The 72,089-nt window shown below is 40.3% G+C and overlaps 3 long non-coding RNA genes across 3 annotated transcripts in view; 2 read left to right on the top strand and 1 right to left on the bottom strand.

Moving 5' to 3' along the window:
* LOC131423464 (uncharacterized) overlaps positions 1–5,673 on the bottom strand; it is a 6,479-nt gene extending 806 nt beyond the window's left edge. The window contains exon 1 of the long non-coding RNA XR_009225069.1: positions 5,627–5,673. This is a non-coding gene — a long non-coding RNA (uncharacterized LOC131423464). The remainder of the gene's footprint in view (positions 1–5,626) is intronic.
* Positions 2,452–8,990, top strand: LOC124080074 (uncharacterized). Its single transcript, XR_006847573.2, has 2 exons — positions 2,452–4,048; positions 6,967–8,990. It is a non-coding gene; the product is annotated as an uncharacterized LOC124080074 (long non-coding RNA).
* A 19,257-nt stretch (positions 8,991–28,247) lies between these two features.
* LOC124080076 (uncharacterized) lies at positions 28,248–49,729 on the top strand. Its single transcript, XR_006847574.2, has 4 exons — positions 28,248–28,311; positions 37,092–37,195; positions 43,330–43,406; positions 49,605–49,729. It is a non-coding gene; the product is annotated as an uncharacterized LOC124080076 (long non-coding RNA).
* The last annotated feature ends 22,360 nt before the right edge of the window (positions 49,730–72,089 follow it).

Here is a 72,089-nt window from a genome sequence, read left to right as displayed (position 1 = left end):
TGGGAAAGCCAGGTTAAAGCACTTTATTTCATTCAATGTGATAGGAAGCTACTAGAGGATTTTAAGATGGAGTGGATGTGATTTGATTTGTGATTTGTAAGTAACATTCTGGCTGTTCTGTAGATATGGGTTAGTGCTGGAAGTGGAGAAACTTAGAGCCAATCCTGTCAGTTCAAGAACCCGGGAACCCAGCAGTGCTGAGTGCTGGGAGCAGCCTGGGTTGGGGGCTAGAGAGCAGGTACATGTGGTAGGGAGAGGTACCCACTGTAGCAGTAGAGGTGGGCTGAGAAGGAAAGGCAAGCATCAAGGCTAACTCAGAGTCCCTCAAGCCTGTTCAGACTCCCTCCTAATTTCTTCTCAAATGTGCATGCCATTTTCCATTTCAGTACCCTGATCTCATTATCTCTCACCTTGACCATGACTACCTCTTTCCTGGGCCTCAAGCCTGCCCTCTTCCCCTCCCTTCCTGAACCTCCACATGGCTGAAAAGATTATTTTTCTAGGGGCCTGGGTGTGTAGTTCAGTGGTGTAACGCTTTGGGTTCAATCCCCAGCATGTACAGACAGACAGACACACACACACACACACACACAAAAGATAAGTCCTCCCCTCCAATCAATGATTTTTCCTAAACAAAACTAATATCATTACTCCTCCTTAAAATTCTTAGGTGAGTCCCTAAATGCCCTTAGAGCAAAGCCCTTTTTCTTTGGGATAGGGAAAGGATTTATAATATTAAATATATTTAATGTTATATGATACATATGGAACCCTCATTTAATCCCTTCTACAATCCCATGCAAAGTGATTATCCCTATTTTATGGGGAGAGTGGCTGAATTCTTTCCTCCCTCCCTCCTTCCCTTCCCTCTTCCTTCTCCTCCTCCTCTTCCTATTCTCCTATTTCTCTCCTCTCTCCCCTGCTCTCGCTCTGAGGATCCGTTCATTTGGGCACCTGAGAACTCTGGTCTCAGAGCTCCACTTTGAGGATCCCTGCATCCCAGAGCCCACTCTAATTCTTGCTACTTCCCCCAACCCTGCTTCCCTCTCTGCCACCAACAGGGTTACCTGGAACCAGGTCTGAGGGCTTTTGAGAACTGCTTTTTTTTCTTTAAATTTTTTTATTATTTGCTCAAAACATTCAATGATCTTGACATATCATATATTTGATTCAAATGGGGTATGAATTCTTATTTTTCCACATGTACAGATTGCAGGATCACATTCGTTTTACAGAAGAATACAATTGAGAACTGCTTTTTACAGATTCCAGATTCTCCTAGATGGGTTGCTATTTTTTTTAGGAATCTCATGAACTAGACTATAAATACTGTTTACCACAGGGTAGAATTGAAACCACAGGGTAGAATTGAAACCACAGATTGGCTGTGGAGAAGGTCTTGGAAAAAGTCAGTAAATGAGTCAGTTGACCACATGGAAAGTACAGTGAAGACTTTGTATACTTCATTTTATTGTTTTATATAAATTGAGTGCTATACATCTTTATATTAGAAAGTTTAAAATAATCTTAGGTATATGTGTGTGTATGTGTATAGCACATATGGACTTGTTTGGAGAGACCCAGTGGTTAAATATTAACCAGCAATAGCATTGTAAGCTAAATAATATGATGGTAAATATCATTATAAAAATATGTGGACACTTTCTTAGATGTGCTTTGAGAAATAATTCACAATAAATAATCTCCAATAGGGCTGGTTTGCTGATGCACATCTGTAATCCCAAGGACTCAGGAAGCTGAGGCAGGAGGATCACAAGTTTGAGGCCAGCCTCAGCATTTTAGTAAGACCCTGTCTCAAAATTAAAGAAAAAAAAAAGGTCTGGGGATGTGGTTTAGGGTTAAATCACCCCAGGGTTCAATCGCCTATAAATTGCCTGTATGAGAAAAAGAGAAAAAAAAAAACCCTAAGAACAAATTTTTTCTTTGGTCTCTGCCCACAGAGTGGTATCTGTAAATAAAACCTATGATTGTGAGCCACATATGTAACCTGAATTTTCCTAGGTCATTTCACCCCTGGGTTACAAGCAGGTCTCAGTGACATTTTGCTGACCTTGCCCCACATGTTGCCCCCCACATTCCCTAGTTTCCCCCTTGATTTTTCTGGGATTCCTAGGACGTGTCACCAATCCCAATTCCCTGTAAGGCCCTTCAAAGCTTTCCTTGCTTTTAAGGAAGTTCAGCCTCATACTGAGTGAGCTCCTTTCTCAGTCTCTTCTCCTTGGGCACTTTGTGCTCTTTCTTTCTTTCTTTCTTTCTTTCTTTCTTTCTTTCTTTCTTTCTTCCTTCCTTCCTTCCTTCCTTCCTTCCTTCCTTTTTTTCTTTCTCTCCCCTTCCTTTCCCTCCCTCCCTCCCTCTCCCCCTCCCTCTCTCTCTCCCTCCCTCCTTTCTCTCTCCTCTCTCTCTCTCTCTCTCTTTCTTTCATACCAGGAATTGAACCCATGGTTGCTTTACCACTGAGCCACATCTCCACCCCTTTTTATTTTTTTATTTTGAGATAGGTTCTTGCAAAGTTGCTTAGAGCCATGCTAACTTTCTGAGCTTGGCCTCAAACTGTGATCTTCTTACCTCAGCCTCCAGAGACACTGGACTATAGGCATATGTCGCTGTGCTTGGTTAAGGGCCTTTGCATTTTCACGCTTTCTGCCCAAGGACTTTTCCTCCTCTCCCTGGAAAATGCTGACCACTGGCCTTTCCAGCCTCAGCATTTGTCACTTCCCCAGGAACAGCATCCTTGACCTTTCCCCCAGTATCTTTCAAAACATCTCCTACTCTGTCACATGCTGCTTACTAATGATGTACCCCTTATACATCCGTGTAGTTGTCTAATATCAACTCATCTTTGAACTCTCAGTGACTTGAAAGCTGGCTTTGCCATTGCTGCTTACCTGGCACTTGGCACAGTACCTAGCACTGGGAAATAAATGTTTGTTCCTTTTATTTGGTAGTGAGGATTGAACCCAGGGGCACTCTACCAATGAACTACATTCCCAGCTCTTTTCATTTTTTGAGACAGAGTCTCACTAAGTTGCCCAGGCTGGCCTACAACTTGCAGTCCTCTGCCTCAGCCTCTGGAGTTGCTGGGATTACAGGCATGGGCCACAGCACCCAGCTAATATTTGTTACTTGATCAGTCAGATGTGTCCCTTGTTGTGACCACGAGATCCGATGGAGGCATCCCTGTGTGGGTTCCTTGAGCAAGTGATCATTACAGGCGATTTTGCTTATGCCTGGTTAAGTACCTTGCAGTCTCCTGAAGGGTGAAAAAAAAGTTCAGGAGACAGGTGAGGATGTACCTGCGAGGAAGCCTCAGGGGACTTCTAGAGCAATGGCATGTCCTGTCCTTGATCTAGGTGGTGGTGACATGTGAAAACTTGTGAAGTGTATAAGTGTTATGTCTCAATTGCAAAAATTATAGGCAGCAGTACAGTGCTCAGGTCATCTGAGCTCTGGACTTGTTAGTTGCTGAGCAGGCTGAACAAATGTTAGCTAAAGGGTGGGCTGAACACTTGACCCTCACCCATCTGTTTCCTGATGGCTTGTTTGCATCAAGGCTGAACACTCAACCCCACTCAAGGCTGAACACTGGACTCCCACCTCTTTGGTGCAAAGGAAACCCACATCTGATCCCTGACCCATCTGCTTGAAGGCAGAAGATGACACCCTTAGCAACTACTGTATGATCCAATCACTGTACGCCAATAAGGCAGCTTGCAGACCTAAAGACCCCATTAATTTTGGCTATAAAAACTCTCTCCTGCCGGGCCCCCCCTCTCTTTCTCTCTCTTTATTCTCTCTCTCCCTCTGTCTCTTTTTTCTCTTCTTTCCTTGTTAATCAGACACCACAGCAATAAAGATCTCTTGGTCTCTCTAAGTGTCGTGGTCACTTTCCTTTCATCCAGTACTGAAACCCAGGAAGAGGGTGAAAACCCACTTTTGGGTCCTTCTTCCTTCGGACGTGCCAGTCACCAGATGACCTGAACCCATTTTCTTGACCTCCAGAACTACATCCACCACCGACCTTCGATTGGTGAGTTTCCCCTTTCTGGAGTCCTAAACCCAATGGTGGTGTCAGGAGGATTTGACCTCTTCGCCCACCTGTGGGGAGGAAAAGACCCCATCACAGCCTTCAAGGCCATGATGGTCCCCATGGACTCCCTCCTTGGGCAGATTTGACTCTTGGGTTCAAAATTCCTTCCTTCCCTCTTCCCTGGCATAGACCCCATACATCATCTTCAAAGGACTGTGTAACCTTCAGGAACATACAACAGAGAGAGGAAAATCACATCCCACCTAGACCTTCACAATCTCAGTGTCCCTCATAAAGTCTTCTCACCTTTAAGACTCAGCTGCTAGAGATATGCTTACCCTCCCCTTCCACTCTCCTTCTCCGGCCCTGGGAGTCTCCAGCCTCTCCAGGAGGGGTCCCAAAAAGCCTTGGCCAAGGTCTCCCATGGCCCTGGCCCTGTCCAGGATGGAAGCCTCAACTGTCAGGATTTGGTGATGACCAATCTCTCTGCAGCTCGAACCTGCCACTAGGCACTGCCAGATTTTTGGCTCTAGCGGGAATGCTCCTTTTGCCAATAAATCAGCTCCCTCCTCTCCCCATATAATGTTTGCAAGATGGCAATACATCCTCTATGCCTGCTGACTCTCCCTTACAATGTCTCTTAGACAACCTCAAGACCTTCTCCTTGACACCGGACATCAAACCCCCCAAATTGATTAAATATAGCACCCAGGATTGGCCTAATTATCCCCTAGACAACCAAAGCAAATGACCTCCTTTTGGATCTCTGGATCCCTCCATTCTAAGGGGTCTCTACAACTACTCCGAGCATTCGAAAAAATGGATAAACATCTCCTATATCCAAGCTTTCTTCTTGCTCTGATCCAATCCTGCTCTCTGCACCTCTTGAAAACATCTACACATTCTTCTAGCTTGCATTCCAACCCCCCCAACCACTGACCCCCCAACCTTTTCTTCCTCTGGACTCATCTACTACTTTGGACCCTGCTGATGAACCTCCACCCTATTTCCTGGCTCAAATAGGTCCTCACCCTTAACCTTCTGCCCCAGCCCCTCCACCATCACCCCTGCCTCAACAACCTGCTTTCTCCCTTCCAATTACTAGATCAAAAACCTACATCACCGCCCTTCCCCAAACTGTTGCCCCCTTGTGTGAGGTAACAGGTACTAAAGGAATCCCTCCATCCACTCACTCCTCTCTTCTCCTATCTGTGACGACACCTGGTCCCACCAGGCCCCCTTACTGGCTAACCCAAAGCTCAAATGAGCTGAGGAGGGCCCTCAGACCCCTATCTGAGATGTGGTGAAAATAGCCTTTAAAGTTGCTTTGTTATCACTGAAAACAAGGTTACTAAGAATTTAAAGTCAATACAGGTTTTTTGTGATATTTGCTCCCGTCCTCCCCTCTGCTCTATCTATTCTACTGCTCAAGTTTTCCTTGCTAGGGAAAGTCCCAAACCCCTTTCCCATTATTTTTTTTTACATCTCCTTCCTCATTCTCAAATCTACCTGAGCTGCTCTCAGCACCACCTTCCTGTCTCCACCGACCCCCAGGCCCACAGAAAAGTCTTAACTGACCTTCTCCAGAAATCTTCACCACGGCTGATTTTAGGACTATCAGCAAAAGAGTCTCTACAACAAAATTTAATGTAGATAAGCTTCCTCTTTTTGTGTTGCTCGGTTTTACTTGGCCACTTGCCTGGAAAAATCAGTACTCCAGATGCTAGACACCTCCTCCCTAGTTTTTCACAAAAATATGTAAACAAGCCCTCTGGCCTTGAGCTGGGGATTCCTAGAGATGTCTCCATTTCTAAGATAAGAGAAGTTACCTGTTGGGCTCCATGGTAACTGCTGGCAGGGGGAGGAAAGAAAGAGAAAAAAAAGCTCTCCCCTTCTCAGGTGTCCTTGAAGGGTTAACTTGCCCAGAAGAGTGAAAAAAACTGCTTTTATGTGAACTTCTGCAGACTGTGAACTTCTGAGTCCCTCCTCTTACATGCTGGGTATAAATTTCCAAAACTACCTGAACTTGGGGTTCAGGAGATTGATTGATTGATTGCAGCAGAAGCTGTGACCTCTGAGCCTGGCTGCAGCCAGATAAAACTGTTTCCCCATCTCCAGTGCTACCTGTGGGGCCTTGCCTTGTCCGTCCCTACAACAGTATAATTCTATATACTTAAACCTGTTTATGTTTTCATGAAATGGTAAACAGATGTGATTAACTGTGTACTGTAAATAACAAAATATTTCTTATTAAAATGGAATAATTTGCCTAAATTCAGAAATTTACAAGGATTGTGTCAAAATGTGACTAAAAAGGGGTTAACAGATGAAAAAGAGAAATTAGAGGTTCTAGGTATGGATTTAATAGAAGGGAAAAAAGTGTTTCTGGATAAGAGAGTCTATGTGATTAAGTAAATAAGAGGGTTTAAGTTGGTGATAAAGAAGGTCTGTGTAAGTTGGTTATATATGAAAGTTTTTGAGCAAGTAATCTTGAAGGAGTTAAGGATTATACAACTGTGGCTAAACAACAACTGCTATTTTACAAATTTGTAATATGGTCAAGCAAGTCCTGGACCCATCCTAGTGCAAATGGCACTAGCAGAACTAAGAAGCCGCTCTCAAGTCCCCCATGAGTGACCCCTATGAGAACTCAGCTGACTCTTAACAATAGATAGAAACGAAGTCCATTTTGACCAGCTTGATCTTAAACACCTACCCAAAATAGTTAAACCAAAACACAGTCTTTTGTGGGGGTAATGAAGGACAAGTAAAGCTAGAAAAGAGGAGACAGCAACTAGGCCAACAGTCTCCATGGGGAATGTTCACTCATGTATGACCTTGGCTCTTACCTTGCAGGACCCCTACTAGTCCTCTTTATATTTCTCCTAATAGGACCATGTTTGTTAAATTGTTTACAGAAGTTCCTGCAAGATCAGATACACAAATTCACCAACCAGTCGGTCAATCAATTACTCCTTCAAGACCAGCAATCCCTGATACCCAAGATGAAGACCTATGACTCATGACCAACTCCTCCAGCTCCAGAGACTCTGCCCCATTTAAAATTCTCCCTGACCCCTTTTCCAATTTTTACAACCCCTCTTTCACTTCCCAGGAATGAGAACTACTCTCTAGCAGGTCCACTGCACATGTTCTGTCTGCTGTACAGTATCCCCACAAGGAAGCATCAAACCTAAACTCCTCACGCATCAGATGAGGAGCTACCAGCCAGGTGAAGACTGGCAGATCAACTTCACTCACATGACTAGGCACAAAAAACTTTGCTACCCACTTACTTTCATTGATACTTTTTCAGGTCGGATAGAAGCTTTCCCTACCTCCAGGGAAAGTGCTGACACTGTCCCTCCATCCTCATTGAGCAGATCATTCCCAGGTTTGGACTTTCCACCTCCATCCAGTCAGATGATGGTCAAGCCTTCACTTCTCAGGTTGTTCAATTATTCTCCAAAGGCCTCAACATCACTTGGAGGCTCCACATCCCCTACCGAGTCCAGTCCTCGGGTAAGGTTGAGAGAGTTAACAGCATTCTCAAGGATCACCTCACTAAACTTGCTATTGAACCCAGGCTCTCCTGGCCCAATCTCCTGCCATTCACCCTCACTGGAATTTGGGCAGCCCCTAGAGCTCCCTCAGGCCCCTTGGAACAACTCTATGGGTGCACTTTTTAACCAACCAAAGCTTTCCAATCACTACTCCTCCCCTTGTGTCCTATTTGCCCTATCACACGTCTACACAAACTCCTAAGGGAACATGTAATCTGGTACCTCCTGTGCCACTCATTGCCTAAATCCCAGTGCAACCACAAACTGAATTGGACCCTCTCAACAGGGTGACTCAGTCTTACTTCACGAATTGCATCCTCGATTGTTGGAAACTCACTGGACAGGACCCCATACAGTCATACTTACTACCCCAACAGTAGCCAAGCTTTTGGGTCACTATCCCTGGTACCATGTCTCCCGCCTTAAAAAGACACCTGTTCCAAATGTCCCATTCTGGACTTCCACCATGCTCACCAATCACAAAATTTCTTGCCAATCCTCTCCTTCTTTTACTAATCATTAATCTCTCTCAAGCTTCTATCTCAACCCATAGATGGCACTTCTATATCCAAGCAATATAGCACCAGGATGGCATCACCCACTCTCAGTTTATGGGTCAAAGTGATTGCCCTTCCACTGGCTGCAATCAGGTCATCACCTTAACATTACTGGATTCAACCAAACCACCTCTGATATTTCCTAGAGTCCTCACCAGAGGACCAATGGCTGATACCAAGGATCTCCACTGCTCAACCTATGGCTTCAAGGAACCTTTATGGACTTTGCCCTTTCCTAGATAACTGTCCATAGCCAGTGTATGTTATTTCTAGCTGCTCTGGTATTCCCAAGCTTTTCCCTGAACATTCCCCTGCTCTCCCAGGTAGGCCCCACGCTGCCCCCTCTCAGCAGGAAGTAGCCAGTTTGAATTACACCATCCCCAAGCCACTTAGAAAAACAAAAAGGGAGAAATGTTAGTTGCAGAGCAGGCAGAACAAATGTTAGCTGCAATGTGGGCTGAACACTGGACCCTCACCCGTCTGGTTTCTTATGACTTGTTTGCCTCAAGAATGAACACTCAAGCCCACTCAAGACTGAACATTCAACCCCCACCAGTCTGGTGCAAAGGAAGCACACATCTGACCCCTGACCTGTCTGCCTGAAGGCAGAAGATGACACCCTTAGCAACTACTGTATGATCCAATCACTATACACCAACTAGGCAGTTTGCAGACCCAGAGACCCCATTAGATTTTGGCTATAGCAACTCTCTCCTGCTGGACCTTCCTCTGTTGCTCTCTCTTTCTTCTCTCTCTCTCTATTTTCTCTTCCTTCCTTTTTAATCAGACACCATCACAATAAAGATCTCTTTGTTGCTCTGAGTGTTGTGGTCACTTTCCTTTTAGAACTCAGGTAGATCTGGTTCTGAGTCCACACCACAGCAATGATATTTGACACACCACTTCTTCAGGTCTCAGTTTATTCATTTATTAGATGGGTATAATAATTTCTCTCCATACATAAGATAATCTTAAGATTAAGAATTGAATAACCTGTAAAGGCAATTCTTTTTTGGCTATGTTATTTCTGAAGATAAGATAAAGGAATATGTCTTAACTGGCACATTTAGGAAAGTTATTATCAAAATGTTTCTTAGAAGGTTCAATACTTCCTTGGAACCTGTGACACCATCACAATTTACATTCCTGGAGTGATCTCCCCAGCCATCGAGGAGGAAGGGGACTGTCTTCTGGTGTTCACATTCACCTATCATATGACAACTTGGGGCAAGGCACTCAACTTTTTAGCTTAGTGTTTCTTATATGTAGCATGGGAGTGAGTAATTCCTGCAGCTGCTGTGGATGAACTGACCAGTCCAAAATGAGAAAATGTAAATAGTGATTCAAGGTTACCAAAACAGGACTGTTATGTCTAGGCTTAGGGGAGGGAACTGGAGAATCCAGCAGGGGTGTCTTCCAGAAGAAGCTCTGCCTAAGTCCCTCCAGGGAGGGCAGTGGAGCTGTACAGCATGGAGGGACACACTGATCTTTCTGCCCCCCCCACACACACTTACATGTGGTTTACCTAGCCTGAACTTGAAGAGGACAAGACTATTTCATGCACTCTTCCTGTCAAGTCTCTTTCTCTGAGGGGACTTCCTTAGGGGTTTAGGCTCACTCCAGAAGGAGGTCAGTGATGTCTGACCTTTTATTGTCTTCTTATTGCTTGGCCTGGGGCATCAAGGAAATTGTATGTTCTAAATTGGTCAAAACCAGTTTGGGAGATAGTTTCTGTGCCCGTCCTGATTCTGATAAGGTTCTGGAGAACAATAGCAGAAGAGAGCACAAGAAAGGCAATCAGCTGAGAGGAATTCTGGACTTTCAAAACATTATTAAGTGTATAGTGAGCCCTCCATATCCATGAACCCAACCACCATGGGTCAGAATTGCCAGTTCTGCTGACATGTACCTTGCAGTTAGGTTTACAATGACCAAGTTTGTATTGAACACGTACAGACTTTTTTTCTTGTCATTATTCCCTACAGAATATAATGTAACTGCTATTTACAGAGCATTTGCTTTGCAGGAGGTATTATAAGTAGTTTGGAAATGATTTAAAGTATACAGAAAGATGTGAATTTGTTACATAAAAATACTTTGCCATTTTATATAAAGGCCTTGAGCATTCTTGGATTTGGGTGTCCATGTAGGGGCCCAGAACCAATACCCCATGGATGCTAAGGGGTGAGCAAATGTGGCACTGGTCCTGTAAGGAGTGATCATTTTATTCATGAAGTTTATTTTTGGGGGGGGCGGTTGCTGGGGATTGAACCCCAAGGAACATTACTACTGAGTTACATCCCCATCCTTTGTTTTTAAAAAAACTTTTTGAGACACAGTCTTACTAAGTAGCTGAGGCTGGTCTTGAACTTGCAATCCTCCTGCTTCAACCTCCCAAGTTGCTGGGATTGTAGGGGTACACCTGCCTGACTCTTATTCATAGTTTAAAGCTTCTCCTGTTGTCAACATCCTCATACCCCACCGGTTACTAATTCTTATTCATGATTAAGTGATCCTAGGAGATTATTTCCTATGTGATTTACAAGAGTTCACAAGTCATTTCAAGGTTTCAGATATAAGTTAGTTAAGTTTTAAAAGACAGCTTAATGAGATCTACTTTAGAAAAAGTCAAGACATTGGTACATTGGTTTAGGGCAGGATTAAGCTTTGTGAGATATTCCAGCTGCCAACAATGCTATGAGTCACATATTCTCAGAATTGGCAGAATTCCATCACCTGACCTGAAGGCTACCTGTTCGAGGCAGGCCACCTGGTCTCACAGGCGAGGAGAATCAGATCATCCATATGGACTATGCCTTTAGAAAGCAGACTTTCTCAACTTTGGCACTAGGGACGTGAGGTGACTTAGTGTTCTTCCTAGGACTTCAGGAAAACTTTATTTTATTTGACCCAAATGGTAGTTGTAGTTTTTCCTCTCACTATGTTTTCTTTTGTGCATACTTTGGAGGGACATTGTCTCATTGACTGTAGGAGATTCAATTTCAATTGCCAGGTTGTCCTGGAAATGCATGTAGATTACTGGTGAGCTTAGCAGGCAGTCAAGAAGATTCCCACCTTAAAGATTCCCTACATTAAAGTGATGAGATTGGTTTGAATCCTGTAGAGTGTTCAACTGGATTATAAAAGCTTTGGGATGGTACTTGAGTGGGAAGGACTGAGGAAGTGGGAAGAAACCACATGAGCCTGGTTTGAGGCACTGGGCGGACTGACTTCTTTTTTTCCTATTTTTTGCTTTCATTTGAAACTTCAAGAAAAAGCACTTTTCCCCAAGTGCTTTGAGTATCGTGCAACCATCCAGATGACTTTGCTGATGTCACTCTCATGATTTCCTGGCATGAATAATAATCATTCACAGCTTGCTTAAAACTGTCCCTCCCTGTTCTCTTTCTCTTTTTGTTCTGCTTTTTAAAATATTTAAGTATTTATTTATTTATTGAATGTTTGAATCTTCTGTTCTTCTTTTATGTACAGACTTCTAGGTTTGAATCTCTAGTAAGGAAAAGAGCATCTTCACTAAACAGGGAGATAAGAGGATAAGAAGGATATCCTGGGGGTCAGGCACAGTGACACAGGCCGGTCATCCCAGCAACTCTGAGGCTTGGCCAGGAGGATCTCAAGTTCAATGCCAGCCTCAGCAACTTGGCAAGACCTGTCTCAAAATAAGAAATAAAAGGGCCAGGGATGTGGGACTCAGTGGTAAAGTGCTCCTGGATTCAATCCCTAGTACCCCGGGGAGAGGGGAAGGAGAGAGACCTTGGCCTGCATTCTTCTTTCCTTCTTCAGCCACCACACTATGAGTTTGTTTTCCAGTCTTTTCCTCCTGCTCCCAAGCCAGCAACTTTATCCTCCAAGGAAACACCTTTAATTTTGTCCTAATAGGGTTTCCACAGTGTGAAGTTGAATCTGGCAGGGCTTTGTGTTCTTTGGGAGGTCAGGGGCTTCATGTATTAGGAGTGAGAAAACATTTTATATTTTGAAGACAAAATCACCTAATTTTTAAGTGACATTAAGTTCTATGAAGTTTTTCTCTGCAGCTGTCCCTTCATCTCTGCCACAACTGCTGCTATTTCAGCAGGTTGGTTTGGTAGAAGCGTCCTTTTGGTCTTCTGCAGCATGTTTCACTGTGGGACAGAGGTCTCCCAACAGAGGACATCCAGGGAAGTTCATGCACAGAGTTGGGGCTCTTGGGATGCCTCCTGAAGTCCTGGCTCCAGCTCCATATTTGTAAGGTTCACAGTATTTAATTAAAACAAACAATTTATAGTTAGCAATACTTTTTATTTACAAAGGCAAAATAAATTATTAAGAAAAAGATCCTCAAGACATCCTGATCTGAAGGGTTTCTATCTCTTCTGCACCCCACAACAGCCTTATGAGAGGAAATAACTTTCCCAAGGTTAAATGGAGGTAGGGTAGAGCTTAAAGTGTCCCCTTGGGGGTGATATTATTCTGTCAAAAAACATGGGGACACAAATATTATTTCAGGTTATTATGATATATTTGACATCCTTTGTGTCTATTAGGTTTTTATCACTTAAAAAAAAGTCTTAATACATGGGGTCTTCAAGGGGGTATGGAAAAATATTAGCTGAAACAGTAGTGTGTGGCCCTCCAGAGGCACAGTTTATAATCAGATATTACAGTCTATCTGTAGTATTGGAATTTCATGAGAAGGATGGTTAAAGGAAAATAAATCTCCTTAAGAAGCCAATGATACCAAAAATGGTGATACCATTTTTGATACCAAAAATCTCCCGCTGCAGATTAAGAAGCTGGCATCTGAAGTTCTCAGCATGGCTCCCTCAGGAGTGTTAGCACTATAACTCTCCTAGAAATAGATAGTAACCATGTATCAGGCTTTGATTTAGTCCTTTAATGAGAGAAGCAGCAGGGAGACAAAAGCGCAGGTTCAGAGAGCGTTTGAAGGCAAGGGATCCGTGTTGTCCTTTGGGGGCATGGTGTCTCTTTGGATTGTCTGGTTAGATATGGGACTTTAACTTGCTACCATGCAGGAAAACCATGTTGGCATTGGGGTTTGCTTTTCTACTGGGCCAAAAGCCAAAGCAACGAATTAATTTCTGCAGGCTAACTACTAACCGTACAGGACTAAAAATTACTTGCAATTTTCTTGTGGATTATTTGTGATAATTCCCTTCACAGGAGTCGGGGGGTTAGGCCAGCTTATTGGGAAATGTTTCACATGCAACAGAACATGAAGCAGCTACCACTTGGCCTTCCACAGGAGTAGTGAAGAGTTTTTCTTAACATGAGTGTGGATTTATGATTACTGTTCTTCTGATTATTGCTGATTAATCACCTCTGCTGGGTGGATTCCTGATCAGGCGAGTTCAGATGATAACTGCTCTTTCATATTGGCAATAATTTATACACACAAGGCATTGTTCTAAATAAATCGTTTACAACATAATTACACTGAATTTATACCATATGTGGTGTATGCATTTTTCAGGGTTCTCCAGAGACACAGAACCAATAGGATGTGTGTATCTTCGGGTTCTGTATCCATAGATTCAATCAACTGCGGATTAAAAATATTCTGTATGGAACATGTGTAGACTTTCCTTGTCACTATTCCCTAATCAATACATCACAGCAGCTGTTCACATAGCACTTACATTATATTGGATATCCTAAAGAAATATAGATTTAAAGTATATGGAGGGCTGGGGATGTGGCTCAAGCGGTAGCGCGCTCGCCTGGCATGCGTGCAGCCCGGGTTCGATCCTCAGCACCACATACCAACAAAGATGTTGTGTCCGCCGAAAACTAGAAAATAAATATTGAAGAAAAAATAAATAAATAAAGTATATGGAAAAATGTGCATAGATTAAAAATCTGGACACCCTGTGGCCCAGGCAAGTTAACGTGTAAATTTAAACACTGTGGTATATATTATGAAAACTGAGGCTTTAAGTAGGGAAGTGACAAGCTCAGGGCCACATGATGGTGCCCTTAACCCCTCTCATGTCTGCCTTCTAAGGTGACACTGTTATTCTCCTGAGGGCTCAAATCCTCCCTGTTTTCTTTGAGGTCTTTCCTCGTGTCAGCATAAATCAGCCTCTAAGACTTTCAGAATGTCTCTCACCCCTCATTCTTTCCACCCCACCTATTCTCTAGTTCTTCCCATTGCCTGAAGTCATATTTCTGAGCTTGGCACTTGAGTCCCTATATATTCTAGGTTATCTTCTCTGAGTTCTATTCCCCCTACTCTTTCCTATGGCCAACTGAGCCAAAGCCATTGACCTGCTCATCTTTCCTCTCCTGCTTCCTGGACTTTCCCTCACTGGGACTTCTTTTTCCCTGTGAGCCTTTATGAACACCCCACATATCCTTCAAGTTCCCACATACAGACTTCTTGGTTTCCCCACTTGGGTAGGAACCTATCTTTCCTAACTTGTCAGGATGTAGAGTCTAGTTTAGAAGCAGGCATTTGGGTCACAGGAGTTGTTTTCAAGGGCAGAAGAAAGAGGGAAGAGGGAAGATGGGATTAGATGAGCAAGTTATAGTATTTCACTGGGAGAGGGTAAGATTCATGTGGGGCTTAGGGGTGAAGGAAGGAGGGATTCTATATCCATACCCAATGCTGGCTCATTATAGAAAGCTTTCCCCTAAGGTCCTGGCAGTGTTGACTCCTCATCTTGTAGGCTCCCTGTGCCTCAGCTCCCTGCCAGGCACCACTTTTTGAATGCATTTCTTTGAACACAGCATGAGTCCTGCTAAACTGCAGTGGGAGTCTTCAGGTCCGAGCCAGGTCATATTCTTATTGGTATTGTCCAGACTCAGCATGATGTTTAGATACTTCACACTCAGTGGGATGAGTGGATTTGCTGTAGACAACGATGGATTTATAATTGATATTGTCTCATGTTGACTCTTAGAAACAGATCTGAGATGAGAATTTGTGTGCCAGTGATTTATTAAGGAAGTGCTCCCAGGGTGAAGGACAAAAGAGGGGAGGAAGCCACGTGAGGACCCATCTCAAGACCTGTTGGCCTCAGCATAATCCCACAGGGAGCTCTGGAGTGTCAATTATATCTCAGAGTGATGCAAACCTCCAACCAGGGAGCTGGGCTCACATCTATCAGTTACTGATTAATGGTTACCCAGTAAAAATGTGGGGGAGCCTAGAAAGGATGGAAAGGTGGTGCAGCACCATGGTAGGGTTTGTCTTCACCAAAACCTGTGTTGAAATTTAACCCCATTGTGAGGTAGTAAGAGGGTGGAAATGTAATTGACTATGGAAGCAGTTATGATTAAACGAGGCCACGTGGGTGAGCAGTGGGATGGTGGCTTTATAAAAAGAGGAGAGATCTGAACTAGGTCATCTGTCTTGCCTTGGGACAGTGAATTTAGGTTAGGCATATAATTGAGACCAACCCCGCAGAACTTACTATGTAGAGTGTAAGCTCCACAGAGGCTAAAATTTGGTCTGCTTTTGTTCAGGGCTGTGTCGCTGGTTCTCAGCACATTGTAGGACTCTGTACATGTTGGATGAATGAATGAGAGAGACAGGCAATGCAGCACCATTTTCACATGCTACACTCCCAAGATAGTTTTTAGGAGTTCAAAAGTATAGTAAGATGCTACTGAGTTGTCCTGGAGTAATGAACTTTACAATCCTAAAAAAACTTAAATCTTGGATGCTTCTTTGCAGGTAAAACTTTGCTCCAGGAGCCACAGGTTTGTGAATTTCAGGGTTAACCTGGGGACCCTCTACATCCTCTTGGCCCTGATGTACATCTTCTCCTCCTCTGTTGAAAACATGACCTTTTATCAAATTCTTTTTATGGAGGAAGTAAATAGTGTTGGTGTCTTAGTTTGCATTCTATTGCTATAACTGAATATACCACAGACTGAATAATTTATAAAGAATAAATGTTTATTCAGCTCACAATTCTGACAGCTGGGAAGTTCAATATCAGGTATATCTGGTGAGGTCTTTCTTGCTGATGGTGACTATGAGAATTTCAAGGGGGTCACAGGGTATGCTTAGAAAGACAGAAGTCCTAGCTCAAATCTCTCCTGTTATAAAGCCACAATCCCATAGGACTGGGCCCCACCCTTATGGCCTCATTTAACCTCAATTACCTTCCAAAGGCCCCCCTCCTTAATTAATTAACCATAATTGGATTAAGTTTCCACCCTTTTAATGTCTGGGGATTACATTTCAATATGAGTTTTGGTGAGGTCATTCAAAACACAGCAGGTAGATAATGGTGGGTAAGTGTTACATGGCTTCAGACCAAATTTTGCCCATGTAGATGTATGTTTAAAATACTTTTACAATCCGTTTATGCAACTTTCATCTATGAGCTCAATGAAACTCCAGTTCTCAGTCTCTGAAGCCGCTCCCACTACCCACTGTGTGAGCGGCTGAGAGGTACAGGTACAGCCATGGCCCATAAGTAGGGTTGACTCACTTGACAGGTATCATACAGCTGGAGTCCTCAAGCCAATGGCTGATAGAGAAGCCATTATGGAAGGGCTGGGGTTGTTGTTCAGTGGTAGAGCACTTGCCTAGCATGTGTGAGGCACTGGGTTCCATCCTTGGCACCACATAAAAATAAAAAACAAATAAATAAAGGTACTGTGTCCATTTACAACTAAATAATATTAAACAAAAGAGAAGCCATTATGGAACAAGCCTTAGGTCTCCTAAGGGGAAGGGGGCCCCTGAATCCTCACTCTGTTCACAAGAGTTGGGCTAGTCTTTGCTGGTGCTGATCCATTTCTCTTGAATATCAAGGTTAGACATAATCAGATTCATGCTTATAAAAATCTGGTCTGGCTACTGCACATGAATGGATTACAGAAAAATCAGAGGACAGGAGGATAGACTACCTAGAGGTGACATTTATTAATATCACAATTTAGCAAATCCTTGTTATTATTTCCTTTTTATATCAAAAGGATATTTTTTAAAATTATTTTTTAGTTGTAGTTGAACACAATACCTTTATTTCACTTATTTATTTTTATGTGGTGCTGAGGATTAAATCCAGGGTCTCGCTCCTTCGAGGCAAACGTTCTACGACTGAGCCACAGTCCCAGCCCAAAAGGATATTTTTTTGAGCATCCAGACCATGCCAGACATGGGGAAGAATGTTTTCACAAATGCTATTTCTTTTGAATTTCATGATGACTCTGACAGTCAACAGAATATGTGTACTTATGTATATATTGAAAGAATTCCCCACGCAAAGACACTTTGCCTGGAGAATTCCAATTTTATTGCAAAAAGCAGTGTGCTTATATAGAACTAAGGAGGAGATGGTAGGGTTTAGATAAATGGCAGGCAACCCGTTTATTGGCAAGTTCTTTCAGATATCAGCTCCGGAGCCCAGGAATTAGTTCTCATTGGGGCTAAGGTTCCCCGCCAGCGAGATTTGAAATTGGCGCCGGCGGGAGAGTTCACACGGGCGGGACCTTTTGCGCCACTGCAGAAAAGAAGAAGGTAGGAAGAAGAGGTGCTTAGGCCCCATGTTGGGGTTTTTTCTCTGGGGTATGGCTGCCGTTTATACTTTTCCCAACATATATATTTTCACTTTCAAAGAGGTTTTTGCAAGAGAAGTTAGTGGCTTGGAGGGTGGAGTTGGAAGTGGTGAAAGAGGTGGACTTGGGGAGAAGAATTAGTATCAGAATCTGGGGATGTGAAGGAATGACACGAATCTCCACCTCACCCTTCATTTCCAACCCATCCCACATGACAAAGATTAATTATTATTTGAAAAACAGATTTCAAATAATTGGAGCATCTCATCACACCAGGACATTCTGTCTGAGAAGCATGGAAGGAAGGTGTGGAAGTAGACTGCTTGAGTTCAGGTTCTACCACCTGCTCTTGTGGCCTGGGGATGGGTCAGTTCCAGGTATCTAACCCCTAGCAAGGGGAGGTCATTAAGTCTGTGAGATCAGGCAAGGCGGGTGGCCACCAAAGGAGGCAGACTTAGAAGGACTGCCAAATGAGGCTTTATTGAGACTCGTCCAGGGCGGAACTTGATCAGACGGACAGAGTGGACAGGAAAAGGGTCTGAGGAGAAACCACCTGGGAACTTGACCGGAGTGGAATTTTATGGGTCTTACTGCAGGAAGGGAAGGGCTTGGGACAGGAAAAGGTGTTTTTAGAGTCCCTTGTCCCACTGGAGTTGGTCAGGCTGAACTCCAGGATTGGCCAGAAGATCCCGCTGATCCACAGGCATTTCTGTGGGCGCCTGATTGATGTTTCTTTCACGCACAGGCTGCTTTGTCCTACGTCACTGCCACCCACCTGACAAAGCCCTGGTGGGCTCACATCACAGAAGGGGTGTGTGTGTTAAGGGGTGTGTGAGGGCAAGGACACTTGTCATTCAGCAGGATACTCCAGGTACTATAGGGCTCTTCTCCAGGGTCTGGGCTGACTTTCACAACATGGCACCTCTGCCTCTTGTTTCCTGTTTGTGAAAAGGTCAGGGAGTAGCCTTTACCTATACACAGCCTGAAGGGGGTAGCAGGCTGCTCCGTACAGACCTTGGTCCTGGGAGGCTGCAGGGAGGGAAGGACAGGACACAGCCGAGGTTTTGGGGAAAAGAAGGTTCCAGAATATCATAGGTCTGCTGGCCTCCATTTTGGAGAGAGTGTTCCTGTGGATGGACAAATCTAAAAAGGGTGACTTCAGCCCTGAGATATGAAAATTTGGAGAAGAAATCTGTTGTTTGGAGAAGTTGCCACCATCAAGAAAGCCTCACTTTCCTGGCAGGGCGGGCACAGGGCTTGGAGACAAGCTCAGTCTCTCTGCTACTACCTTAGCCTCCTTTCAAGTGTCTTGGACAATTTTTTTTTCTTTAACAGTAGAAACTGGGAGCAAGGTGGGAGGAGGCAGTGGAGCTCCGGGGAAAGGTGGTGGGAGAGGGGATGAAGTTGGGTGGGGCTGGAGGTGTGGGTGGAAGCTGGAGGAAACCCTTTAAAATGGTAAGAGTGAGGCTGGATTGCTGGAGGGGGATTTCCTTTCTTGAGGCAAGCCAGGCAGCTGGTAAAACACTCTCTAGATGCCCTGTGGGAGCAAACCAGGCACCTAAATCTCAGCTAGACTTGCTAGAGGCTCAGCTTCCCTTAAATCTTTCTAGGGGTGGAGAGAACTTCTGTGACCTAGGACTGTGTGGAGTGGCTCCCCTGTATCTTTTGGTACATTTGTGGGCCTGGGGTGAACAGGTTTTTCTGTTCTCTATGCAAGTAGCTGTAATTCACAGGATGGATGGATCTTTACTCCACTGTAGAGGGTTGTGAATATATTTGCACATATCTCCAGAAGCAAATTGCTTAGGAAAGATGTCTGAGCCAGCTGTGCAGAGTCTAGTTGCTTAATATCAGCATGGATTAGTGGGTAGGAAGGCAGCCTGGGGTCAGGCCCAGCTGTGGAGGAAATTACCTTACAGCTGCAAGACAATGGATGAGAGATGGATGAGAACCAGACACCAGGGTAGATGAAAGGGTTTCTGTTGAAAACCAATGTCAGGAGGGTGTGGTCGGTTTCCATATTACAGATGATGTTGCAAATCTGTGGGTGCTGATAGTTAATGTTGAGTGTTATGCATGTGGGAGGGGTTTTTGGTAAATTGGTGCATCATAGATGTCCTTTTGTCCAACCTCCTTATTTATTCTGAGTCTTACAAAGATTAGTCTGATGTCCTCAAGTTTCACAGCTAGGAAGCTACTGAATGAAAATGAAATCTCAGAGACTTGGGGCTCTCAGCCTGTACCCCCAGCAGGTAGAATATAGAAACAAGTAAGGGGCCATCCATTGGCAAGCCACTTCTGTTATCAGGGCCTCAGTTTCCCCATATCTCTCTCTCTCTCTCTCTCTCTCTCTCTCACACACACACACACACACACACACATAAAGGGATAGTGCTAGAGTTTCATCTCTCAGATACTAATTCTAACATTTCACAATTCCAGATCCCTTTCCATTTTCTATAAAAAAATTATTTGATTCCTTAAAACCAAATACTGCCAACTAGTTACTTCCTTTTGCACATCATTGAAAATCAAAGAGAAAATTCCTGGGCTGATTTTAAACTGATCATTATCATAACAAAGAAAAAAGTTAAATGCCGGTCTGGCTGGGCACAAATCACGAGCCACTCAAGCAGGAACAAACTTTATTTCTGAACTCCTGTGAACGCCACCCACTCGACCTTCTCTGGGACACACCACACCAACTGGAAATCCCTCCTCCGGCACTTCCTCAACCAAAGGGAACTCTCCAGGAATCCCCAGCGGGAACTCCAAAGTAGCTGAGAACTCCAAAGTAGCGGCCCCAAGGCGGACAGCAGGGGTCTAATATACAATTGAATACACAGCTTAACATAACCATCATCATCTCAATGTCTCCCTGGCGTCACCTCTCAACCACTCCTTCTGGCAAAAATGCCATGTGTCATTCCCACTCGGCTGTGGCTCTCAGCAGTTAAAACTGTAATGCATCCAATTAGTTATGAAAACTATCACTTAAGGAAGAACCAGCTAATATTTTGGTTCTTTTCTTTATGAAGAAAAAATGTAAGTATTTTGCCTGATAATCTTCAAATTATTATTCTGATAAAAGAATTATAAAGTGTGGCACATGTAGTTCACCTAAATAAGTGTGAGATAGACCCACCTTATATGGACTAATAATATTTATAGCAAAACACATAGTCAATACATTTTGGAAAGAAATTTCAAATGCAAGGCAGTCCCCAGGTTAATTAGTCCACATTAACTAGTTTTTACTTTGTCTTTTTATAAAATTCATTTTTTAGTTGTAGTTGGACACAATATCTTTATTTCACTTATTTATTTTTATGTGGTGCTGAGGATTGAACCCAGGGTCTTGCACTTGCGAGGCGAGCGGAGCGCTCTACCACAACCCCATCCCACTTTGTCTTCGTTTTTAGTTTAAAACTTAAGCATATAATCCCCCCGACACTTTTTGTTTTGTTTTGTTTTTGGTACTAGGGGTTGAATCTAGGGACACTTTACCCCTGAGTTACTTCCCCAGTCCTTTTTATTTTATTTTTTTAATTTTCAAGGAGGGTATCATTAAGTTGTCCAAATTTGCCTAGAATTATGATCCTCCTGCCTCAGCCTGCAGAGTTGCTGGGATTACATGTATGCATCACCATGCCTGGCCTTTGCCTTGTCTTCTATTGTATTATGGATTCATTATTATACATGGCATACTTCTTATAACTTAATCAAGTTGCAAAGATCTACAGAGGAAATTCCATTGCTTCCCTTGGACACCCGCTTGAAGGTTGTAACCATTTTGCCATTAGGTTTTATTTGAGTCTGTCCAACCTAAATTTCTCACTTGGTAGGAACATTTGGGCACTGTGGGCAGCTGAGGCTAAATCAGACATGACTCACATCATCCGATGGTACTCAGGACTGTTTAGAACTAGGAGTTGCAGAATTTGGCCTCAGATCTTAGGTACTGTTGAATCAGCCCAGACTTGTAGTAAATGCTAAGGGTTGGGATGTGGGAGCCATCACTGAGCACTTGGAAAGAGTCCTGTAGGATAAGAAAAAAGTGGGTGGGATGATGCTGAGAGCTATCTCCCCAGCCCTTTTTAATTTTTATGAAGCATTTAGTGGAGACCTCTAAGCATTCATCAGAATCAGAATCTATTTGGGCTTTACGACTTTTGTACCATGTGAATGTGTATCTAGAAAAATAAATAAGATAGTTTTAGGAAAAGGAAGGGAAGGGTCGATTCTTTCACCTGCTCTATCACACCAAGTCTTTCACCTAGTTGAGGCAGGTGCTGGGGAACAGGAAGGCAGCCTGCGATGACTCAGAATAGCCACTGGAGGGCAGTGGTTCACCTTGCTTGGCTCCTGGCAACCCGTCCTGTTTTAATGAACTCCCTGCTGTGGTTTCTGGGCCCCTCCCTCAAGGTTCAATTTATGGGCTTCAAGGGAAAATGTAAAATAGGATCCTGAGTGGAAAATAATGGCTGTAACAGATACCTTCTGACTCTTCCTTGTCTTCTTTCCTATTAGAATCTCTCCCAGTTAAGGGCTGCGTAGGGGCTGAATATCACCAAGGCAGAATCTCAGGGAGAAGCTGGGTGATTGGGACTCAACACCATAAGATGGGAAGAGCCAGGATAAGTCGATCAGACTTGGGTTCCCCGGAATGGTATGGGACCCCCAGAGCCTAAGCAAGTGTCTCGCGAGATGGAGATCTGGGCGTTTCTTTCTGGGAGCAGCTGGAGCCCCAGGGCCCATTCTATCTGAGGGGTCTCCTGGAAGAGCAGCTTTCCCCACCCAAGGAAGAGGGCAAGGCTGTGGGAAGTGAGCTGAGCAGGAGGGATGGTGACCTTGGGCAGGTTATAGGATGCTTTTAGGTGACGTTCCTCTTTTATGAAATTGGACTTGTGAGTCCACTTCAAAAAGTTCCAGAGCCTCCATTCTGGGGCTTCTGAATAGAATAAAACACAGATTTCAGGGTTCTGCTAATACTGAGTCTGTTCATGGTCTGGATTATAGTCCAGAAATCTGCATTTTTCCTAAGCTCCCTGGAGAACGGTTGAAGTTTGGGATCCAATGTCTGAAGATGCTATTTTGGGTTCTTTTCTTTCAGTGTGAAAATTTTGTGATTATTATATTATGTGATAACTTTTTGTGAAGCATGCCGTCCTGGAATCCACTCCTTTAAGATGCTGAGTTGTGTATTTGCATTCATTTCCTCAAGATGTTGCTGGACCTTTTGGGAAACAGATTCTATGCCTGGGAAGGCCTGTCCTGACCTGGTCCAGTCTTTACCACTGACACAGTGTGATGTGTAAGGCCCGGTAATGGTGGATGACTTTCACCTCATGACCATGGGGTGCCTCAAGTTTAAACTTTGTTTATCCACTACCTAGGTTCAAGGTTTTGCTATAGTTTTTTCACAGAATCATATTTTCCTTTAGTATTTGCCTTTGCTGAAATATTTTCAAGTGAAATTCAGGATTCTAGTAAATCTTCCCACACATGGGACATTTTCTTCATAATATCCGTGCTATTTTCAGAGCATAATAATAACCTCTTGGTACATATTGAGTATCCCTAATATGGGAATCCAAAATCTAAAATGCTCCAAATCTGAAACTGTAATGTCACAAGTTGAAAATTCCATATCATGAATTTGTTTCATGCACAAAATTATCAAAAGTATTGCATTAGTTGGTTATATAGCTCAGTGGTAGAGCACTTGCCTAGCATGTTTGAGTTCTTGGGATCAATCCCCAGTACTGCCTCCCCCCCCCCAAAGTATAAAATTGCCTTTATGCTGTGTATAAGGTATACACGAAACATAAGTGAATTTTGCACTTAGAATTGGGTCTCATCCTAAGATATCTCAATATGTATATGCAAATATTTAAAAATCCTAAATCTGGAACATTTTTGGTAACAAGCATTGAAATTAATCTCTTATATGAATAAAAATGATGCTCCATAAATCATCTAATTCTGGCTCATACTCAGATTTCTCCAGAATGTTTTCAGAAACATCTTTTTACATTTAGTTTGAGGTCTAGACTTTTGATATTATCTCCTAATATCTCCAACACATATAGTTGCAGATATGCCCTGATAGGACTGGATGTTTAAAATAGCACTTTTTTGTTATTATATTTTTTTAGCCCCAAACACAAAGTCTAACAGAAAAGTGAAAAAGAGCCACATGAATTCCAAGTTGGAGGGACCAGTTAGCAACCCTGTTCCCAATTTTAAGGACAGCTGTACATTCAGTGTTTTCTCAAACTCTGCTGTCATCACTCAGTGGAGACTGTAGACTTAGAATAAAGGCTTGTTAGCTCACTGATATGTGGCAAATTATTTAATTTCTCCAAGGTCAGGACATTTTAGCATCAAAAGGTAGAACTTTCTTGCCTCTAAAAAGATTCCCAGCGAACCATTTCTGTAGCCTCTTTCCATCTATGCTATGAGCTGCTGGGTGTCCACACATGGAAACAGCCCTGGCTGGAGGCAGCCATTAACCTTCCCGTGAGTGCTCCAGCAGCTGAGGGCCAGGCAGACCCACAGTCCTATTTTTCCCTAAACCTGCTCATGCCAGTTCAACTTTTCATATGACCACATAATTTAATCAAACTGTAAATTGGTGAAATGTGAATGCCAAAGGAAATGGAATTGTTTCTACCTTCTCTAAATTGTTGAATGCAATATAAAGACTTGAAGCATGTGAAATGATTTAAAAAACCTGTCTTACGAATTAGGAGATGACTATAAAGGCCTGGGAAAAATGAGAAAAACCTGGTGAAAGTTTCCATTCAGATTCATGCATATGGGAGTTAAGCTCTCTCTCCATCTTGAAGAATGGAAACCAGAAATCATGGCCAATGCAAAGAGGTAGAGTTTCTGAAAGACACACCATGTGGATGCCAATTAGCGGATCTATCTTTAAATGAAAGACTTGGTTCAACATCAAGGGCAGGGGGAAAAACATTCAGATGTATGTAATTAAAATTAATATGTAAGGTATGTATGTACCATCTTTTAGGATTCTATATTTCAACTTTCCTCTGCTAATTAACCTCCTGCATACAGGTACAGATAGTGTGAGTTATGAGTCATTAACTTGGATTATCATGAGGAAGAACTGAGGTAGATGGGTTTTCTGGTCAGGAATTGGATAACTATAAATTCTCATCTCTCTTCTTTCATTTTCTGAGAAACCGCAACTTCCTAAGATAGCTGTTTGTATTTCTCAACAGCTCTAGATGGTTAGCCCTTTTAAAGGCAGTTTGTAATTTCAGTTGGGCCTGTATTTGTCTTTGGTTATACACAGAACTAAGGGCAGCTCTACACACAGGAAGACAGTCATCATATCCTTTGTGAGTTCCTCTCTTTTGATAACAACTGTTTTTTTTTTCGGGGGGGGGTATATTTTCAGGATTCCTTACTTACTTCTTTATCCACTTTTCTCTGGGATTGCACCATTTGACCTCTGTGAGACCCCAGATGATTGTGACATTCTATTAACGGCACTGGCGAACCATCCTCACTTTGCCTCTATTCTGGACACTCCATTCCGCTGAGCTGAGACAAATGTTGCTAACTCAGGCTGCTTCCAACCTCAGCTTTCCAGGCCTTTCCTCAGGGCTGCTGTTGAGCCAGGCATCTTCCATCCTGAAATTCTACATTTGACTTTATTTCAGCCTTTATGTGGGAGGGAATTCATGTGCATTGCATTTCATCTTGGTTTGAGTCCAGTTTTCTAGCTTTGTGTTCCTTCTGTTTGCTATCTGAATTGAGTCATCCAGCATATTCACAATTTCTCCCAGTTAGATGTTGTTGACTGATTTGGTAAGCAGACTTTTGTAGTCTTTCCTCAAGCTGTCGGTGTATATGACTAGGCATCACTTAATGATGGGGCACATTCTGAGAAATGTATCAATAAGCAATTTCACTGTCCGAACATCATAGAGTATATTTACACAAGTCCAGATGGCTACAATATCACTAGATGATATAATTTTGGATCACTGTCACATATGTGGTCTGTTGTTATGGGGCATGACTGCACATTAGGCAGCAAGTGGATTGGGTCATAACTGAGTGACACATTATGAAGTTTTACTCCTTGCCCCAATTCATTTAAAATTTAATTAAACATATTTTAAATGTTGGCAATACTGTAGTGGGCAAACCAAAAATTCTACCCTTATGAAGCTTATTTCTTATTGGACATCATTTTGTCTAAAAGATCATGCCTCACATCCCATTTGCCTTTGTGCTGATTTGATTCACCTCACATTTCTTCCCCAAGGACAGCCAATTGAGCACTGACCATGTATTGAGCCTGTACTAGGGGTGAATTGACCCAGAACTCTGGCTCAGGTCTTCACCCACAAGATTGGCAAAAAAAAAAAACTCATTATCATACTTTTGGAGTCAGTTCCTTCTCCTTTAAAGATTATCCATGAACATCTTGAAACATTTGCAGTCTAAAAGGAAATTTCTTGAAACTTCCATTTTCAAGCAGGGACCATCCCCCCACCCCTCCCGCCCAATCTTAGTGTTGGCCTGTGACTCTGCAGTGTTGTACCTTGCCACTTGGGGGCGTCGCTGAGCAGAGTCTCTACCAATTAAATCCCATGGTCTATGCCCTGTAGGTCATAGAGGGGCCCTTTAAAGGAAGGGGATTCTTCTCCCTTTGTGCCTCAGTCAGTTCAGGGTGCTTCTGGGCAGGTTCTCTGGAGAAGCTCCTAGTTCTGGCATTGTCCTCTGGGGCTGATCACCAAGTGTGGCTTGGGGAACCTTCTCTTCTCTTTAGTTCTGGAATACTTTGGGCAGGTGTGTAGAGAGATTGAGGAGACCAGGGTTGAGGTATTCTTCCTTCGCATTCTTTAAAATCTAAAGATTTATTGCACTCCATTCTTGAGGTAATGTTAAATGATTAAAGTCTTCCCAATTCTTTTTTTTTTTTTTTGTCTAAAGTAATAATCTGATTACTTCCTAAGGAGGGTGTTGGGTGATGAGGTGTCACATTTTGGGGTGCTGCTGACCACTGACTGCTTCCCATCCAAGTAGTATGGGTGGGTGGTTAGTACAATGAGGATGGCAGAGATAGTGGTGAGGAAGACATTCCAAACCATAATGTATGAGTTGTCATTTCTTAGGGTTCACTAAGGAACTTCTGTGCATCTTAAATTATCAGTGGGGAAAAAAAAGATGTATTCTACACATTACCTTGAAACACATTATTTCATTTGATTCCCAGGATAGCCTTACAGGGGAGCATCATTTTAGCCATTTCACAGTTGAGGAAACAGGCTTAGAAGTGATAGGACCTCATTGTAAGTGAATTTGAAACTAGGAAATCTGGGCTGTGAAGCCAGACTGAGGCTACCACTCAGCACTTCTCTATCTTGTTCCCAGGCTCTCATCAGTCTTGACCAGGATCTCCCCACACTGTTGTTCAAAGAGGATTGCTGGAGAGCTTGGGGGATCATCAGGTTTCTCATGAGCTGAGAGCTTTTGAAATGACTTGCGCTTCCCATTGAACTGCTGATTTTATCCTTGAAGTAGCACATCTCATTAATCCAGTTCCATAAGGGGAGTAGAAGCCTGGTAATGTGTTAGAGCTACAAGAGACATCACGGTTTACAGAGTTGCAGACTGAGGTTCAGGGAACTCATAAGACAGATGGTCAGTGAAAGAACTGATGGAGTAACCTGCTCTTCTCATTCCCTGTTCAGATCTCATTTCAAATTTGTTGATGACTTTTTCTTAGAGCTCTGTGCCACTCTTAGAATAATGAAAATTATTGAAGTGTTAAAATATACAGGACTCCTGGTTCTTGCTAAAATAGTGTAACAGGTTTATTTTCATGCTATCAACAGAGATAAAACCAGGCAAAATATTTGAGCAACTCTTTTTAGGCATCGGACAGTCGGACAGTGAACATCACTGGCTGTGAGTCTTCTTTTGTTTCTTTCTTTCTTTTTTTTTTTTTTTCATTACTGGGGACTGAGCCCAGGGGGCCTGTTGCATGCTAGGCAAGTGCTCTACCACCGAGCTACATTACCAGATCTCCCCTTTTTGAATTTTTGGATTTATTTTTTATTAATTTTAAATGTGTCATATTTTAAACACATTTTATTTACCAACATAGGCAACTCACACGGGGTGAGTTTCCTTTCATACTGTCTATTTGCCCAAGGCATTTTCCAAACTGTAGGGAAGTGGAACTCAAGCAAAAGTGGCAGTCTTGCTGAGTAGAGGAAATGAAGACAGAAGTTAACGGATGCTGAAGCTGCTGGGACTTGCAGGTTTGAGTATCAGAGAGAAGGCAATTGAAGATAAATAATACCAGAAATCTGTTTAGGAATTTACTCTGGGTCCTTGGCAAATCTTTAGTTGAAGACACACTGAGTGAGACTCTGCAAATTCTAGCTGAGAGCATTTTGTAGGGGCCTAAGAGATGAACAGTGGTTTAGAAGTTGCATCTTTTACTTCTTTTGCGGTACTACCACTGAACCCTTTTTATTTTTTTATTTATTAAGTTGCTGAAGCTGGCCTTGACCTTGTGATCTTCCTGCCTCCAACTACCAAATTGCTGGGATTACAGGTGTGTGCCACTTTGCCCAACTTAAAAATTACATCTGTTAGAGATATCTTGGAGTTCTAATCTAGCCAAAGGAGAGCCATACATTATTTGAGACCCCAGGAAGTCTAGCCTCAGGAGGAGGGACTGTATCCTAGGGATTAGGGACATGCTGTAGTAAAGAGAGCAAAGCTGAATAGATCTGCCTAAAGTCAAAACCCAAGACTCAATAGAATCAAGATGATGCATTAGTAATTGCTTATCAGAACAAAATGCTGCATTTTTTTTTAGAGGAAGACAACTCCAAAATCTCTGTAACATATCACTTCCCCAAAGCCTCCTCTTTTAATACTATCCCTGGGCATTAGGTTCCAATATATGAGTTTTAAAGAGGCATGTATATTTATATCAAAGTAGCACATGTTCAGACATGTGAAGAATCAAATTAAGTATGCAGACCTTCCTTATAATTTGAAACCCTGAAGACTCTCCACATTGATTCTTTTTTTCTTTGGGGCATTTTAGCTTGACTTCAGTGACTAGTGGAACATAGAATGTCTGGGCTTTAGCGGTGGGATTGAATTTCTAATGTAGATTCATAAATTGGTTGTTTTTGAATTATTCTTGATGTCTTGGCTGGACTTTCCTGACCCGTGGTGGAAAAATGTGCCTCCATGTAGAAAGATTGGCCTCCCTAACTAGACCTCAGTATTCTGTGGGTCAGCTGAGAGATGCCAGTTTGAAATATGTCTAAGGGTTCCCTCTCTTAAAGATTGTCATGTGATCTGCCCACTGCAAGGGATTTTGTGGTATTGGGATGGGCAGCGGCAATGCAGGCCGTCAATATTATGTGTATTGCAGGGAGTATCCTAGATGCTATGAAACAGCTTGATGACTGATAATAAAATAGGACCAAACTGTCGTATTTGAGCGAAATTTGTAAACTCTTCAGAAGAAATATTTTTTAGCTCTTCAATTTATGACAAGAACTTACACATTTTGCATAGACAACTTCCACCTGTGTTGCATGTTCAGTTAATTTATTTTTTTTTGCCTATTACAACTGATCTTTAAACTTTTTGATTATATAAGAAACTAGATAAGGTATGAAGAAAAATCATTGGCAGCCCTCTGCTTTTAGCTGTAGTTAGTGATCAGTTAGCATTTTTAGTAGAAACAGTCCAAAGGATAGATTTTTTTCCCCTTTCCTTAAAAAATAAAATTGCTTTCTAATCAGAAAGGAAGCAGAAGTAATCTTTTATTCTGATGACTATTGGACTTGGGGAGATTTACTGTTCTTGGAATAAGCACATTTATTTAATGAGGAAATAAAATCAACATTATTAATTATTTTAAGACAGGAAACATCTTGAATCATGAAAATTCTTAATTCCTGGGTCTTAATCTTTCTCCTGTTTTTAATGGCTGATGGCTCCTCCTGTAGAATTATGCTTCTGCGCCCTTGGAATGCTCTGTAGTTAATTAATAATTTATAGCTGGGTGAAGTGATATGCAGAATAGGAGCAGGTGTTCATCCCATGCTTTGGCTGCGAACATGGTCAGGGAGGTTTTCTTGGTAGAAAAGCTGAGCACTGAGGTAGCCCAGAGGCTAGAGGGCAGAGGCTCCAAGTGGAAGTCACACATGGCCAGCATCCTTTTAGTTTCCTAGTTTGCAGTTTGACAAGATGTCTCATGCAAGGATGAGATGGAATTTCCCGTACTCTGACTTTCCTTTGGATTGCACAGACTCCACAACATTTAATAATTTGAATCCTTGAGAAAAAGCATTTTCTTGAGCCCAGGAAAATTAGCATGCAGTTGAGAAATATATTTTAAACACACAAGCCGGACTCATTAGCTTTTCTTTTCTTCTGATTTTTGGGCTACTTCCATTTTTAGTTTCAGTAAATGAGGAATTTTTTAATGAGTTATGTGATATTTGCTGAAGGTTGTAATTTTGGCAGATGCTAAAAAGAAACAAGTTGTTTTTTTTTCTTTTCTCCTGCCTTTCCCTCCCCATCATCTTCTTATTTGGACAGCATTCTCAAATGGTTGGCCAAAACCAGCAACACAACTGGCTTCTTGAGATGGGCACCTGACAAACTGGCAGAGATTTCCAGGACCCCCAGCTTTCTTTGTTTTGAGCTTTCTCCAAAGAAACACAAGCTTTTCAGAAGGCAGAGTATTGTTCTCAGCAGGGGATTTTCTCCATGGGAAACAAAGCTTGAGGTGAGCTAGGAAGTCATTTGTCCTAATTCCTGTCTCTAGCAGACCAATACCTGGACATATAAGGGTGTGCAGGGTGATCTTTTCAACATGTAAAAATGGCTAAATCGCTTTATTAAAATTATAATGCTTGCTAAAAAAAGTTATACAACAAATAAAAAAGAAAAAGTCAAACACAAAAAATAAATACCCCCTTCCCTCAAATTTCACCATCTATGTGCAGGGATCAGCGAACTTTGCTATAAATGTACAGATGGTAAATATTTTAGCCTCTGTAGGCCAGACTGCCTTTGTCACAGCAACTCTGTAGTTGTAGCATGAAAGCAGCCTTGGATAATATGTAAAGAAATAGGTGTGGCTGTGTTATAAGCTCCAGATTTGGCCTGTGGGCTATAGTTTGCCAACCCCAGTGTAAAGTAACCCTTGTTTACAACTGGTGCACATCATTTCCAAATCTTCTCTTCTTCCTCCCCACTTCTTTGCAGATATAGTCATAGAGGGAAAAAAGCGAAATAATTTTATAGAAATGAAAGCACTTTTATAAAAATGAAAGCTATATTTAGAAATATTTGAAATTCAACTTTACTTGAATTTGACAGGAGAAAATGAACTGAGTGGGGACTGCAGGAACTTCCGGGATTCAGGCCCATTTCTTCACCACTAGTGATTATAGTTCCTAAAATATTCCTCAGAAATAAAGGGAAAAGCATGATGAGAAGGTTGGGTAGCTCTTTCCCTTTTTTTAAAAAAAATTTTTAATTTCAGTTTTCAATTTTGGGTGGGGCAATTGATTTCCTACTGTGACAAATGAGGAAATATGCATTTGTCCACTTCTCATTTCTCTGAATCCTGATGACTCATTTGATTGTTTTAAAATTGCAAAGGCTGAATATTTACACTCTCTTCTTTTTACTTTTTCTTCTTCTTCTCTGTCTCCCCTCCCCTCCCCTCTCCTTCTTCTTCTTCTGGGGCACTTTACCACTAAGCTACAACCTCAGCACCCCCTTTTTATTATTTAATTTGAGACAAGATCTCACTAAGTTGCTAAGGGTCTTGATAAGTTGCCCAGGCTGGCCTCAAACTTGCCATCCTTCTGCCTCAGCCTCCGGAGTACCTGGGATTATGGGTGTCCACTACTGTAACCACAGTGACTTGGGTCCTTTGATTTTAAATAGATGGACTAATGCCCACCTCTAATTCTTTTATCAAGGCTTCTCTATTCTGTTTTTTAAAAAAAGTCAAGCTGTACTTCATTGCCTAGTACTCTCTCTGCACCTCTGCCCCTATGGTACTGGGGACTGAACTCAGGGCCTTGTGTAGGCCAAGCAACACCCCAGTCCGCAGCAACTTTTTACATATGGGTGTTTTGTTTCCTGATTTGCTCTTAGCTTCATAAAAGACAAGTTCTGCTTGTCTAGTCATAGAATTCCTGGGTCACACTTTCTATCAAGTGTTGTGTCATTTTAAAACCCGTTGTTTCCCCACTGATCTTTAGATTGACTGCATATTGTGGTCAAGGATTACTCTTTCAATCCCCATGCCATTTCTTTTGTCCTTTTCTGTTGGAACAGATCCACCTTTATATCCATATGGAGGGATGACTTGACTGTGGATATCAGGCTCCAGCATCTCCCTTTCCCTTGGGATCTTGTAGGCATTATCCCTTTGCCCCCTACCTCTGTGTACTGCTTTCGGGAAGTCTGAGCACAGTTCATTTTTATTCCTTCGGGGTATCATTTTGACCCTGAGATGTCCCCCTCTGATTACTGGCGTGTAATGCAGTTGCTCTTCAGTACTCATGGGATATTTGTTTCAGGATCTCTGAGTATATAAAAATCCATGGATTCTAAAGTTTCTTATATGAAATGACCTACTATTTGCATATATCAGGTGCACATTATCCTACATATTTTAAATCATTTCCAGATTGCTTACAATGCCTAAAACAGTGTAAATGCTCTGAAAAAAAGTTGTTATGATGTATTGTTTAGGGAATAATGACAAGAAAAATGTACTTGCTCAGTACAGACACTACCATTATAGGTCTAACTATATAGAACATGATCCACAGTTGAATCTCGGGTACGGAATCCATGGATGTGGAGAGCTCACTGTACATTCTTGAGAATGTGTCATAGTGTTAATCATTATATACCAGTTTGTCCCTGCTACACTTTGAATCTTAAATGTCCTCCTAAAGCTCCTATACTAAAGACTCGGGTTATCAGCTATTGGCGCACTGGGAGGCGATGGAAAATTTAGGAGGTGGACCCTACTGGAATTTAGGTCTTTGAGGGAATGTCTTTGAAGGCAATATTGGGACCCTGGCCTCTCCTTTTGCTTCCTGGCTGCCTTGTAATAAGCAGCTTCTTCAACCACATTCTCCTGCTATGATATACTGCTGCATTCTCCTGTGGTGACATAGTGCTTCATGACAAGATCAAAGGCAACAGGTCCGAGTAACCTTGGACTGAATCCTGGAGCCAAAGTGAATCTTTCCTCCCTTTCAGTTGTTTATCTCAGGTGATTTGTTACAGTGATAGAAAGCTCACCAACATAGTGCCCATTGTGCTTCAGGTTTAGTTCTCTTTTACATTGTAGGAATTTTCTTCTTTACTGTCTTTTCTTATTCTTACAGAGGTTGTTTGTTCACTTGTTCGTTCCTTCCTTTCTTTCTTTTTAGGAGCACACATTATTGTCTTTTTTCCTGTATCATCTGCTCAATTGCTTGTATAGTTTTTATTTGCTATGATGAACTTAAGGCTCTATTTTTTTGTTGATATTTTGGATTTGATTGTTTTCGTCTTTTTGTCATTCCTACTTATTATTTCTGTAATGATGTTGTTTTGATTACTATTTTTGTTTCTATAGAATCATCCATTACTTATTCATTTCTACATTGGATTATTATTTTATTAAATTCTTGTTCTTCTTAAATTCTGTGAGTTCAAGAGGCACTCATAGGAAATTAGTCTTCTGTTACTTAGATTGTGTATTTTTTTCAATTGTGTTCTTTGTCTCTCCTTCTCCATTTCTTCCTCCTTTCTTCCCTTGATCTCTCTCTTCCTTTGTATTTTTTCCTGTGCTTTAGTGTTGGCCTGGCTGCCATGTCATTTCTTTTTTCTCTTTTTTTCCCCACATTTTTTATTGGTTCACTATACTTGTATATAAGATGGGATTTGTGGTTCTATTTCTTTTTATCTTAATGAAGGTTGGTATGCATGATTTACACTAATATAATAGAGTATAATCAATATTATATGCTACAGATGAATTATCTCTTGCTTTCTACCTCAACTAAGCCACATTTGTCGTTGTCTCTGAAAGACAGAATATTATTTTTTGTGCATTTTTACTTTTATATGATCAGGGTTTGGGCTGAATGACTGGAGTGGTGGAGGAGAGTTCTGCTGTGGATAGACAAAGCCTTTCTTGCAGCCCTTCACTGTCCCATAGCAGGATAACCTCTGCCTATGGGTGTTCTATTTCCAAGTAGGGAGGAAGCTGGGGGTTTTAGGAATTCTCTATTAATCCCTGGTGGTTTTCTCGCCTCTCCTGAGATCTTGATGTCTTGTAGTGGCAAATACATGCTTCTTCTCTTGAGGATTTCTTCCCTAACTTTTCCTGGGCTGCCTAGACCCCTTACAACATACTTCTCTCCAAATTAGAGGTGTGAGGAGTTAAGAACTGTCTGTATTCACTTTCTTTCTGTCATATCCTTTTAAAAAGTGGGGATTAAGTTATAAGTCTATAATTGTTTTTGCTGTACAAAAAACATCTTCAAAATCTCAGTGGTTTACAACCACACATATTAATTTTCATGCTTAGGAGTTTGTAGGTAAGTTATGGTTTAGACTGGGCTCGGCTGGGCCAGGCTGGACTCCAGGCTTTTCAGTCTGGTTTAGGGATGCTCCATATTTTCATCCTGTGGTCCATGATGGAAGGGAGCTGCTACATGGTGGGATCACAACAGCATAAAAGCCCAAGTTGAGACACACAAGCACATTTAAGAACCCATGTTTAGGGCTGTAGCTGTAGCTCAGTGGCAGAGGCCTTGCCTAGCATGTATGAGGCACTGGGTTCAATCCTTAGCACCACATAAAAATAAACAAATAAAATAATGGCATTCTGTCCATCTTACAAAAAACAAACACCCCCCCCCCCCATGTTTGCTTCATGTCTGTGACCACATTCTTTTGGCTCAAGCAAGTCACATGGTCAAGCCTAATCCCTGGGAGGTAGCAGCAACAACATGTGGCAAAGAACAAGGATGTAAAATAGGTGTTGTTTTTTTTTGTTTCGGTTTTTTTTTTTTTTTTTGTGCTAGGGATTAACTCAGAGCCTTGTGCATGCTAGGCAAGTACTCTAAGCACTGAACTACATCCCTAACCCAAGGATGTAAACTTTCATTAGTGGGAGGCTATAAAGAATTGGGATACTTTTTCTAATGGACCTCAGAAACTCCATACGTCTTTTGAAATTCTTCCATGTCTTTCATTTGCTGCCACTTTTGAAATTTAGGGCAGGAACTTGTGCCGCTTTCCCTTGGTTTAAATTTGGATAAAATTTTCTTTTGATTTATAAACATGTCTTTATTTTATTTTATTATGATTAGGGGATAGGCCAGTGCAGTGGTGCATGCATATAATCCCAGTGACTTGGGAGGTTGAGGCAGAAAGATTGCAAATTCAAGGCCAGCCTGTCAGTTTAGCAGGATTTTGCCTCAAAATAAAAAATAAAAAGGGTTAGGGATGTAGCCATGTTGTAGAGAACCCCTGGCTTCAATCTCTAGTACCAAAAAAAGAAAAAAAAAACAATTTAGGAAATGATCATTACACATCACACATCTATATGCAGAAGTCCCTTTCAACTCTGGGTTTTAAGTACAGGAATTTCCTAATTACAAACCAAACCATCTGTTCCTCTGATTGGAATTGTGGCTCAGTGCTGCTCCCTGGGGATGCCAGGCCCATAATACATCATTTTGGGTTTGACTTCTCCTATTTCCTCTGGGTATCTTCTCTGTTTGAGTATGGTATTTAAATGTTCAAAAACGAGTACCACGCATCTTCAGGGTGTAAATAAAGTGGATGGTATTATAAAGGGGATAAAGTGATATATTTACTTTCACAATTTTTACTTACTAACAAGTCACTAGAAAGGTGATTCAGGGTTCTGGGTGGATATGGGTATATGAGTGGATTTGCTGGCTGATGAGTTCTACTGGTGATCAGCCCCTCCCTGGACTTTTTCCACTGGGGGAACCTCAGGATCTGGAGCTGGAATTATTGAAATATCTGGTATGAAGGGGCTGAAAGTGTACAGTGTACACATTCTTAAATTATAATATGCTATAAAACATATAGTATATTCATTGAGGGTCTAGTGTCCTAGGTGTTGGACACTATAGTTCAAAAACTGCAGAAAACTCTCAAAACTCCCACCACAGGTTGGAGATGGTAGTACCTGGATGTAAATGAATGGAAGAAGGTTCTAGTACCTCAAATTGTGGACTTGGCCAACTTTGCTATTTTGATAATACTCTGGGCTTTGGATCCTCAGGCTGTCTGTCTATCAGGCCGGCAAAATCTTTTGTTGCATTTGGCTTGTCCACTCTGAGCTTGTTCTTGGTCTTGGTTTTCATCCTTCACAACTGGTTCTATTACTCCATTTACTTCTCATATTCTAAAAATGTGTTGATATCTCTAATCTTATTTGTTCTGCATTAGTTTTTACAAATTACCTTAGCAAGTTCTTAAATTTCTTAAACCCAGGGGGATTTCAGAAGAGAGCAGAGATAAATGCATTTATTCAGGCCACCATGTTTAGCTTTTATGTCTTACCTCCCTGTGCTTCTCTTTCATAGGTCACCTTTGCTCTCTTCTCTGTTTAATTGGTTCATAATCATCCCTCATAGTCCAGTTGAAATCTTCCTGTCCCCTACCCTCTATCTTACTCATACTTGTAGAAGCCTTGATTTAGCACCAATTATGTGCTTGCTAATGTGCTTGGTACTGAGGTTACACAGATGAAAAGATTTTGTTCTTGATTCCAGTTTACTGTCTAGTGGAGAGACTGTCCAGTGAGTAGCATTGGTTAGACATTCAGGTAGTGAAATTACTTTAGATAAATACCTGGGAGCACACAAGTGCTGCTTTGAACTGAATGTCTGTGTCTCCTCAGTATTCACATGTTGAAACCCTAACTTTCAATGTGATGATATTAGGAGTTGGGGAGTTTGGGGGAGGTGATTTGGTCATAAGTGTGAAACCCTCATGAATGGGACTTATAAAAATTAATCTAGTTAGCTTATGTGCATGTTTATCATAATGATTCCATTTTTATATGTCATTATAATGTACCAATTAAAAAAATAGAAGGAGACTAATAGAGTTGAGGAAGGGGGTCAGGAGGAGGGAGCAAGGAAGAAAAAGCAGAAGTACTGGGAAATGAAATGGAGTAAATTATGTTGTGTGCATATATGAATGTGCCACAATGAGCCCTGCTATTATGTATAATTATAAGGCACTAATAAAAACATGAAGAAAAGATCCAATAGAGCTCATGTCTCCTACCAGGTGAGGGCAAAATGAGAAGGTCCCTTTTATGAACTGGAAGAGGGCCCTCTTCAGACTGTGACCACTCTGGAAACTTGACCTTGGACTTCCCAGCCCCCAAAACTGTGAGTAGTAATTTTCTATAGTTTAAGCCATCCTATCTATGGCAGTTAAGGACAGCAGATTGAACTGCCTAAGACAAGTGCCTGGAAGAATGGAAAAGCCTTCCTGAGGGAGGCAGCCTTTGGGTAACCCTAAGAAGGTGTTTGAGGCAGAGGGACCAGCAGGAGTTAACAACAGGGCGTGAGAGAAAGCATGGACCCAGGTTCATTGAACTAGCTCAGTGTCACAGAATTCCAAAGTCATTTCCTTCCTTTGCACCCCCACTGTCATTTTAAAATTTATTGCTTTACCATTTTTTTATGTGCGAAATCCAAATGTGGCCAAGCCTCTAGTCTCAGTTTTTAATATCCAAACACAGTCCTTCAACTATAATTTCTAAGATTTACAGATCCCTGAGGAAAAAGGGCCCTGTCTGTCTTACTTGCCCCCACATTGACCCAGTTCTTTTCTTTTCCTGTGCCCAGGCACTCTGCAGAGGATTGCTGTGTGTGACGGACTTTTATTGCAGGCTTGCGGGAAGAAACTCAGGAAGAAACAGGGAAGACGGCTCAGTCTATAAGCCAAGGCAAAGTCCTTTCTTTTTCCTGCAGGTTTCTGTCTGCAGTCATGTAGCTGGGGCTCATTCTCCCATCTGTATAAATTTCCCCTTTTCTTTTCTCACTTGAGTTTCCTAAACTTCCTTCCTTTTGAGTTTCTAGGGGAAATCACCCAAATTCAGTTTCAATTTTCCTCATTGAAATTGATTGCTTCCGTGTGGGTTCTTACAGGATTGTCTTCCGTAATCAAGCAATTCTTGCCTACCATCTTTCAGCTGTGGACTTGTCAGTCTTCTCTACTGGATATAAACTCCCTCAGGTTGAGCGGTTGACTTATTTATATTTATGTAACAAAGCATACATAATGTTTCACTCATAGTAATTATTCAAATAAATCACTCTACACGTATTGCTGAGAGCTCAGGGCTTTGCAAAGATAGGATTGCTTTTTAATGCATGGTGTTTTCTTCAGGTTCAGGCAAGTCAGTTTGATTCTTTAGTTGCTCCTGATACAAATTCTTCTAGTCAGTGACAAATGATGGAGGTAAATGCTGTATGACACTCACAAATTTATCTGTGCTTCCATTTCCTGAAGTGTCAGGATGGGGGTTAAGGATCTCTTCTGCCTATCCTATCAGGGGTGGATCTGTAATGGACAAAGAACTTGTCAAGGGCTCTTGCAAAAGCCAAAGATCTGAGGTGGATGGGTTGAAATTTGGGGTGTATGTGAGGCAGTGGTAAAGGGGTACTCATTGGCATGGATGTGCTTTTCCCCAGGGGACTAAAATATTATGGGAACTTCACATCTCCCCTGTTTCTCTGTGATAGTTTGTTCTTACCAATGACTAGAGGGATTTCTTAGACTTTCCTCTGATATTCATTGGTTGAGAGCATCAGGATTTAATTTGGCCAGTTTTACGAGGAATCTTTTAGTCAACTGGGGTTGACCGGGGTTGACTGGTGGTTCTTCCTATGAAGGACTTTAATGACAATTTCTGGTTGTCAGTCTTGACAAGTTGCATGGTGGATTGAGAAGTCTCATTAATAACACTTGTTATTGTTGGGTTTTCTGATCAATAACGAATAATAATCCAAATGACATGGTAATCATTATTATTTGTAGGCATTCTTGTTTTAGAAAAAACAGTTTTATTTTTTTTTTATTTAACAGACTTAAGTATTTTGACTAAAATGTCTTTTTTAGAAATATGACCAGAGCTCTTTGATGAAATGCTTGGATCTCAATCAGTAGGAAGGATATACTTTAACTTCTGAGAAGGGGTTTCCTTTTCTAAAATCTATAATTTGCCTCTGCCCCACTTCATCTTGCAGAGCCACATGTGATGTAGATTTCTGAGCGCTAGTTGGAGACATGCTTAGTCAATAGTCATTCTCATGGGAAATCTCCCCATGTGTGGCCTGATGCTAAGGTTAACATCTGGCAGGAGATTTTTAGAAATACTTGTAACTTCCATTGTGTGGGGGGCAGAGCTCCAGACTCCAGTGAGTTTAGGCTGTTGGTAGGGCAGCCCTGGGCTGTGCCAGCTTCTCTCACTGTTCTTTGGACTGAGAAGGTGGTTTGGATTTCCCAAATGTGCTCAATTCCAGGGGGAGAAAACAGCTTCCAGATGAGCTAGTATCCTTTCTAAACCGAGTGACACAAGTCTTCTCAAAGTTGCTTTACAATCAAGTAATGAGGCAATTTGTTCTAATAGTAAGTCAGTTTGACATAGAAGAATGTTAAATTATAGCAATGTCTACATGACTTAAAACTCCCCTTCCATAATATATTGGTATGCGATGTTTACTATGGGCTGTGAGATTTCTCTTCTAAGATGGGTGACCTGAGTCCCTTATTTGGGGAGAATTAGCAGCAATAGGAATAGAGATGGTAGGAAGGTGGTGTGTCAGTCAGGCCTGGAGTATAATTGCGGGGGCTGGCAACTTCAAAATCTGAAATCCTCAGGCAGGCTGGTAGACTGGAAGCTCAGGCAGGAGTTGTTACTGTGTGTATAATTGTCCTCTCTCATTCTTTGTTTTGCTTCTTACAGTTTCAGTTACCCACAGTCAAACATGGTCAGAAAATATTGACTGGAAAGTTTCAGAAATAAACAACTCATAAGTTTTAGATCTCATGTCATTCTGAAATGTGAAATCTCTCTGTCCTGCTCCATCCTGCCCAGGATGTGGATCATCCCTTTGTCCAGATTTATGCAGATTGACTATTGTGGTACTGTGGTGCTTGTGTTCAGGTAACTCTTAGTTTACTTAATAATGGCCCCCAAACCCAAGAGTACTGTTGGTATCAATTCAAATATGCCAAAAAGAAGCTGTAAAGTGACTCCTTTAAATGAAATTTTAAAAAACTTTGTTAGCCTTCTGTTACTATAATAATCTGAGTTAATCAACTGGGAAAGAGACAAGGGTTTTTGGCTCATAGTTTTGATTTTGGGTTTGTGGCAAGGCAGCTCATCATGACAAGGAGCACTTGGTGGAGCAAGGCTGCTCACATCATGGCTGGGAAGTGAAAAAGAGAAGAGGAAGGGCTGGGGTCCCACTGTCCCTTCAAGAGCATACCCCCGATGACCAGAAGACCTCCTGCTAGGCCTCACCTCTTATAGATTTCTACCACCTCCCAAGAGCCCCAAGCTGAGAACCACACCTTTAACATATGGGCCTTTGGGGACATTCCAGATCTGAACTATGGCAAATATAGTAAGATATTTTGAAAGGGAGAAACCACACTCACAGCCTTCTATTACAGTATATCATTATATTTTCTTCTATTTTATCATAATTTATTATTTTTAATCTGCCTAATTTATAAATTAAGCTTTATCATATGTGCATATGCATAGGAAAAAGTGTAGTATACATAAGATTTAGTACTATCCATGGTTTTGAGTATCTACTGGGGGTCTTGTGTTGTATCTTCTACAGATAAAGGGAGACTTCTGCAGTCTTAAGACTGAATTTCTTCTTCTAGGAAAACTTAGCATTTGCTCTTAAGTTCTTCAACCAATTGGATGAGGCCTACCCACATCATGGAGGATAATCTTTACTTAGTCAACTGACTGCAGATGTTAACCACTTCTACATAATAACCTAATTACAGCAACACTTAGATTAGTGTTTAATTGAATAATGGGTACTAGTGTCTAGCCAAGTAGACATGTAGGTAAAGCTGGAGTTTTTCCAGGGGGCAGCAGGAAAAAGAAGAAAAGGAAATCTGGACGTTTTAGGCAGACTCTTCTGGTATGGTGGAGAATCAGCAGGGAATTGAAGATGTGGACATCAGAGCCATCATTCTGGGACTGGGGAGGAATGAAGAACAAGCTAGTTGGCTGCAATGCATGAATCAATTCGCATTATCTAATGAGTTTCTATTAAAAAACAAATTTTGGTATTTCTAAGATCAAGAGAGCCTTTTGGGGAAAGAGGGTGACTACTGCTCTGGGTTGTAAAATCTGAATGTTAGAAATGTTTTTGGCTGAACAACTAACAAGAAGAAAAGCTTCCTCTGACTATAGTTTATTGAAGGAACACAGTGAATTCACTGACTTCTTTTTGAAACTTGAAAGAAGGAGACTTTAATAAAAATTAATGAAGCCAAGAGAAGGGGAATGGAGATTCATTGCCCAGAGGTCATTATTACTCATATAAGATATGTAAAAGTGTTGTTATTGACTAAGGTATACTGGTTAGCTTATTGTTGTATATTAGTAGCTGTAAGAGAATTTATTAAAAGTTTATTTAGAACCTTATTCCCTCAATTCTATTGTTCTCAAAATGTCTTCCTGTCTTATAGCTGAAAGTTCTAACAGATATTTCGAGAACCCAACCATCTGTATCTGGGAGGGATTCTGCTGTTAGTTCCTCTATGTATAAGCAGAAGCATTAAATCCATCATTGTGCATATGATAAAGTGTATCTAATGGGACATTGGAAAAGATTTATGGTTCAATTATTAATGTGTTAGTATTATCGATACATTTAACAAAACTCATTTCCCTTCAATAAAAGACAACCATTAGCCCTTTCTAAACTGAGCATGTCAACCTTGGTAGTTTAAGTAGACTTATTTAGTTGTCGCTTAATGCTGAGACTTATAGTATTCTCCTGTTTAGCATCCCATCTCCCCAACTGCTTCCATCTGGTTTTCTTCTCTAATAAAAGAAGAAGAATAGAATGTTGTCTTCCTTCATTTTCTTCTGTGATACTTCCTGATAATGGCCTTTAAGGGAGAAAACATCATATATTTGGCTGTAGGTCGTTGCCAAGTCTTTAGTTTTTATAGTTGTAATGGACATCAAATACAGGTGTGGCAAAATAAAATGTACAAGCTGCCTTGTAAAACTGTCTCAATTTCTGCTTATTATTTCTAAAGCATGTGTACTTTTTGTAAAATTTTATTCTGGTTAAAAATTTAAAAGGGAGCTACTTGTAATGACTTCAGCATTAACTTGAGATGTAGTAGGTCTATAAAACAATCATTCAGATGCTATTAAAAGTATATGAATAATAAAACGACTATGATGAAAAAGTTTTAAAAGTAACATGGCCTTGGTAGCTCCCCCTTTATAGAGATCCTTCTCAGGGGGTGGGTTTGTTATATTCTGGCTGTCATGGGCAATTAAATGTTCTTTGGGAATCAGGGAACCTGGACCCGCATTTCTCTTCTCTTATTAGGAGTGAATGCTGTGGAGCATTTTTCTGGGTTGTAAATGGCAACAGAGCATAATACAATAATATTCCTAAGAAATCAGCTTAGATTACTTTGTTTACATGAGATGTTTATGAGGGTGCAAGTTTTCTGAGTTATTAGTAGAAGTCAAAGGCACTAATAGTCTAGAGCCATGATATGGGATGTAATGGAACCACTCTGGATTTTGGAGCAAAATAATCCCAGATTTGAATCTAGGTCCTGCTGTTTAGGAGCTTTGCAACCTGGGCAAATTACTTAAGTTATCCATTAGTTCCTCCTTTTATAAGATGGGATTAATACTAATGCCTATTGCAGGGAGCTACTGGGAGAATTACTGAAGATAACACATACAGGGTGAAGAGTATATGCTTGCTAATGTATTTGGTGCTTACTAATATTAGTTCCCTTCCTCCTCCTTCTTCATATCATTAATGCTCTAATATAGTGTCTGTGATACTTAATTGGTATCACTATTTAGTGGATGTCTTTTCATAGCTGTGAAACAAAACTGATGTTTGAGATCACAAAAACATTAATGGCTTTCTGTGGTGTTATGAAGTTCAGGAAAGCCGCATTGATCAAGAATCATGAGATCCTTAGACAAATTCTACCAAAGCAGTTTCTTCTGCTGTGTGTGTGTGTGTGTGTGTGTGTGTGTGTGTGTGTGTAAGTGACTGTCCCTTGATATCTGTAGGGACTGGTTCCAAGAACTCCTGTGATTACCAAAATCTTCAGATACTTAAGTCCTTTATATAAAACGCAGTTGCATATAACCTATGTGTACCCTCTGGTATATCTTTTCCTCCCCCACCCTCTTTCTCTCAGTACTGGGGATTGAACCCAGGGGCACTCTACTGCTGAGCTACATTTTTTAAAAAAAATTTTTTTGAGACAGGGTTTTGCTAAGTTTCCCAGGTTGGCTTTGAATTTGGAATCCTCCTGCCTCATCCTCTGTTGTCTCTGGGATTACAGGTATGTACTATCAAGCCTACCTCTCCTCCAATATAGTTTAAATCATCTCTAGATTAGTTATAATAACAGGTGTAATGTACATACTATGTAAATAGTTGTTATGGCATATTGTTAAGAAAATAATGACAAGGAAAAACAAAAAGATTTGTATGTGTCCAGCAGAGATGTGGCATTCTTAGATACAACTACATAGTACATGCCAGCAACAATGTAACATTTTTGATTCATATTTGGTTGAATCCATAGATATGTGGATATGGAGGACTTATGGTGTATATATATATATATATATATATATATATATATATATATATATATATATATATATATATAACCTATACACACATACATACATACAAATATATACACACATACATACATACAAATATATACACACATACATACACATATGCTCACATACTCATACATATATAAAGATTATGTTTAGAAAAGTACACAAATTCTAAGTATATAGCACAAATAAATAATCACAATGTGAGTTCTGTGTAATTACCACTCAGAGAAAGATATAGATATCTACCACTGCCCCACAAAGAGCCCCACAATTTCAAATTCTGACTTTTCATACTATTAACTGGTTTCCTCCATTTTAAACCTCATAAAAATTGAAGTATACCATTTTTGGTGACTGGCTTCTTTTGCTCAACATTGTTTAATGAGATTCATTCATGCTGTTTCCTATGTAGAACTTGTTCCATGCACTTGCGTTGTATTCCATTGTGAATATGTGTATACATCCATTATTGGTGGATATTTGGGAATTTTCCAGCTTTGCCTCCTAAAATTAGTACAGCTATGAATATTTTGGTATGGACTTTTGGTGAACACATATATATATTTCTGTAGGGTATACACCTTGTAGTAGAATTGCTGACATATAGGGGAGGCATGGGTTCAATTTTAGTTTATATTGATAGTTTGTGCTCATTTTTAGTAGAGCTTTCTAAATAGTTTTCCAAGGTGGCTGTACCTTATAATCATCACACTTGGATTCCTAGAAAGAGTGTGTGTGTGTTCCAGTTCTTCTCTCTTGTGTCACACTTGGTATAGTCAATCTTTTTCAATTTTAGGTATTCTGATGGGCAGAGTGTGTTATCTCATTGTGATTTTATTTGAATTTTCTTGATGGCTAAGGAGGTTGAACACCTTTTATTTTGTTTACTGACCATTTAGATTTTCTCTTTCTCTTTCCTTCTTCCCTCACTCCTTCCCTTCCACAGTCTTTGGATGCTCATGTATTTTAGGTTTTGTGTGACTGCTCTGTAGGCCTATATACTAGTTGAATTGGGCTGTTTGTTAAAATTGGAAAATAACTGACTCAGAGAGGACAACCCACCCCTTGTGGAAAGAGCTGGCTTGGGAGTTGGCATCTGTGTTCTGCTCTCAGGTCTGTCTGTCCTTGTGAGGCTCTTTTGTGATTACATATTTTTGGTAGGACATTCACCATGTCCTCACTACCTATTGAACATTCTGCTTCAAGTGATCTGGAATAGTGATTACAAAGAATGGGGCTCAGAGCCACTTTGGTGTGTGGATAGTCTGTCCTCTAACCTTACTGTTTGTTATGGTTTGGATGTGAAGTGTCCCCCCACAAAACTCCTGTGTTTATGCAGGAATGTTCAGAGGTGAAGTGACTGAATTAGCTGTAACCTAATCAGTCCGTCCTAGTTTGAATGGACTGACTGGGTGGTAATTGTAGGTAGGTAGAGTGTGGCTGGAGGAGTTGGGTCATTGGGGTGTGCCCTGGAAGAGTACATTTTCCCTGTGGTTATTCCTCTTCCACCCCCTTCTCCCTTCTATCTCTCTCTCTCCACCCCTACCCCGTCTCTCCCTCTTCCTCCTGGTTGCCATAAGGTGAACATGGAAGAACTACACCAATATTGTGCTGAGTTGAGGAAGGCAGACACAACAGACTGATTCTATTTTTATCAAGTCCAAGGATAGGCAAAATGAATTAGAGGTAATAGAAGTCAGAAAGTGATGGCCTCAGGAAGGAGTGATTTCCTGTGCAGTTTCAAGAGGAAACTTGGTGGGATGTTGGAAATGTCCTAAACCTTGCATTGAACTGTTATGGAGTGTGTATGTATACAGGAAAGGCATAGATTACTTTATGCGCTTTACTACAGGTATGTGTTTGTTAGTTTTCTGTTATTGTCATAATATACCTGAGACAAACAACTTAAAGATAGGAAAGGATTATTTTGGCTCATAGTGTTGGAGGGTTTAGTCCCTGGCTGGTTGACTCCATTGCTTTTGGGCCTGTGAAAGCACAACATATCATGGCAGGAACACTTGCAGAGGAAACCTCTACTTCACAGTGGCTGGGAAGCAAAGAGAGAGAGAGAGTGGAAGAGACCAAGGTTCAGCAATCCCCTTCAATGACCTAAGACCTAAGACCCTCCTCTGGGTCCCACCTCTTAAAGGTTTCACTGTCTTCTTTTTTTTTTTTTTTTTTTTTTAATTTTTTATTGTGGGTTGTTCAAAACATTACAAATTTCTTGACATATCATATTCCACACTTTGATTCTAGTGGGTTATGAACTCCCACCTTCACCCCATACACAGATTGCAGATTCACATCAGTTACACATCCATTGATTTACAAATTGCCATACTAGTGTCTGTTGTGCTCCGCTGCCTTTCCCATCATCCATCCTCCCCCCTCCCCACCTCTCCCCTCCCCTCCCCTCCTCTCTCTCTACCCCCTCCACTGTATAACCCTGAGGGTCTCCTTCCATTACCGTGCAATTTACCTTCTCTCTCCCTTTCCCTCCCACCTCTCATCCCTGTTAAATGTTAATCTTCTTCTCCTGTTCTTCGTCCCTACTCTGTTCTTAGTTACTTTCCTTATATCAAAGAAGACATTTGGCATTTGTTTTTTAGGGATTGGCTAGCTTCACTTAGCATAATCTGCTCTAATGCCATCCATTTCCCTGTAAATTCTATGATTTTGTCATTTTTTAATGCAGAGTAATACTCCATTGTGTATAAATGCCACATTTTTTTTATCCATTCGTCTATTGAAGGGCATCTAGGTTGGTTCCACAGTCTTGCTATTGTGAACTGTGCTGCTATGAACATCGATGTAGCAGTGTCCCTGTAGCATGCTCTTTTTAGGTCTTTAGGGAATAGACCAAGAAGGGGGATAGCTGGGTCAAATGGTGGCTCCATTCCCAGCTTTCCAAGAAATCTCCATACTGCTTTCCAAATTGGCTGCACCAATCTGCAGTCCCACCAGCAATGTACAAGTGTACCCTTTTCCCCACATCCTCGCCAGCACTTGTTGTTGTTTGACTTCCTAATGGCTGCCAATCTTACTGGAGTGAGATGGTTCACTGTCTTCTAATAGCGACACAGGATGGTAACCAAGCCTTTTATACAGGGCTTCTGGGAGACACTACCTAACCATAGTATGTGTATGTCCTCCTTCCCCGGGGAAAATAAAATGACCATATAGCTTCTTGCTCATTCACATGTGTATGTGTGTGTGTGTGTGTGTGTGTATATATATATATATATATATATATATATATATATATATATATATATATAGAGAGAGAGAGAGAGAGAGAGAGAGAGAGAGAGAGAGACCGCCAGATTTCTATTGGAAAAGAGCTTTAAAACTGATGATATCAAAAGTGCATCACTTTTTACATTTCTAAAGTTCACAGGTTGTAGCAGTGGTACACTTTAATTACACCACTTCTCTTAAATCCATAGTTGAAAACATATTCAAAGATAGATTTTCAACCACAAAGGAAGAGTCAGTGTCTCTGGTAGTACTATTTGTTCATTCCATAAAGTGACTAAGAGGGTGAGTGAAAACTGGAATCCAGCCCCTAGGCCACTTACCAAGCTCAGCCTCTGGAGACAGAGCCTGCCTATACTGCCACTTTTACTAATTTGCACAAATACACTTGATCTAATTTGCACATATCGATAATATCCCGGTGAAAAGTTGATATTTACAGTGGAACATTAAGTTTCAAGGCTAAGAATGTGTTTGGTGATCTTTGGAACAGAAGCCAGTCTCTTCCTGGGTCTTTGCAGTCTAAGGAATGTTTTATAGAATAGAACAGGAAGAATCAATACCAATTCCCTCTCCTTACTTTTCACATGTGCATTGCACAACCCTTGGTTGGCCTACTAATGGCTTAATGGGGAAGAGCCATTTGGAGTTTGGGAAAGAACGAGTTTTGCTGACCTAAGAGACCTATACTTTTAGCTGGGGCTCCTAGGAAAAGATTGAGTTCATCTGACTTTTAAAGAGGTCAGGGCAGCTGTCACTCTTAGGAGAGCACATGAGTGGAAAGTGGGAAGAAGCATCTAATTGTATCTATCCTAGCTGAAATGCCAATGTCCAGGAAGGAAAGCAATAGCAAGGCCTAAAAGCAGATTGAAATCTAAAAAGACATTTTTGTAGATAAAAATTTTAGGTTGCATTATCCACCAGAAAAATAGATTATCAAGACTTATCTCTTTCCCAGCTCTGTAAAATTAAAGCTTAAGCGTAATGAAATATTCATACACAATGGACTGATGCTCCATTTGTACTCGCCTTTTCTAATATGGTATGAGATACACGAGAATTATAGGCAGGTGTGACATTTTCTCAATCACAATATAAGACTGATCTAAACAACATGTTTTAGTAAGTCCACTTAATGATTGATCATATCATTATGGCTTTAGTTTAAGAGAAAAGAACCTGGTACCTATTTTGTCTTTCAGATATATTTGAGTAAAATTTGCATTTAAACATGCATATAATTTTCTACATTAATCATTTGTTTTGCTCATAAGACTCTTGTTGGAGGAAGTTGCTTTGTAGCATTTTTTTTTGGCTTGAGCAAATAAAAGGTTTATTAGATTGAAACAAAAATACCCAGAGTGGATCTTGTTAGGTATGTCTTTATCCAGTGTTGTATAGTAAAGGATTTGACTGTCCTTTGTCTCTGGCTCCTGGAAGGTAATCTCTAAATTCTTTTTTTTTAATTTAATTGATTTTATTTTTTAAATACATGATGGCAGAATGCATTACATTTCTTATTACACATATAGAGCACAATTTTTCATATCTCTGTATACAAAGTATGTTCATACCAATTCGTGTCTTCATACATGTACTTTGGATAGTGATGTCTATCACATTCCTCCATCATTGCTAACCCCCTGCCCCCTCTCTTCCCCTCCTACCCCTCCTACCCCTCTGCCCTATCTAGAGTTCGTCTATTCCTCCCATGCTCCCCCTCCTTACCCAACTATGAGTCAGTCACCTTATACCAGAGAAAACATTCGGCATTGTCTTTTTGGGATTGGCTAACTTCACTTAGCATTATCTTCTCCAACTCCATCCATTAACCTGCGAATGCCATGATTTTATTGTCTTTTAATGCTGAGTAATATTCTATTGTGTATATATGCCACATTTTTTTTATCCATTCATCTACTGAAGGGCATCTAGGTTGGTTGCCCAGTTTAGCTATTGTGAATTGTGCTGCTATAAACATTGATGTGGCTAGCTTTGTAGCATTTTTAACTCAGCCCTCTTAGAGAAATGGAGAAATTCATCTCTACCATAAATTCCAGATATTAGGACCACTTTGTTCTTTAGGAGAACAATCTGAGCCCAGTTTTGCTAGCCAATCCTATTAGGATCCTATTAGTTTTTTTCTCCTTGAGCATATCCCTCGAATTGTTGATGAACTCCTGATTTGGTCAAGTTTCCTTCAGTTAAAAGTAACAGGGATCCACTTCAAAGTGGCAGAAGCAGACAAAGTAATCTAAGGAGAAGATCCTAGCCATGAAATCTAGATTCCAGTTTCAGATTTCTGGGGGAGACCAGTCTGACCCAGGTTAAGCCAGGTGGCCAGCCCTGACCCTATTAGCTTTGACTGGGTGGCAGAACCACACAGTACTACTATAGTTACAGGGTCCACTCACAGGAGGGTTAATTGTACGCAGAGCAGAGATTGGCAGGTGTGGGGAAGATACTTCCAGAGGTGTTCACTGTAAAGCTCAGGAGCTCATCGTGTTAGTAATTCGCCTTCCCTTCACTCATAGCAACTATCAAGCTAAGGAGTGTCTCTATTGGCTTGTTGCTTTTAGAAGAGATATTGGAGGAAGTTCTTGATGATACTGGGACTTCCAGATTTCTTCTTTTTTTCTCCATTGCAGAAAGCTTCAGGCTCAAGTTCACCCATGGTGATGTTTTGCATAGAAAATCACAGTACTGGAGGAGATGGCCAGGCCCAGGATGAAACCCTTTTTGATTTTGGAAAACATTTGTTTTACATTGCCCATGTGCCCATATTTCTCTGAAAATAAATTTCTTCTTTCTTTAAATTTTAAAATTTGAAAGGAATAGTGTGATTTTTTTCACTTATGTCTGAGTTTACTCTTCTTTGTGAGCCTGGAATTTTAAAAAGTGACATAAATTGAATGGGGAGACCAGGGTTCTTGGGAACAAACTGGTTGTGTTCAGCCTGGCTGGCTCAGTGATCTTGGTGATTGAAAACATACATCATTTTTCATTTATTAGTAAGCTTGATCCTGACAATGACATTCAGAGACTTTCAAAAATATTCATAATTGTGGTTTATTCTGTTGAGCTCCTGGGGCAAGATTGGGGCTTTCTAAATCCTTGATTTCTACTTTCTGGTCTTAAAATGGAGTTGAGATTTTCACAGCACTTCCACTTGTTTTGCTCAGGGGAGGACCCCCACTTCATGTTCCTAAGACTCTGGGCACTGACACATGTCAGCCCACTTATTCCTGTGGTTGTTGAGGTAAGCATAGTCCTAGAACCAAAACTGAGTAAGAAATCCTTGATCATAAAAGACCTTGTGGGAATTGAATATATAACTTAGTTTGTTCAGTTGACCATAAAAATACCATAAACTGAGTAGTTTTAAAAATTGACAGCAACTTATTTCTCACAGTTCTAGAGGCTGGAAATCCTACAATTAATGCAATGGCTGGTTGGGTGTCTGGTGAGGCCTGGTTTCTGGCTAACAGACAGGGCCTCCTTGCTGTGTTCTCACTGGTAGAAATGGGGAGGGTCTCTTTCTGGAGTTTTTTCCCCCTAGAGTCATTTATCCCATATATTTTTTTGGTGCATTTGATTATACATAATAGTGGGATTTGTTGTTACATATTTGTGCATGCACATAACATAATTTGGTCAATTTCATTCCCCAGTATCTTCTCTTTTCGTCTACTCCTCCTTCCCCTGGTTCCCTTCCTCTACTGGTCTCCCTTCTATTTTCATGAAGAACTCCCACACCTTTTTTTTTCTATTTTTTTGTCTAGCTTCCACATAAGAGAGTAAACATACGCTCTTTGACTTTGAGTTTGTTTAATTTTGCTTAACATAATGCTCTCAAGTTCCATCCCTTTTTCTGAAAATGACATAATTTGTTCTTTTTTAGGCTGAATAAAACTTTGTTGTGTTTATATACTACATTCTCTTTAACCACTCATGCTTTGATGGACATTGAGGCTGGTTCATAATTTGGCTATTGTGAATTGTGCTGCTATAAACATGGTTTTATATATATACTGTCTTTAATTATTTAGAATAAATACCAAGGAGTGTATACTTGGGTCAAATAGTGATTTCATTCCTAGTCTTTTGAGGAACATCCATACTGATTTCCACAGTGGTTGTAGTAATTTACAATCCCACCAACAATGATGCCATCTCTTTTCTTTTGCATCTCAACCCATAAAACCACCAGCAGATGTTCCTAACATCTTCATCCTCATCTCCTGATTGTGTTGGGCGATAGCCCTGGAAACTGTCCTTTGTGGTTTTCTTCTAAGAGCCACTTTTGTTGCCAATCCTCGTGCACAACTGAAAGGGAACACTCTGCTGTCCATGGTGCTGGTGAGGGACATCTAAGACCCAGCTTTCCCCCGTGGGTTTCCCCAGCACCTTTGAATTTAGGATAGGAGAAGGTAAATTGTGTAGGCTCAGCTCACCGTAACTCAACTGAGTAGACAAGTGAAAACAAAAACCACCACACGACACAACACAACAAAACACCAACAAAACATCTCCTCTAAACCTACAACAAGTCTTTCAGGAGCCTCTTAAAACCATGATGAAGCCCTAATTGGATGATTTTGTCTCTGATCACACTTGGTTCAAAGATCACAAAGCCAACTCTAGCAGAGCACCTGAAGTTCCAGGGCACGGGGGGCATCACCTACAATAGTGGAGCAGAGCTACAGAGAAGAGTGACAGTAGAATGGACTTCTGAGTTCTGAGCTAATGCTGTAATGAATCTGGCAAAACTCCAAGTCTCTGTATTTAGGGAGGAACAAATGCCATCAGCAAAGATGTCATGGGAAACTGAGGTAGTTTGGAAATATTCCTGGGTCATCTCATACTTTTATTTGAATCTTGTAGAGTGGAGGGTAATGTAAGTGCTTATGTTTAGACCTGTGATCTCTCAATCCCCAGGAACCAGACCATCAGTATAAGAAAATCCCATCTTGGTCACTGATGTTGACTGTTTAGTCCAGAGAAAGTTCCTGGCCTCACTGGCTTTGGCTCCCTTATCTTTAAATGGAGATAATAACTTTGAAAAAATGAAGATAATATATGAAAATTGCTGAGCACAGAACTTGGAACACAGTAGACACTCAAACCTAGAAGTGATTTTTTTTCACATCATCAAACAAAACTCAGTACCTCTGTCTTACTCAGTGTACTCTGAGTGTGGTCCATGGACTATACCAGTTGACAAATTACTTTTTACCAGTCCCCAATGATACAACATTGAAATGGAGAGGGAGTGCTTGAAACTTTGATTGTCTGACAATAATTTTTTGTTAGTCTTGTATTTTGTTTATATTTTTAAATGATTTTTGAAACATTCTTTGGGGGTGATTTGTTTAGGCAGTATTACGGAAGTCTGAGTCAGTTTCAGTTATAGTTTGGAAATGTAAGAAACTCATCTTTCCCCACAGATGGTTTGAGAAGCAGTAGTCTAGATCATTAATTCCCTATGAGCTAAATTATTGAAACCCCAGACCCCCAAATGCCTCCTGTATCATTTAGGGAACTGAAGGGGGCATCTCATGTGCACTCACAAGCCATCCTCTTGGCCACAATGCTCATCCCTCCAATGAGCTGTTCTACTTTTTCTGACCAGGTGTGCCTGCCATTGTGCCCTGGTCTCCTCTGCTTCTGTTCACTGCAGCATCTCTTCTGTCCTGCCCTGCCTGACACTAGGGAAAAGCTCTTCTCAGTCTTGGGACTCTAACTTGTTCTCTAAGAATAACTTTTCCTTATCTTCCATGATGTAGCTTTCAGGGGTTAAGATTTCAGTCAATTCATTACAGTCATCTCCAGCATGGCAAACTTGACACATTGAATAAACCGTAAACCAGAAGGAATTTGAATTTCAGCATGTTATATAAAATGTAAAACTATCTTTCTTACTCTCTTCCCAGCTTGACCATCATGACTTTCCTCCCTCAGGGTGTATTTTTCCTGACCATTTACATTACTACATTTTAGATTGATTAATTGTCATCTCTCCACAGCTTCTGGGAAGAAAGGTCTTACTCCTGGATTGTAGCTATCAGTCTTGGCATGACAGGAAACCACCAATTTTATAATCCCAGCCAATTATTCCATACCTAAACCTGCCTCTGAACCACAGAAAATTATAGGATCAGCCAACTAGCTGACTGAGAGACTCTGAGAAATAATGAGTGATGTTATTTTAAGCCACTGAATTTGAGGGGAATGGTTTCAGACAAGTTTTGGAGCAGTATATTATACAGCTATAGTTAACTGATGTATGGGTATTTTTAGTTAAGTGACGTTAAGTTAAAATGATCATCCATTAAGAACACCCAAAAGACTGAGCTACAGAAAGGATGAGTAACAAGTTCAGGGTTCAAAAAAGTCTTTGCATGGTGATAGATAAAGGTTTAATTTCATTTTGTTGCATATGGATTTCCAGTTTTCCCAGCACCATTTGTTAAAGAGGTTATCTTTTCTCCAATGTACGTTTTTGGTGCCTTTGTCTAATATAAGATAATGGTAATTATGTGGGTTAGTCTCTGTGTCCTCTATTCTATACCATTGGTCTACAAGTCTGTTTTGGTGCCAATACCATGCTGTTTTTGTTACTATTGCTCTGTAGTATAGTTTAAGATCTGGTATAGTGATGCCATCTGCTTCACTCTTCCTGCTTAGGATTGCTTTAGCTATTCTGGGACTCTTATTTTTCCAGATGAATTTCATGACGTTTTTCTATTTTTATGAGGAATGCCGTTGGGATTTTGATTGGAATTACATTAAATCTGTGTAGTGCTTTTGGTAGTATGGTCATTTTGATAATATTAATTCTGCCTATCCAAGAACAAGGGAGATCTTTCCATCTTCTAAGGTCTTATTTAATTTCTTTCTTCATCATTCTGTAGTTTTTACTGTAGAGGCCTTTTACCTTTTTTGTTGATTCCCAAGTATTTTATTATTTTTGATGTTATTATAAATGGGGTAGTTTTCCTAGTTACCATTTCAGAGGATTTGTCACTGATATCAGAAATGCCTTTGATTTATGGCATTTGATTTTTGTATCCTGCTACTTTGCTGAATTCATTTACTAGTTCTAGAAGTTTTCTGGTGGATTTTTTGGGGGGTCTTCTAGGTATAGAATCATATTGTCAGCAAATAGTGCTAATTTGAATTCTTCTTTACCTATCCATATCCTTTTAATTTCTTTTGTCTGTCTAACTGCTCTGGCCAGTGTTTCAAGAACTATGTTAAATAGAAGTGGTGAAAGAGGGCATCCCTGTCTTATTTCAGTTTTTAGAAGGAATGCTTTCAATTTTTCTCCATTTAGAATGATGTTGGCCTGGGGCTTAGCATAGATAGCTTTTATGATGTTGAGATATGTTATCCCTAGTTTTTTTCTAGTGTTTTGAATATGAAGGGATGCTGTATTTTGTTGAATGCTTTTTCTGCATCTATTGAGATGATCATATGGTTCTTATCTTTAAGTCTATTGATGTGATGAATTACATTTATTGATTTCCGTATGTTGAACCAACCTTGCATCCCTGGAATGAACCCCACTTGATCATGGTGTACAATCTTTTTGATATGTTTTTGTATTTGATTTGCCAGAATTTTACAGAGAATTTTTGCATCTATGTTCATTAGAGATTGGTCTGAAGTTTTCTTTCTTTGAAGTGTCTGTCTGGTTTTGGAATCAGGGTGATATTGGCCTCATAGAATGAGTTTGGAAATTCTCCCTCTTTTTCTATTTCCTGAAATAAATTGAGGAGTATTGGAATTAATTCTTCTTTGAAGGTCTTGTAGAACTTGGCTGTGTATGCATCTGGTTCTGGACTTTTCTTGGTTAGTAGGCTTCTGATGGTGTCTTAGATTTCATCGCTTGAAATTGATCTGTTTAAATTGTGTATATTTAACTCCTATCTCTTACCATACACAAAACTTAACTCAAAGTGGACCAAGGACTAAGGAATTAAACCAGAGACACTGAATATCTTAGAAGAAAGAATAGGCCCAAATCTCCATCATTTTGGATTAGGCCCCAACTTCCTTAATAGGACTCCTATAGTGCAAGAATTAATATCAAGAATCAATAAGTGGGATGGATTCAAACTAAAAAGCTTCTCAGCAAAAGAAACAGTCAGTGAGATATATAGAGAGTCTACTAATTGGGAACAAATTCTTACCACACGCACATTAGATAGAGCACCAGTCTCTAGTATATATAATAACTCAAAAATCTTAACAACAAAAAAACAAATAACTTAGTCAACAAATGGACCAAGGACCTGAACAGACACTTCTCAGAAAAGGATATACAGTCAATCAACAAATATATGAAAATATGCTCATTATCTCTAGCAATCAGAGAAATGCAAATAAAAACCACTCTAAGATATCATCTCACTCCAGTCAGAATGGCAGCTATTATGAAGACAAACAACAATAAGTGTTGGTGAGGATGTGGGGAAAAAGGCACACTCATACATTGCTGGTGGGACTGCAAATTGGTGCAGCCAATTTGGAAAGCAGTATGGAGATTCCTTGGAAAACTGGGTATGGAACCACCATTTGACCCAGCTATCCCACTCCTCGGTCTATACCCAAAGGACTTAAAAACAGCATACTACAGGGACACAGCCACATCAATGTTTATAGCAGCACAATTCACAATAGCTAAACTGTGGAGCCAACCTAGATATCCTTCAGTAGATGAATGGATAAAAAAATGTGGCATATATACCCAATGGAATTTTACTCAGCATTAAAAAAGAACAAAACCATGGCATTTGCAGGTAAATGGATGGCACTGGAGAAGATAATATTAAGTGAAGTCAGCCAATCCCCAACAAACAAATGCTGAATGTTTTCTCTGATATAAGGAGGTTGACTCATAGTGGGGTAGGGCAGGAGAGCATGGGAGGAATACATGAATTATATGTAGGGCAGAGGGGTGGGAAGGATAGGGAGGGGGCAGGGGATTAGCATGGATGGTGGAATGTGATGGACATTATTATACAAAGTACATGTATGAAGACGTGAATTGGGTGTCAACATACTTTATATACAAACAGAGGTCCAAAAATTAATTGTGGTATATATGTGTATTAAGAATTGTAATGCAAACACACACACACACACACACCCACACACACATACACACACACACCAAAAAAACCCAACTAAGTTCATGTGTAAAGGCAAAACAAAACAAACAAACAAACAAAACCACCAAGAATAGCATTACCTTAGATTAGGTAGAGGGAAGTGAAAGGAGGGGAAGGCCGGGGATGTGGGGATAAGAAAGATAGTAGAATGAAACAGACATTATTACTTTATGTATGTATGTGACTGTATGACCAATGTGATTCTACAATATGTATACTCATAAAAATGAGAAATTTCATCTATGTATTATATATCAAAGTATATAAGTGCATTCTACTGTCATGTATAACTAATTAAAACAAATAAAATTTAAAAAAGAATACAAACAACAATAAGTGTTGGCGAGGATGTGGGGAAAAGGGTACACTTGTACATTGCTGGTGGGACTGCAAATTGGTGCAGCCAATATGGAAAGCAGTATGGAGATTCCTTGGAAATCTGGGAATGGAACCACCATTTGACCCAGCTATCCCACTCCTCGGTCTATACCCAAAGGACTTAAAAACAGCATACTACAGGGACACAGCTACATCAATGTTTATAGCAGCACAATTCACAATAGCTAAGCTGGGCAACCAACCTAGATGCCCTTCAGTAGATGAATGGATAAAGAAAATGTGGTCTGTATACACAATGGAATATTATTCAGCATTAAAAGAGAATAAAATCATGGCATTTGCAGGTAAATGGATGGAGCTGGAGAACATAAAGCTAAGTGAAATTAGCCAATCCCAAAAAACCAAATGCTGCATGATTTCTCTGATTTAGGGATGCTGATTCATAATATGGTGCGGGGTGTGGCATGAGAGGATTAAATTAACTCTAGATAGGGCAAAGGGGAAAAGGGGAGAGAGGGGAAGGGAGTGGGCAGAGAGATAGGAAAGAGTGGAATGCGATGGTTATCATTACCCTAAGTACATGTATGAAGACATGAAGGATGTGACTCTACTTTGTGTACAACCAGAGATACGAAAAATTGTGCTTTGTATGTGTAATATGAATTGTAATTCATTCTGTTATCATATATAACAAATTAAAATTAAAAAGTTTAAAAAAGCCTTTCCTTGGAGAATGGTTTTCTTTTGAGATATTGATGTCATGAATGGAATATACATACACGCATACCTAAGTTACAGATTTAAAAATATGTTTGGAGTTAAGTTCTTCCTCTATTATCTGTTACTTCCCTGTGTCCTTGGGAGTTGGGGACCTGGACAGATTAGAATAGTTCCTCTGTCAGATAATACAATTTTAAGCTCCTGGAGCAAACCTCCGCTATGTGGGAAGGGTTTCCAGGAAGAGAATGTGAGAGTACGGCATATTTCCCAAAATAAGAGTGAAATTTCTCCCTTAAAAATATGTTTGTTTGTTTGTTTGTTTGTTTTTTTCCTTGAGTTATTTGTGCTGGGATCGACATCAGCTGCTTAGGGTTATTTCTTCTGTTTTAAAATCTTGCCTTTGGAGGAAGAGGGGTAATTTTAAAATAAAATGACCCTTTCTTTTATTCTGTTTGGAGTGACCTATTGTTATTGCCTCATGAAAGGCACTGAATGGCCTACAGGAAAACATTCGGATTTGCGAGTGGGGTGAGGGCTGCGTGATAGACGCTCTCAGTTTCCTAAATGGAATGCTGGAAAAATGAATAATTTAGTTGGGAGGAAAATTGAAGTTCCTAGGTGAATCCTGGAAGATCTAATGAGGGATGTGAGAAGGTTGAATAGAATTAACACCAAAAACAAACACAAATATAGAGGAGATTGTAATTGGTTATTATGTAACTAAGACATGCTAGGCTATCTATACCTGAAGAAAAAGGAATAGAGAAATAGACCCAGCCTTTATTTTGTTACTCACAATTGTTTCAATGTTACCTTTCTATTTTAGGCAGTACTTAATATCTGCACTTTAATCCAAAACAATGTTATATTCTCCAATTTATTATGAAAAAAAATATGACATAATTTTGCTATGCCAAATCTTTGGGTTTATGTCAAATTAATGAAAGATGAAAGAGCAGATGAAGAATGGCATCTAATTCCTGGATTCCTTGGTCAAAATAAAATGTGATTATAAATGCATAATTTTCTAAATTCACTGATTAAATCTCCCAGGGTAAGTTATTGATATTATGATTGCAGGAAACATTTGATTCTAAAGTGATTCTAGACATTTTCAGCAGCTTTAGAGGTTTCATCTGTTTCCATAATGTAGTTTGTTAATTTTGGCTAATGTGATTTCATTTCTTTGAAATGATATACCATTTTAATGATAAATATTGAATTGACCTTTTATGGGAGGTATGTTGTTAAACTCTGTTTGAGCTATTACTTTTTGTTCAATAATTTAACAAACATCAAATGTTGGGCACTGTGCCAGATTCTGCATGAAGCTATAACGACAGATTTCATTTTAGCTTATGGGGACAGTTGAGCATGAATAATTTATTTCTCATTTTCATTTTTCATATTTTAAATTACTATTTTAAGTTTCTTATTGGGAATAGATATTACCTGCACTTGTTCTAAAATTCAGAAGGTACAAAAGGGCAAAGGTAAAACAAATTTTCTGTCCGTATTTACCATTTGGTGACTCAGGAACTGGTGTCAACTACTCTTTCCAATGTAATCCATGCATTTAAAAAATGCATTTGAATTATATATGTATATTTGAATTATATTATCATACATAATATAATTATGTATGATAATATAATCATAAATTATATAGGATATAATAATATATTTTAATATAATGAATTATAATATTATATATAATATATAATAATTATATACATTTGAATTATATTTATATATATATATATATATATTTTATATATATAGTATCACCTTATATATTGTTCTACATCCTATTTTTAACTTATCTTGGTGATCTTTCCATAGCTGAACATGTAGTGTGTGTCTTAATCTAACAACTCCAAAATATTTTGTTGCATGAAATTATTACATTTGGTTTATCCTGTACTGGTGGCATTTAGGTTATTTTTAATTTTTTGCTGTTATAATGAGGCTGCTATTGTTTTGACCTGCACATAACCTATTTTACCTATAGTGTAACACAAAACTACATCTAAAATCCCCCTATATTTCCAAAAAGAAAATCCTAGAGCAACACAGAATCTCTTTTCACCCTTTTGGTTTTAAAAATTTCATCTTCTAAGTTTCCCTGTTAATAAATATTGGATTGAGTTATTTTTTGTTTTTGCCTTCCTAATCATGATCTATCTCAGTTGGTAATAGGAGAGCGCTATTAGGGTAAAAAGACATCTTTCTTTGCATGGGCAAAAACACACACTGTTAATAAAGAGCAGATTTTGTTTTCAGTATCTCACATACAATCTTTATTGAGCACTGCATTCTCTAAAAAATATATTCAATAGAAAAAAATTACTGTGGCCAAATATATACCCATGATGATGAGTGTCAAGGCCTCTTTTTCTCTCTTTAAACAAACTTAGAATGGTGATTGGTTATGGAAAAACACATCTCTTTTTTTTAAAAAAAATCTTTAAATAGATTTTCAAAAAATAAATGACAGTGGAATGCATTACAATTCATATTACACATATACAGCACAATTTTTCATATCTCTGGTTGTATATAAAGTATGTTGACACCAATTCATGTCTTCATATATGTACTTTGGATAATGATGTCCATCACATTTCACCCATGCCTCTCCCTTCCCCTTCCACCCCTCTGCCCTATCTAGAGTTTGTCTATTCCTCCCATGTTCCCCCTCCCTACCCCACTATGAATCAGCCTCCTTATATCAGAGGAAACATTTGGCATTTGTTTTTGGGGGGGTTGGCTAACTTCACTTAGCATTACCTTCTGCAGCGCCATCCAGAAAAACACATCTCTTTATCAGAAAGTAAATTGCAGATGACCAGGAACCCTGCTGAGAAGATATTAATAATGGTCTGTTGAAAAGTCCCAGGGACTTTTGTGAGAAGAGAAAACTTAAAGACTCATCTTTTTGTTTTAAAACCATTTTAAAAGAACAATGTTCTGTAGGGGGAAAAAAAAAGAATCAAAATATTCATGAGCAATGGATCTCTTTATGTAGGGGTGCCAATGCCCTGGCCAAGAAGTTCTTAGGTGTGTTATCACTGCAACAATGATCCAATAGGCTCTTATTTTTCTTAATATGGGTAAAGAGTGAAAGACTTAAGGGTTGATGGCAGAACACTGACCACTTGGTAAACTCTAGTCCAAATTTGAGGGGCAAAAATGCAAACTTCTGTGTAGCAGAACCACCACAAAGATGAGAAACATTCTTTCCTTTAACATCCATGTAATTTATATTAGCCCTTTTCATGTCCTGAGAGGAAGAGAAATGTCAATAAGTAAAAACTGTAGTTTTTAACATACAGAGCCCAAGTACTTTTCTCTGTTTTGATACCTAGAGGACAAAGGTCAAATTCTCACAATTTTCTGACTTGTCTGCATCCACCCCCAGCAGAGAATGACTTTGGGTCTATTCAGTCCCCACACAAACTGGTTTAGTGGGAGTTCCCCAGAGAGGGAGGAATGTGAGGGCTGGCACATATGTACCTACAGTTATTTTAAGTTTTAAAATATACACTCCTCTGAAAGACATTTCTTTAAAGGTAATTATCCCTTTTTAAAAATTACATTAATAACATTGGATAAATTCCAATATTTGAGAAAAATAGGCAAGATGTGGGAGGATTATTATTTTTTTTTTCTTTTTTCAGTATTGAGCATTGAACCCAGGGGCACTCTACCACTGTGCTATATTCCTGGTCCTTTTAAAAATTTTTTATTATTTTAATTTTTTTGGTTTCATTTATTTATTTATATTTTATTTTTATGTAATTTTTTATTGGTATATTATAGTTGTACACATGGTGGAATTCTTTATTACATATTGTGTGTGATACAACATAACAATATAATTTAATTTTTTGTTTTGAGATCTGACTTGCTAAGTTGCTCAGACTGACCTTGAACTTATGATCCTCCTGCCTCAGCCTCCTGAGTCACTGGAATAATAAGCATGTGCCATAGTGCCTGGCAGAGAATTATGTCTTTTTAGAGTATATGTAAGCAAAAATATCTCTCTCATAAGGTTCTACAAAGCTCAAGAAAAAGGAAGTGAATTCTAGGAGTGAAAAGTCATGCTTCTAATTCAGCCAGGACCCTAGATGAAGAAAAGCCTAGGTTGGTGACCCAGTAACTTGTCTATAGATGGGCCTTGGGACCAGCACTAAGGATCAGGCTATTGTTCTGTTGGAGACTCAGTGAAGCTCTGCTCTGTATTACCAGCACCTAGCATAGTCCTGGCCCACGGTGGGCACTGATAACTTTTTTTTTTTTTAGTAAAGTAATATCTGTCTTCTCTTGCTTTTATCTAATCATTCAATCAGCCATTTGGCCCAGTGGATGGAAAATTTATCTCTTTCTCCTTTATCACCACTGTGATGGTAACTTCTGACTCTATACTTGCTCTTTCACTCAAGCGTTGGTTCTGTATCTTCTGCAGCTTATCAGGCATTTGGGTTAAGCTTTTTTTTTTTTTTTTTTTTTGGTACAGGGATTGATAACTCAGGGGCTGGAGATGTGAATCAACCACTGAGTCACATCCCCAGTCCTATTTTGTGTTTTATTTAGAGACAGTATCTCACTGAGTTACTTAGCACCTCACCATTGCTGAGGCTGGCTTTGAACTTCTGCCTTCTGCCTCAGCCTCCTGAGCTGCTGAGATTATAGGCATGCCCTACTACTGCACCCGCCTGGATTAAGATATTTTTATTGCTTGCAATATACTGAAGGGAACTCCTTCTTCTCCACACCATTCTGGCCACTTCAAGTTTCCACTGATGCCTGTCCTAGTTCTCCAATTGCTGAATTGGATATGGATGAATTTTTGAATTCAATCAGTCACCAGTACCCTGGGATTGTTTATTACCAATCCCTTCCTTTGAGGTTTTCTTGTCACCATGCTAGCTAATTTTTTCATTTCATTATCTTGTCATAGTTTCCTTTTTGTCCTTCACAAATATATCAATGCCAAATTTGAATTTGTTTCTTTAACCTTTATGCCAGAATATTCACCTGCTCAGAATTTCATTGAATCATAATGTTCTACAATAGTGAATGAACTTTTTCCTGCTGGCTTTCAAAACCCCAACTTAATATTTCCCTAAATGTAGATAGCTTCAGTTCTAGGCAGACTGGCTTTCTCACTGACCACCAACCAAAGGAGGTGTTTGGATGCAAGTCTTGCAGTGTTTGCTGCAGGCACTATGGGAACTAAGAGATTGGACCTTGAAGCTAGAAAAAGTACTTAGTAGAACTCTTTCTGTGTTGGGGGAGAGCTCTGGAGAGATCCAGAGAAGGGATCTGGCTTGTAGGATTTCCAGTGTTGTGTGGGTCACTCCTAAAGTAGAATGTGGATTATGCTCACTGTGGAGTGGACAATTACTCAAGGAATGTTTTGCAAACAATTAGCACTCTCAGGAGTGGGCCATGCATTACTTTGGCAAGTGCAGGGTGCCCCCAAACTGGAGATGTTTAATATGTAAATGTAGCCAGGACAAGACTTGTTGGACAAGCAGATTTCTGTGTCTTTATAAACATACCCCAGTCATGCAATTTGCACTTACCATTATTATGATTTGTGTTTATTCATTTTTGTGGCAGCTTAATGTAGCAGAAAGAACACTTGCCTGTGAACTATGATGAGAATCAGATGTCCTGAGTCCCAGTCTTAACTCACAATCCTGAGCAAGTCATTTGGCCTTTCTGTGCATAAATGTCCTCATCTAAAACATGAGGGTGGTTTGTTGGAACTCCATGGGGAGGCAGAATTCTGCCCCTTTCTTCTACAAGTATGTTCACAGCCTAATATCTGCAACTTGTGAACATGTTATGTTATGTGGAAAAGAACTTTGCCAATGTAATTTGGTTTGGAATTTTGAGATGGGGAGATTATCTTGGATTATCTAGATGATCCAGAGTAATCACAGGAGTCCTTACAAGAGGGATGCAGGAGAGTCAGAAGTAGGAAACATGATGATGGAAGCAGAAGTTGAAATGTTACCCTTTGAAGAGGGAGAAAGGGGCCATGAGCCAAAGAACCCAGGTGGCTCCTCTCAGCTGGAAAAATCTGGGATTCTCCCCCAGCACCTGCAGAAGAAAGGCAGCCCTACTGATGCCTGAAGTGTAGTCTGAAGAACCATTTCAGACTTCTGACCTCCAGAACTATGAGATGATACATTTGTATGGAATTAAGCCACTAAACATGTGGTGACTTCTTATAGGAGCCGTGGGAAACTAGTAGAAGATCTGAGTTCTCTTCTAGAATGAAAATGGTATCATTCTTTATATTATATATGTTCAGTTAATATCTTTAAATAGAATAATCTCTCTGCTTCCTGGTCACCATGAGTGGACAGCTTTCCTCCACCATTCCCCTTTCTCCATGATGGTCTGCCTCATCTCAGGCCCAGAACAATGGAGTCAGGTGACCGTGGACTGAGCCTCTAAAATCATGAGCCAAAATAACCTTTTTTTCCTCTTAAGAAAAAAAAAAGGAATAAAAAACCTATACGAGGATGACTTCTAAGAGATAATCCTCCAGAACTCCAGGGTATACTTTCAGGAGCTTGATAATTAGGCTGATTTTTTTTTTCTTTTTCTTTCTTTCTCTTTTTTTTTTAACAGCAGATAAGCCATGGAAGCCATGATAACTTAAACAATATGAGCAGTCAAGAGCTTTTCCTGCTTCCTCTTGTTGTTTGAGGGTCAACACCTGCATCTTGCTTTCATTTGTAGTCCAGGGCCTCATGCTTAGAGATTCTCCTCTGGGCATTTTTTTAGAGTCATGCCGCAGTCTGGCTGGGCACAAAATCATGAGCCACCACACAGCTTGTAGATTCAAACAGCAACTCTTTATTCCCGATCTCACAGCAGCCGTCTACAATCAAGTTCTGGGGAAATCCACGTTCTCTGCCCAAATCCACCCCCACTGGGCTTCTGTCTCCCAAAAAATACTGTCTGAATCCCGTGAGAACTCAAGGGGAACTCAGGCAGCAGGATACGCCCTATTCCCAGCAGGAATAATCTTAAACCTGGAACGCCCTAAACCCAGATAGTCCTAAACCGGGAACGCCCTAAACTCAGATCATCCTAAACCGGGAACACCCTAAACCCGGAACACCCTAAACCCGGATCCGCCTTGGTCCTTGAGCAAGGTCACCTACATGCAATGTCACTGCAAAATGTCCTATTTCCACGAGTCCTTCCACTAAGCAACATGGGGTACGCTGGCAAGGAAATTGTCATACCTACTTGGCTAATGGCTCCCAGCAGAGTCAGTCCTGACTTTCACAGGAGAGATTGCTGCCGTAAGTCAACTTGGCTACCAGTGTGGCTCTGACTTTTATTCTGATAGCTGGATATTTGCTTCTGGAATATAATAAAAAATATTTGTCCCTGGTTTCCTGCACAGAACTTCTAAGACCCTTTGAATCTCCTGACTGATGTGTCTTTGATGCAAATAGATGAGTCTGGGAAGGGGGGCTTCAGGACTCTCAGGACTCTTGGCAGAGCTAGATACAGGATGAGGACTGGTAGCTAGAGGGGCCTAATCATGATTAAATACCTGGAGCTGTCTGGCTCCCCCCTCTGTCTCCCAGGAGGGGAGAGAGACTGGAGTTGGAGCTCGCTATCAGCAGCCACAAAGACATACCTGCATCATGATACCTCCATATATACCTCTGCATGATGGGGTCCGGGAAACATCTGAGTTGATGAACTCATTCAGTCTGGGAGGATATTTACCCCCATTCCATGGAGATAGAGGCTTCCGTTTGAGGGACTCTGCTGGACCTCTTCATATGGCTGCTCATTTATATCTTATAATCAACCATAATATTAAGTACTTCATTTCCTGAAGTTCCATGAATCATTCTAGCAAGTTATCAGAATAGAGGGAGAAAGTTGAGTAAATACTCAATTTTATAGTACAGTCAGGTAGAAGTGTAGGTAACCTGGGGACCTGACTTGGGACTTGAGTCTTGTAGGACAGAGCCCTTAAACCTGTGGGATGTGCACCAACTACAGGTAGAACTGAATCAAATTGTCAGATACTTCCTTGGTGTCATAGAATTGGACTTAGTTGGTATAAGCAAAAATCCTAGCAGCTTTTATCCTTAGATGTGGTCTCCACTGTTGAGAGCCACAGCCGAAGGGGCCCCAGCAAACTTCCAGCTGCCAGCTGATGATTGGCTCACAGCGGCCCCAGCAACATCTAGCTGATTGGCTCCTCGGCCCCAGCAACATCTAGCTGATTGGCTCCTCTGCGGTGATGCTCATTGGACTGTTTCCCTGCCCTTTCAGACCACGGAGCTGCTCATTGGGGGACTTTTTTGGCTCCGCCCACGTGACCCAGCCAATCGGCCTCAAGAGCAGGAGGATTGTGGGAGGTGGGGAGAAGCTTTGTGGGGGAGAGAGAGGCTTGGGGAAAGCCGGTGGTGGCAGTTGAGGCTCTGAGGGTTTTTCCTGAGAGACTATTTTGTTTGTCGTGTGTGGTTCTAAAAATAAAGTTAGTTTCTTTTGACAAGTGGCTCCTGATTGTGCCCAGCCAGACTGCGGCATTTGGTGGCTCGCACGGGGAGCGACTGAGGGTAAGTGAAACTGCTCGCCCCTGAGGGCAGGGCGAGAGGATGGGTAGCCATTTTAAGATTCCTCTTTTATTTTGCTTCACTTTTGTTTTAAGTTGCCTGTCCCTGGAGATGAGTGAGACGGAAGAAAAACCGCTCACATCTGAGGAAAAACTATTTACGTCTGAGGAACAGATAGGGAGAAAGGACGGATGCACATGTCAGGAGGATAGAAAGGCTATAATGACTTTTTGTTGTTCCCTTTTTATTTCATTCTGTCTCGGTTTTGTTTGGCGTCATCTTGTTGGGTTGTATTATAGTAGAAATATGGGATCAGAAATTAGTAAAAAACAAACTGAAAGAGTGTTAAGTAAATTGTTAGAGGAAGGAGGCATCCCAGTAAAATCAAGAGCAGTCAGGGCATACGTTGATACAATACAAAAATGTAGCCCATGGCTTTTTAAGAAGGAGTTGTTGAATATATCACAATGGAACCATCATGGTGAAGATTTAAAAAGAATAGAAAAGAAAAGCCCAGGGACTCTGCCAGTTGGCACATTGCCATTGTGGACATTCGTATCTTGTTTGCTTAGTCCAAAGCCTTCAGTTCAGACAATGGTAGAGGAAGGAGAAGACATAATGATTCAAGTAAAAGAGAAGGTCTCTCAAGTTAGTCAGACAGAGGAAAAGATTCAAGTAAAAGAGAAGGCCTCTCAAGCTAGTCAGACAGAGACAGAAAGTGTAAAACAGAAAAAGCCATCAGGGGGAAAGTTACAACAGGAGACTGCTACTAACACCTTTCTATCACCAGAGGGTGTAAGTGTCCAACCAACAGCACCACCTCTACAGGAGACTGCTACTAACACCTTTCTATCACCAGAGGGCGTAAGTGTCCAACCAACAGCGCCACCTCCATATGCTGGGAGGCCCCCAACCCCCGCAGTTGATAGTTGGGATCCTGAGACAAGGTCTCAAATATTAACATGCCCTGTATTTGAGGCAGGAGGGCAGCGATTTTACCAAGTTTTAAATTTCAAAACAGTGAAGCAGCTAAAAGAGGCTGTAACAACCTATGGTCCTCAAGCACCCTTCACTGTAAGCTTGGTCGAATCCATTAACAACTTGAACATGACGCCAGCAGATTGGGCTAATATGTGTAAAGCTGTGCTAAATGGAGGACAATACCTGTTATGGAAGGTTGCCAATGAGGAATTTTGCAAGGAGACGGCTAGGCGAAATGCAGCAGCTGGTTATCCTCAGAGAAATCTAGATATGTTGTTAGGAAAGGGACCTTATGAGGATCAGCAGCAACAAATTGCATATGATCCTGGCGTATACGCACAAATTGCTGCAGATGCAATTAAGGCATGGAAGACTTTACAAGGACATGGAGGTTTACAAGGTCAATTATCTAAGGTAATACAAGGAGCTAATGAACCTTATGCTGAATTTGTAGATAGGCTTATTCAAACAGCTACCAGAGTTTTTGGGAATACAGAACAAGCAATGCCATTACTAAAACACCTGGCTTATGAGCAAGCGAATCGTTGGTGCAGAGATATCATTAGACCATGGAAACATGAAGATTTAAACACATATATTAAATTATGTAGAGACATTAATGAACAAGAGCAAGTCGTGGCAGCTGCAGTAAAACAGGCTTTAGATGCCAGAGACATTAATGAACAAGGGCAAATTGTGGCAGCTGCAGTAAAACAGGCTTTAGATGCCAGGCCAAGAACATGCTACAATTGTGAACAAACAGGACATTTTAAAAGGAATTGCCCCATTGGAGGAGGGTTTAACAAAACTAGGTATCAAAGGAGTAGAATACCAGGTATTTGCCCACGATGCCGTAGAGGGAGACATTGGGCTAATGAATGCCGTTCTCAAACCACCATAGAGGGTACTCCATTATCAAAAAACGAACAAGGACCAGGTGTTTATCCACGATATCGTGGAGAAAGGCATCGGGCTCCATTGCCAAAAAATGGACAGGGGGGCCCAATGCTCCGGGGCCCAAAACCACAAATATACGGAGCACTGGAGGAACCCAGCAACCCCATCAGGGTAGTGCCCAGGACACATTGTCCATCAGATCCTTCATCAGACAAACCAGAGGGAGCGCAGGGTTGGACATCTGCGCCTCCGCCAGAGCAGTACTAACTCCAGAGATGGGAGTTCAAATCATTCCCACAGGGGTGAAAGGACCTCTTCCCAAAGGAACAGTAGGCTTATTATTGGGACGCAGCTCTTCTACTCTAAAAGGACTTATGATAAGTCCTGGGGTAATTGATCCCGATTATGAAGGTGAAATAAAAATTATAGCCAGTTCTCCAAAGGGTATATCAGTAATTTCACCAGGAGATACAATAGCACAGTTACTAATAATACCCAGCCTACATGATAAATTTTCCAGTCGTACTGTAGAAAGAGGTTCCAAGGGATTAGGCTCCACAGGTGTAGATTTGGCTATGCTTTCTTTAAATTTAGATTCTCGCCCCATGCTAAAACTAAATATTCAAGGACATGAATTTAATGGGCTACTGGATACAGGTGCAGACCTTAGCATCATCTCTCGTCAAGAATGGCCAAAACATTGGCCATTACAACAAGCCACTCAAACGCTTCGAGGCCTAGGAGTGGCGACTAATCCCCATAGAAGTGCAATGGTATTAGATTGGAAGGATCCTGAAGGATGTGAAGGAACTATACAGCCATATGTATTGGATCATCTTCCCGTAAATTTATGGGGACGAGATGTCCTAGATCAATTAGGTTTGACATTAACAAATAACATCAACCAAAATGCACCCACTATTATGACTAGACAAGGTTTTAGGAAAGGAAAAAGATTAGAAAAACAAGAACAAGGTATAGCAGCACCAATACAAATAGATCAAGGAACAGACAGACATGGGTTGGATTTTCAGAAAGGGCCACTGAGACAATAAAAATTACTTGGAAATCAGAAAGACCAGTATGGGTTCCTCAGTGGCCCCTGACTAAAGAAAAGATACAAGCAGCCCATGACCTGGTCAAACAACAATTAGCAGAAGGACATATACAACCTTCTGTATCTCCCCATAATACTCCCATTTTTGTCATCAAAAAGAAATCTGGTAAATGGAGATTATTGCAAGATTTAAGAGCCATTAATAATGAGATGGTTATTATGGGACCTGCTCAATCAGGGATTCCTCAGTTGTCTGCTTTGCCAAAAACCTGGTATGTTTTAGTTATAGATATTAAAGATTGTTTTTTTTCAATTCCAATTCATCCTGAGGATAGTCCACGTTTTGCATTTACTATCCCTGCACTGAATCATGAAGGTCCTGATCAGAGATATGAATGGAAAGTACTCCCTCAAGGGATGGCTAACAGCCCAACTATGTGTCAAATTTATGTTAACAAAGTAATCCAGCCACTTAGAAATCAAAATCCTGAACTACAAATATTTCACTATATGGATGATGTATTATTAGCACACAAAGATAAAAACACATTGCTAGAATGTTATGCCACACTTACAAACTTATTAAAAAATTATAATCTAGAGATAGCAATAGATAAAGTACAATTAAATTTTCCAATTAATTATTTAGGAGTTCTATTATCCTCAACCATGGTCCGTCCACCAAAAATTCAAATACGAGTAGATCAACTCAAATCACTTAATGACTTTCAAAAGTTATTAGGAGACATAAATTGGATAAGGCCTTATTTAGGTATACCAACAGGAGAGTTGGGACCTTTATTTGATATCCTAAAAGGTCCATCAGATCCAAATTCACCCCAAATGTTAACACCTGAAGCAAGAAAGGCATTAAAAATCATTGAAACATATATGGAAAATATGCATTTGGATAGAATTGATATAAGTTTGCCTTTATTATTTATTGTACTACCAACAAAAAATATTCCTACAGGAGTATTTTGGCAAGAAGGTCCATTATTATGGATACATTTATCTTATTCTCCTAACACTATTCTTACTAGGTATCCTGAGGCTGTAGGACAATTAATACTCAAAGGAATAAAAGCAGCAAAGGGAGTGTTTGGAATTTCTCCCAATAAAATTATTACTCCATATACTATGAATCAAATTGATGAGTTAGCTAATGAGTTAAATACTTGGGCAATAATCATGTGCAAATCTAATGTTTCATTTGATAACCACTTACCATCTAATCCTTTATTGTCTTTTTGGTCATTGCATCCTGTAATTTTTCCAAAAATGACAAGAAAAACACCTATCATGAATGCTCCAAATATATTCACTGATGGGTCAAATAATGGTACAGCAGCAGTAGTTACCCCTGATCAAACTTTTACATTTTTAGTACCCAAACAATCAGCTCAAAAGGTAGAGCTTAATGCAGTTTTACAAGCTTTTGTGATGTTTAAAGATTCTGTATTTAATTTATTTTCTGATAGTCAGTATGTAGTTAATGCTATAGTATCTCTTGAAGATGCTGGTAGGATTTCCCCTTCTTCTACTGTTTTCTCTTTGCTTTCCACTATACAAAGTCTAATCTGGGACAGAAAAGATCCATTCTTTATAGGACATATCAGGGCACATACAGGATTGCCTGGAGCCCTTAGTTTGGGCAATGATTTAGCAGATAAAACTACACATGACATACATATTTTCTCTACACTAGAAGAAGCTATAAATTTTCATAAAAAGTTCCATGTCAATGCTAATACTTTACAAAAGCACTTTAAAATAACTAAGGAACAAGCTAGACAAATAATAAAACAATGTCAAAATTGTGTGACCTTTTTACCACAAGTTAATCTTGGAGTCAATCCTAGAGGATTGATACCTAACCATATTTGGCAGATGGACGTCACACACTTGCCAGAATTTGGAAAATTAAAATATTTGCATGTTACAGTTGATACTTCTTCTGGATTTTTGATGGGCTCCCTTCATGCCGGAGAAAAAACTAAAGATGTTATAGCTCATTGCTTACAAAATTTTGCCACTGTGGGTGTTCCAAAACAGTTAAAAACAGAGAATGCCCCTGGTTATACTTCTACCTCTTTTAAACAATTTTGCTCAACATTTGGCATTACTCATATAACAGGAATCCCATATAATCCACAGGGACAAGGCATAGTTGAAAGAGCTCATCAAACTATTAAAATGTACTTATTAAAGCAAAAAGAAGGAATTGGGAAGGGGTATATATTCCCCAAAGATAAACTTAAAATAACCCTTTTTACTCTAAACTTTTTAAATTTGGATTCATCAGGACTTAGTGCTGCAGAAAGGTATATGTGTCCAAAAAATGCACATAAGCCCAAGGTACTTTGGAAGGATATTCTAACAGGACAATGGAAAGGTCCTGACCCAGTAATTGTCTGGAGTCGGGGGTCTGTTTGTGTGTTTCCACAGGGAGAACAGCAGCCGATTTGGATTCCAGAGAGATTAACCAAGGTCCTGACCCAGTGATTGTCTGGAGTCGGGGGTCTGTTTATGTGTTTCCACAGGGAGAACAGCAGCCGATTTGGATTCCAGAAAGATTAACTAAAGCGATTTCTACAGACCAAAAAGAAGATGATTTGGCTCAAATCCATAACAACTGATATCCAAAACTCCAGTTTGGCTATTCTTACATCTGCAACAGAACCAGGATGCTTTTTTCAATATCTATTTTATTATTGCCCTTTGCCATATCATGAAGTTCTATTTTGTTTTTTGAGCTCATACAGACCTAGGTTAATGTTTTGCTGATCAGTTCTATTTTTTGACTATAGAGTTTTTAAGCATTGCAATGGAGATTTCACCTGTAAAAAGTTATAAGGCCTTTACTATAATGTTATGTGTTGTATGTATTATATTATGTGTGCACACTTGTGTTTTGTGTTATATGTTTGAATGTACGTATGTCCATATATCATATATGATGAGCGCTCATGATAAAATGGATCCAAATATTTTTTTTTCACGTGATTTATATGGTTTAATTTAAATTGGGTAAACAACTGTTGAGGATTGTTTTAATATGTAAACAAAAAAGAAGGTTAACAGATCTGTTTGTTTACTTTCACCTTTCCTTTTCATTATATTTAATAATTCTCTTAAAGATAATGTAAATTGTTAAGAAAATTGTTTTCTTTTAGTGCCTTCTGTAATGTTACATAATTTTTTCTTTAGCCATTATTGCCAGAATTCCTATCTTCATCCCAGTGCCGGTGAAGACAATGTAAATTGTTAAGAAAATTGTTTTCTTTTAGTGCCTTCTGGAATGTTACATAATTTTTTCTTTAGCCATTATTGCCAGAATTCCTATCTTCA

Source organism: Marmota monax, unplaced genomic scaffold, assembly GCF_021218885.2.
Source record: "Marmota monax isolate L192 unplaced genomic scaffold, Marmota_monax_Labrador192_F-V1.1 WCK01_AAM20220418_F8-fsc00265, whole genome shotgun sequence".
Lineage (NCBI taxonomy): Eukaryota > Metazoa > Chordata > Mammalia > Rodentia > Sciuridae > Marmota > Marmota monax.
The sequence above is the reverse complement of the archived record's forward strand: the minus strand, read 5'-3'. Positions and strand labels throughout refer to the sequence as shown.